The following is a 65,237-nucleotide window of genomic DNA, read 5'->3' as shown; positions in this document are numbered from 1 at the left end:
TGCATAGGCAAGGAAGGAAGAGGGTGGTAGAGACAGACACGTAAATGATTACGGTACAATGTGCATGGATATTAAGAACTAAAAAGGTAATAAAAAGTAATAAATATAGGGACATTGCATTGAGGGAAAATACCTCTTCCCAATTCCTGATGTTTCCTTCCTGGTGGAGGGGGATCCACTAATATAACACCACAAACCTTCCTCCACCCCTCAACTCTTTTCTCCCAGGAAAGAATTTACCGGATCGATGAGCATGAAAAAAAAGTGGGCTTGCATAGGCAAGTCCCCCATTTATTGTCTTTCTCTCTCTTTCTCCTCACAGGCAAGCTGCCTGCAAAGAAGCCTGCTCTTCCTTGTCTGAGTTTTCCAGAGACAGGCCCCATGCGGGGAAGCCTGCAGAAGACCGGCACTGCCTGCGACCAGGCGCTCGTTATTAGAAATCCTTCTGTTCGTGGATGCAAATCACATTCTCCAACATTAGTTTTATCCAAAATAAACGTTTATCTTAAGAGGCAATATTGCATAGTGGTTAGACACTGGAGCCAAACTGGTTAATACCCCAGATTAGCCACTTAATACAGCCATGTGACTTTGGGCAAAGTTATTCAACTTCCCTGTGCTTCCATTTCTCCACCCACAAATTGGGACTAAGAGCCCTCTGCCCCTCCTCATAGAGTTGGAGCCACCATACTCACAGACTTGGCCTGAAGACTGAGGTCATACATACAAAGCACTTAAAACAGTGCCTATGACAAAATCAGTGCTCTGGAAGTTTGAGCTATCATTACTATTATCATTATTATTTTTTTACTCTATCTGTCCTAATCTTTATTTCTCAATTTGTTGAAAACTTAGGCAGAAAGGAGAAATGCTATATAGGGGTTCTCCAACTCTCACTTCTAACAGCTATGAAAGTTCTTAGAGTCATTGCCCTTTTGTTTATACTTTTTGGTCTTCTTACTAGATGAGGTCTACAAGACTCTACAAGTGAACCCCAAATGTCAGACCAAGGATCTCTGATTTTAGCTCAAGTTGGTATTGAGGTTGACACAGCTAATCAGTTGGTCCAGAGTGTTTAGTCCTTGCTTTCTGATTTTCCTTTTAATTATTATCTCCCTTTTCAACGAGATTGACTCCTTGGATTCAGGCAGGCAGGCAGTTCCTTACCTGATTCTCAAAGATAACTCCCATGTCCCCCAGGTTTTCTGCACATTCTGGGGATTCCTCCTTTCTCTGGCCTCTGCATGTTCTACCCTGGTCTTTGCAAAGCCCTCGTAAGAAATGAAGGTTCCTTTCTACCAAGTCACACGGACTCTTTCCCTGAATTCAGACCTTTTCTAAGGAGTTTAATGGGAGAAATGGACAGATAGGCAAAAATATTAGAATGCAATGTGTTAGGAACAGTGATAGAGCTATCTAAATGGTACCACAGGAGTGCACAAATCAGAACAGGCAACAGATGGCATACCTAAAAGGAGTGAATAAAGGAAGTTTAATGAAGGACTTTATTTACTGAGTTAGGGACAATTAAGTATTAGCATTGAGAAAAGGCCCCCACACCTAGGCCTGAAGAGGCCAAGGAATGGAGCTATTACCAAAACCCAGAAAGAAAGCTTGAGCTGCAAGAAGATCTACCCAACAGGAACTCTTCCAGTAGCTCCTGCCAGTCCAAGGCCCAGGAAGAAGGGAATTAGGGAAATATTACTATAATCTCACTCTCTTCTGCCCTCTGAACTTCTTCCAGGGCCTCCCATTATTCAAATCCACCAAAAAGTCAGAGGGCAAGAAAATCAGGTTATGTTGTCCAAAGAGGTGAGCCTCCAATGGCACAGGGCAGGTAAACAATGGTGGACAGGGAATCTAGAGGGGCAAACAAAGAATAGCCCAGCGCGGAGAGTAGAGGTACTGATATTTCCAGGGGATTTCAAAGATGACCTTTTAAAGAGGTAGTATTTGAGCTATCTTCTGAATGGTAAGTAGGGGTTTACCTAGTGGAGACATGAGTAATGACGTTCTGGGCAAAGGGCATATTCAATAGCTCATAGGTATAAAAAGAGCATGCATGGAATATTTAGCCAAGTGGTCCCATTTGGCAGAAGTACGCAATACTTGTGGAGAAATGGGCCTGAAAAGAAAATCCAGGACCAGACTAGAAAAGTTCTTAATTCTGTGTTAAGATGATTCGACTCATTCCTATAGTCAAGGAGAATCCACTGAACACTTTCAAAGAGAGTGTCATGAACATATTTAAGTTAGAAAAAGATAACTTTAGGGGCTCCTGGGTGGCGCAGTCGGTTAAGCGTCCGACTTCAGCCAGGTCACGATCTCGCGGTCCGTGAGTTCGAGCCCCGCGTCGGGCTCTGGGCTGATGGCTCAGAGCCTGGAGCCTGTTTCCGATTCTGTGTCTCCCTCTCTCTCTGCCCCTTGCCTGTTCATGCTCTGTCTCTCTCTGTCCCAAAAATAAATAAACGTTGAAAAAAAAAATTAAAAAAAAAAAAAAAGAAAAAGATAACTTTAATGGCAGTAGAGAGGATAGACTAGAGTATGGAGAGACCAGAAGCAGAAAGATCCTTTGGTCGTCTTTCTAACAGTCCAGGCAAGATAAAGGTGAGTGGCTCTAAAGCAGTGGCACTGATGATGAAGTGAAAATTCTAGACCTATTCTGAAGATAAAATGAACAGAACTTGACGACCTAAGAACTATGATGGGTGCCAGCAAAGACAGGCTCTAGATTTTTTTAAATGTTTATTTTATTTTTGAGAGAGAAAGAGAGAGAGAGAGAGAGACAGAGAGCATAAGCAGGGAAGGGGCAGAGAGAGAGAGAGGGAGACAGAATCTGAAGCGGGATCCAGGCTCCCAGATGTCTGCACAGAGTCCATCGTGGGGCTTGAACTCATGAACTGTGAGGTCATCACCTGAGCCTAAGTTAGGCGCTTAACTGACTGAGCCACCCAGCCACCCCAGGCTCTAGATTTCTAGTTTGAAAAACCAGGTAGATGGTGGTACTACTAAGTATGAGAGAGAATTCAAGAAAACTGGACAACATAGAGTTCAGCTTTATATATACTGAGTCCACAGTGCCTGTAGAGCACTAATGGGGAAATGTCTGGTTGGCAAAGGATAATAGATGGCCAGGACTCTGGAGAGAGACTAGAAGCCAGAGATACACTTTGAGGAACAATTTTATATTTTGTAGCCTATGTCAGATATACCCACCAGATTTTGTTCAACCTCTGTAACTAACAAAGGAAAAAATGTGACTCATTGTATAATGAAATAAACCACAATGAGAGTCAAATAATCCATTGCTGATGCTCCTTGCCATGAGGAGGGTTTTTCATTTGTTCATTAGTAAAAGAAACTTGTAACTCAGAACTGCATGGTCGTTTAGGAGTGTTCTTAAATTTTTTTTTAAGTTTATTTATTTTTGACAGACAGAGTGAGCATGAGCTAGGGAGGGGTAGAGAGAGAGGGAGACACAGAATCCGAAGCAGGCTCCAGGCTCTCAGCCGTCAGCACAGAGCCTGACGCAGGGCTCGAACTCAGGAGCCATGAGATCATGACCTGGGCCGAAGTCAGATGCTTAACCGACTGACCCACCCAGATGCCCCAGGAGTGTTCTTTAAAAACAAACAACCAAGCACCCTAAGTTTTGAAAAAACTGAGTGCTACTTGCTCCTTAAATTGAAGCTCATTTATTTTGTAAATAAACTCCAAGTTTCCCGTAGCAGCTTCATTTTATTATTTAAACTCATATCTCAGTGACATGCGAATATTCTTCAACTGAGGTATTTGGTAATACCCTGTCCAAAAAAGTGCTATCCCTGGTAGTAGGTACATAATAAATATTTACTGGATGAATGGATGGTAGACAGATGGATAAATGAAAACAACAGATTAAAGTAGTGGTGATTTTGTTAGGAGTTTGATATACATATGTAAGTATATAAAAAATATGATCAAGGGAGAATTAGAAACTGCCTGGTTTTGCTGCATCAGTGGAAGAAAGCCAGAATTAGACAACTTCCAGTTTCTTCCTTATGCCCAGTTGCCTCAAATATCTTAAGAACCGAAATACTTTTCTTCCATTTTTTTTTTTTTGGCTATGTTAAATGATCATAAATACAGGATCTCACAGCTTTACTTCTTTTGTATCGTTCTCAGCATAATTACTTACAAATATTAGACACAGTTCTAATTATCTGAAATCAATGGAAGTCTGCCATTAATAGCACAAAAAGTCAATTGATTTAGACTGCACATTTATACAGGATCAGTAGGTGTCTTACTACACCTATTGAAAATTGTAAAACTCTTGACTTTATTTTGTTAAAACGCTCTTTTTCAAAATTTTATTCAAAATAGTTTTAGAAAAAAACATTCTGCTTTGGTGGTTGACCTTCTTGTGAAATGTGAAATGAGTCATTAATATACTGGGTAACCATGTCCCCTTTCTACCTCTATCTTAAAGTAGTTTCTTTGTCTTCAGTGGGTACCTTTTATCACTCTTCCTCCCATCCCATGTAACAAGGAGAAAGATTTCTTTCCAACTGCTGCTCCTCTAAAGAATGAAGTGCAGATACATGCAATCTAAAGAAGACTGGACCTCAAGTTCAGTCATGATACAGCCCAGGCTCCCAGAGATCATGTGATCTCTCGGTAAACAGAGCCTACCTCCAGATGAGTGAGTTAAAGGTAACAGGAAAATTCTGAAATACTGCAGATGCTTGACAAACTTAACCTTTCACTGTCTTAAAAATACATGTATTTTATTTATGTCTCTCTCCTAAAGGGTACAGTCCATGTCCTTGTCATCGATGTATTTTTCTCAGCACATAACACAGTTATCAGTTGCCAGTAGAGTGAATTAAGAAATTGTCCCATCTATAATTTCTCCTTCTTTCTAATTTTTTGTATTATCCAAGTTTCCTTTAATGAATAAAAATTGTGTACATAGGGGCACGCTCAGTCAGTTGAGCGTCTGACTTCGGCTCAGGTCATGATCTCATGGCTCGTGAGTTCAAGCCCAGTGTCGGGCTATGTTCTGAGAGCTTGGAGCCTGGAGCCTCCTTTGGATTCTGTGTCTCCCTCTCTCTCTGCGCCTCCCCCACTCACACTCTGTCTCTCTCTCTCTCTCAAAAATAAATGAACATTTTAAAAAATCTTAAAAAATTGTGTATATAATAAAAATAAAGTCCAGGGGTGCCAGGCTGGCTCAGTTGGCTGGGCATCCAACTCTTGATTTCGGCTCAGGTCGTGTTCTCACAGTTCACAGGATCAAGTCCAACATTGAGCTCCCTGCTGACAGCCTGCTTGGATTCTCTCTCTGCTCCTAAGAAAATAGACAAATAAATAAATAAATAGGACTCATGGGAACAATATACCAAGTTCTTACTTGTTAAAAAAATTTAAAGTCCAATATTTTGTTTGTTTTTAATGTGAATATTTTTATATAGATCTTGATATTGTACATATATGTATATACATAGTCATGACTGAAAGAAAGCAAGAAAATAGCTTCAAGTCTGTTTGAATCAGTACATAATACAATTTCAACATCTTATATTAATTTGTTAATTACAATACAGAAAATTTAAATACTGAATGTGTGTGTTATTCTAAAAGATGGTTAGCAAAAACTGAGATGACTGTTTTGGCTGTTTTCTTATGACACAACTGGGTGAAAAGCAGAACTATGCAGAAGTTTCATAATAAAACTCCAAACCACATTAGACTTGTCTACTGTCAGGTTTTGTTACGTTCTCCCTAACTCAACCTAGACTCCCTGAGGTTGGCAAACAGGGCAAAGTTTGAGTCAAAATCATACCCTTTCTTTGAGCTTTAGGGATGCACTTAGAATTCTGTGAAAAACCAAAAGAAACAGCAGCTTCCTCCAGATGTGACAAGTCTGTCACTTTCAGTGTTTATTCAAATTTGAAACCCAGCCCAACAAATAAAGACAGTTGCCTGGGAGGGAAAGGAGGAGAAGGGCAAAAGAGTCCAAAAGTCCTATTCCATTCAGAAAGAGGCGTTGATGTGGTAAGATTCCCTAGGAGGGGGCACAAGTTAGTAAGAAGAAGGGGCAACAAGGCAGGGAGGAAGGGCAGGGAGGGAGAGAAGAGGGTGGGAGGAAGGAAAGGGAAGGAGGGAGAGAGGGAAGAACCAATGAGGAGAGTGTATCATAACCAAAGATTAGTATTAATCCAATTCTATGGTCTTGAGATCCAAGGAAAAGAAATTCACCACTGACCTCATCATGTTTGTTTGTCTGGAGGCTGTTTCCATGTCTGAAGTAGGTTGTATTCATAGACGATCATTAAAAGGACACTTCCAAATATAGACTTTTACCCTTAAAAAAAATCTGAGAAAAAAAAATCCAACATTATAGAATTTGCTTGATTGCCCTACTCCTGTAAATAACAAACTGGAAATAATTTTCATCTTAGTTTTTCAACTCCTTTTCTATTTATAATAGCCAACATTTGAGTACTAATCTCTTTTCAGTCACTGTGCTAAGTATTTCACATAACTTTATGGGGAAACACTTACACCCCACTCCTGATATTTCCTTCCATACAGACTACATTTCTTTCCATGAGCGTATGGTAGTCCCCGCGATCTGCAGAGGATATGTTCCAAGACCCCCAGCAGATACCTGAAACCGTGGAAAGTACTGAGCCTTATATGTAACTGTGTTTTTTCCTGTACATACACATCCATGAAAAAGTTTAACTTATTAATTAGGCACAGTGAACTAGAACAATTATAGCAATATACTGTAATAAAAGTTATATGAATGTGTTCTCTCTCTCAAAATCTCTTATTCTCCTGTATTCCCCCTTCTTCTTGTGGTAATGTCTGATGCTAAAATGCCTCCGTGATAAGATGAACTGAGGTGAATGACATAAGTGCAATGACCACTGACCTTCTGACAAGACGTCAGAAGGAGGGTCATCTGCTTCCAGATTGCAGTTGGTCTCAGGTAACTGAAACCACAGACAGCAAAACCATGGATGAGGAAGAACTACTGTAATCTTCCTGGTCTATGCACTTACTACTTCCCAGGAGAGGAGAAGAAACTTTGATGAGTTTGGGATGAGGGCACATGACAAAGATCAAATATAACCAGTGTTCACTTCCCTTTCACCATTCTCTTTCAGATAGTTCAGCCTGCAAAAAGCACGTGTTCTTGTCTGCTCTGGAAAGAGCCAGGAGCAGAGTGGTAAAGGTCCTTCCTCTGCATGGCTGAGAAAAGACCATGGTAAGTCAAGTCCAGGCCTGGATTGGATATTGACTTATTAAAAGACTATCTCCTGGGCATAGTATGCAGCTTGGAAAAGAGAATTTCTTTGCCTTTGGGAAATACAAAATGTATAGATTTCATATATCTCTCTATGAAAGACCCCAAAAAAGGGGCGCCTGGGTGACTCAGTCAGTTAAGCATCCAACTTCGGCCTAGGTCGTGATCTCATGGTTCGTGAGTTCGAGCCCTGCGTCCAGCTCTTTGCTGACAGCTTGGAGCCTGGAGCCTGCTTCGGATTCTGTGTCTCCCTCTCTCTCTCTGCCCCTCCCCCACTCATGCTCAGTGTCTCTCCCTCTCTCTCTCAAAAATAAATAGCCATTTAAAAAAATTTAAAAAGAAGAAGAAGAAGAAGAAGAAGAAGAAGAAGAAGAAGAAAGACCCCACAAAGCAAAAACCTAGGGGTATGTGTAAGAAAAATGCATGTCTGGGCCAGGAAACAAAATGAGAGACAAAAAAAAATGTTTGTGTAACAAAGCAAAAGAAGGAAGACTGTTCAAATCTAGCAAATGGTACTAGCTTTCCTATAAGTAGAAAAAGAAGGGGATCAAGCTAAAAAAACAAGTTGAAATGTTATAAACTCAGATGACTCTTGCTGAAAAATAGCAGTGGAACAGGGCAAGGAAATATAACACCAGAGGCCTAATCTCTTGCTGTAGAAAAAGATGTAGCTGAAAGAAATGCTACTCAAAGCTTGTGACGTTCAAAGTGAAAGACAAGGTCTTAAGTAGTATGTAGCACATGGAATAGAACCTCACCAGGCCCACAGGGGCACACATTTCAAAAGCAGCATTAATTCAGGTCTCTACTGAAAGGGATTATCCTGTTGAGATAACTTTGGGTGGCAGAGGGGAGTCATCCACAGGAGGTAGGTGTCTTAGCTGTGGCAAGAAGTAAAAGCAGTAATCCCTGTGGCTCAGGATTCAAATGCTGTTCATCAGACTTCATGGAGGCCATGTAAGTAGACAAAGTCCCACTCTTCAGCATGGCATGTTGGAAACATGAGACTCAGTGGGAAAAGTGAAATGAAGAGATTTTATGTGCATTAGGAAGGGAAGGACCAGCACATTAAGTAAAACCCACACTACTCAGATCCCCTGCTGCAGGAGCATAATGGCTTTTGATCCATCATCATGTTCATACGAAGGCCTGTCTGCTCACTGGTCCTAGCCAATGACTGAGGATGGCTGGGGTAACAAAGCAGGCCCATTTCAGTGAGGCGTAGCCATTTCAGTGAGGTAGAACGCCCCCAACAAGAAACTTTGGCTCAAGGATTCCCCATAAACCAGGTTTAACTTTTCTAGGAACTACACTATAGTCTACGAGTCTTCCTATCCAGGTGTAGGAAAAAATCCTTTCCTTCTCTTCTTGCACAGGGGTCAGACCAGCACTGTGGTTTGAGAGCTTTTCTCACCTTCTACCCCCTCTCCCAGTAAATCTCTTACATGTTTGGTCCTTTCTTGGACTCTGCTTCTTAGTGGACCAATGTAATCCAATGTGTGCAGTTGACCCTTGAACAACACAGGTTTGAACTGTGAGCGTCCACTTAAAGTCATATTTTTTTTGATAAATACAGAACAGTGCTGTGAATGTATTTTCTTTTCCTTATGATTTTCCTAATCTTTTCTTTTCTCTACCTTACTTTATTGTAAGAATACAGTAAGTAGGGGTGCCTGGGTGGCGCAGTCGGTTAAGCGTCCGACTTCAGCCAGGTCACGATCTCGCGGTCCGTGAGTTTGAGCCCCGCGTCGGGCTCTGGGCTGATGGCTCGGAGCCTGGAGCCTGTTTCAGATTCTGTGTCTCCCTCTCTCTCTACCCCTCCCCCGTTCATGCTCTGTCTCTCTCTGTCCCAAAAATAAATAAAAAACGTTGAAAAAAAATTTAAAAAAAAAAGAATACAGTAAGTAATACAGATAATATACAAACCTGTTAACCGACTGTTTATGTTATCTGCAAGGTCAACAGTAGCCTATTAGTAGCTGGGTTTCTCAAGAGTCGAAAGTTATACATGGATTTTTGATTGTGTGTTGGAGGGGGTCAGCATCCTGAACCTCTGCATTGTTCAAGGGTCAACCGTAATTGGACAACTTGGCTGGACATAACTTAGGCTGGGAAATAAAATAGGAAATTTATTTTCAGCCTTGGGCACAATGTTGCCTCTGAGTTAATTTAGTTAGTGTACTCATCTGGCCTATTTCAGAGCATTCTGAACGCAGAAGCAACATTATTCACCTGCACTATATCAGGAGCATGATTAGTGTTGGAGGAACAGCCTTATGAAAGTGAGAACAGGACGATCCTGATAGTCTGCTGATCTCTTCCCCATGAGGAGATAGACACAGCCTGGTTGAATACAGGCTAACTGGTCTAGCCCTATGGATTAAGAGAACAAAAGTCTAGGAAATTTTCCCCCATGCCAATGTTTATAGAAGGAGCTTCACTAATGTAATACTCCTGTCAACTCTCTGACAACCCCTCTCAATACTCCCACAGGGAAAGAGGAGTGACTTCTCATCTTAATGAGTTAGAAAAAAGAATTTTAACGGGTGCCTGGGTGGCTTGGTCGGTTAAGCATCCGACTTTGGCTCAGGTCATGATCTCACGGTTCATGGGTTCGAGCCCCATGTTGGGCTCTGTGCTGACAGCTCAGAGCCTGGAGCCTGGTTTGGATTCTGTGTCTCCCTTTCTCTCTGGTCCTCCCCCACTCATGCTCTTTCTCTCAAAAATAAATAAATATTTTTTAAAAATTTACAAAGAAGCATTTTAAAATGCTTATCTCAGCTCATCTTATCTTATCTTATCTTACCTCATTTTAACCCAGGATCCACAAAGAGCATTCATTCTATCCTGCTTCTCCACTCCGTACATTTTACAGAGGCAGGCTCTTGCCTGGAGAGATGAGCAGTTTTAGTGCTACTCAGTGTATGACCGTGTTTCTACATCAGGATGCCTATTGGTACCATACATCTAGGCCACATCTTCAATTTGAATCTTTATCAGTTGAGCAGGTGATACTTTGATCACCATCTATTTTCTCCTTTTCTGTCTCACAATTAGTCCTAAACTCTCATGGGGGGAAAAGTTCTATTATTCTCTTTTTACCTAAGAAGAAACTGAAATATGGTAAGCCAAGCAACTCTCCCAAGATCATACAGTTAACAAGTGGTGGAATTAATTTTTTTTTCTTTTTAATGTTTTTATTTATTTTTGAGACAGAGCATGAACAGGGGAGGGGCAGAGAGAGAGGGAGACACAGAATCTGAAGCAGGCTCCAGGCTCTGAGCTGTCAGCACAGAGCCTGACACAGGGCTTGAACTCACCGACTGTGAGATCATGACCTGAGCTGAAGTCGGATGCCCAACGGACTGAGCCACCCGGGTGTCCCAACAAGTGGTGGAATTAGAATTCAAGAAGAAACTGAGTGCTTCCATGCTTTTTATATAGTCATTTCTTATTATAATTCTATTTTCATAAGGAAAGCTTTTGACACACACAAATTAGAAACATCCAGCTGGTGAATACGTTAGTAGTGTTCATAAAGTTTGGTTCTGTAGTCTTGCATTTATTTATCTTGGATTTCTTTTAAACTTTTAAATGGTCACATTTGAAATCTGTCACCAAATGTCTTGACAAACACTTCAAAAGAGGTGATTTAAAGGAAAACAACTTCTAACTATCTTAGTCTCTCATGTGTACCTCTAGGACATGACAAGGAGTGGCCCAAAATTGTGTTTGTCCCAATATTTCCATCTTTGTGTTGGGGACCTGGAAAGGCTTGAATCTAGATATTTGAAATGGCCTGAACATAATAGTCAAAGAAGTAGAATTAACATGATTAAGTACACATCACAAAAATCAGGTAAAATTTATCAAACTTGCAAATCTACTCCACACCTTCTAGGAAGGGAATTCATTCCCTGAGCAAACATCTATTGAGCATCATGTTTCTAGATACTAGTGACCCTCAGATGAATGAGACCCTGACACTGTCTTTGGACATCGTATAACCCACTTTTTATATGCATAAATTGGGATTCTCAAACATTTGCTGATTAGTAAAGTTTTCATAATGGTATCTTTAGCAATTGATCCTATTTTGTCTGGGCTGTATTATTATCTGTAAAGCATTGTTGGTGTATGCAATGATTTGAATATTTTGTTTGAACCTAGTTTACAAAAGTGAGTGGAAGGCAGAAAAATAAAAATGCTAATACTTATGGCTGAGTAATGAAAGATAGAAATTATTAGGGATGCTAAAAGCAGCAAATATGTGGCCTCAGTTACATTTCTATTGGACTTAGGCTGGTCGACTATTTAGTTACAAGTGCAAGAAACAAATATGCTCAAAATGCATAGATGTAGCAACAGAAAAAATAGATCCATAAAATTATGAATTGGAAAACAGCATCAAAAATGCCCCAGGAATCCAAAGGCAAAAAGAAGCTTAGTTCCATAGCTTTGTGAAGACTGATACATACAGCTCGTGGCTTGATTCCTCTATGAGGGGGAGGAAAGAGGCTGATGCTTAACTTTCTCTTGAGAAAGTCAGCATACTATGTCATGTTTTATTCCCTGCAAAATCCCCCGAAAAGAGCACCCTTTGCAAGCCCTTTCTAGCACTAAAATACATTTCTTCTGATTATTTTTTTATTAATTTTTTTTAACGTTTATTTATTTTTGAGACAGAGAGAGACAGAGCATGAACAGGGGAGGGGCAAAGAGAGAGGGAGACACAGAATCTGAAACAGGCTCCAGGCTCTGAGCTGTCAGCACAGAGCCTGACGCGGGGCTCGAACCCACGGACCATGAGATCATGACCTGAGCCCAAGTCCGACGCTTAACTGACCAAGCCACCCAGGCGCCCCTCTTCTGACTATTAAATGTCCTTTCCAATAAGCGGAGAGAAACAAAATTTGAAGCAAGACATTACTTTAGAAAATTCATTTTTGGGGCGCCTGGGTGGCGCAGTCGGTTAAGCGTCCGACTTCAGCCAGGTCACGATCTCACTGTCCGTGAGTTCGAGCCCCGCGTCGGGCTCTGGGCTGATGGCTCAGAGCCTGGAGCCTGTTTCCGATTCTGTGTCTCCCTCTCTCTCTGCCCCTTGCCCGTTCATGCTCTGTCTCTCTCTGCCCCAAAAATAAATAAACGTTGAAAAACAAAAAAAGAAAATTCATTTTTGTGTATATTTGGTATTTAATTTATGCATGAAATACTCACTCTGGTATTAGAACATTTTCAGTTTCATATAACAGAAAAATAAGTATGGCAAAACACTATGGCAGGTACTTTGAATCAACACAGTCAAAAACAAGTTTCCCTTTTCTTCACACTGCCCATCCTGAGGAGCTAGTCCTTCTCTTGAGAGAAGGCCAGACCAGGACTCTTCTAGATAATAAAAGTCTTCCGTGGGGGCACCTGGCTGGCTCAATCGGTAGAGCATGCGACTCTTGATCTCGGGGTTGTAAGTTCGAGCCCCATGTTGTGTGTAGAGGTTACTTAAAAAAAAAAACCTTAAAAAAAAAAGTCTCCCAATTATATCTAGTCATCTGAATAGTCCTATTTTGTTAATCAAAATGTTCCGTAATTTAAATGTAATAGTTTGAAGTTCAAATTCCATTTAAAGTTAAAGTTTCTCCCCTTGACAAAGTGCTTGCAGTGAAAGAGAGGTCTTAGCGTCATCTCTGTTCCCCTACTTGATGCTTCCCCTCCTCCGTCCCCACTTGCCCCCAGGCTGCCTCTGGATCCTCCAATATTAAAACAGAGAGAGGAATAAGAACTGAAGGGTAGGAAATGTCTTACCTGACTGGCACCAAGGTACTTTGGCATTGGTTTCCTCTGGCTGTGGCAAATGTTTAAAGCTGTCTTTTTCTGGTGGATGTTCAAAGCTGACTATTCTTCTTGTGGGTGGTTTCATGGGTACTTTGGAGGCTCCCACATTGAACTGCCTGTACTGTGGGTGAAACATTTACCTCCCGCTGGTCACTTCTATTTCCTCCCACAGCAGTGGGAATCAGGTGAACCAGCCCTTTGTTGGGGTCACTTCATCTTTTTGAGTAGGACTCTTGAGTGAAATCTGAAATGGCTCCAGGTTGGCTGTCTTCTGCTGAGCCCACATCTAATCCACAAGAAACACTATCTTTGTCTCTGCTTTCAGCGTAAAGGCAACTGGCACTCAGTGCAAGCTGGGTTCTGTCTTTCTCTTTTTCTCTGTACTTTAGCTCCATCGCCACAGCTCTTGTCGTGCCTATCCAAGTTCATTTATTTAAATTTCATTACCACTTCGTCCACTGTATCACCAAGAGTCGTTTTTAGTACCTGTCCAAATATGGCTTCTCCAGGACTATCAGCATGATTTCCATTCTTTCTTACAAAAAAAGGGGTCAAATTATAAGCATTTTTGAGATTATAAACTTATATGATAATTATTATTTTATATGTTATTATTATATATATAAACAAGTTTCTGTAACTATCATTCTTTCATTCCTATAAAAGGAGCTGGAAAGCCTGGCACAGAGCTCTCTGCTAATGAATGAACACATCAAGCCAAGGAAGAGAATACAAAACACAGTCCACTCTTAGCTCTTAAACAAATGTCCCAGAGAGGTGATGATGATAGGACAACTTTCCTTGCTACTTCCAATAGCTTGATGATAGCCCAGCCTTTTCACTGCCCCCGGCAGCTTTGCCCAAGTGCTCAGTTCTGGAAAACCATCTCCATTATAGTAATGGAGATTGCCTCTTCAACCAAAGTTTAGTGGTTCATGGGTTTCTCCATCCTGCTGGATCCCCTTCCACTAATGGGAGGAATCTGAGAGATTCCTGAGCTTGAGATAGGACCCATATACCTATTTGTGCTATGCTTGGTGTGAAGCATGAAACCGTGCATATATGGTGAGGAACCAGTTCTCTATACTGAGAGTGAAAGGCTTTGCCAAATTTTTTTTTTTTTTTGGTGGTTTTATTTTTTTATTTTATTTTTTTCTGAAATTTATTGACAAATTGGTTTCCATACAACACCCGGTGCTCATCCCAAAAGGTGCCCTCCTCAATACCCATCACCCACCCTCTCCTCCCTCCCACCCCCCATCAACCCTCAGTTTGTTCTCAGTTTTTAACAGTCTCTTATGCTTTGTCTCTCTCCCATTCTAACCTCTTTTTTTTTTTTTCCTTCCCCTCCCTCATGGGTTCCTGTTAAGTTTCTCAGGATCCACATAAGAGTGAAACCATATGGTATCTGTCTTTCTCTGTATGGCTTATTTCACTTAGCATCACACTCTCCAGTTCCATCCACGTTGCTACAAAAGGCCATATTTCATTTTTTCTCATTGCCACGTAATATTCCATTGTGTATATAAACCACAATTTCTTTATCCATTCATCAGTTGATGGACATTTAGGCTCTTTCCATAATTTGGCTATTGTTGAGAGTGCTGCTATGAGCATTGGGGTACAAGTGGCCCTATGCATCAGTGCTCCTGTATCCCTTGGATAAATTCCTAGCAGTGCTATTGCTGGGTCATAGGGTAGGTCTATTTTTAATTTTCTGAGGAACCTCCACACTGCTTTCCAGAGCAGGCTTTGCCAAATTTTAGGTGGAAGTGAAAGGTGGGGACTGGTGGCAGGTCAGAGTGGGGGTCAGTCTCATTATTTTTTTCTGACTACAAGCTCTTCACAGGATTTTCTCATGTGTGAAGTTACTGGGCACACACTTTGAAAGGTCTCACTTAGTCATGGTTATGTGCACAGATATTGGGAGTTCGAACTTGGATTTTAATCTTCATTCTCCCACAAACTAAAAGTGTTGCCTTGGACAAGCTACCTGAGCAAATTCATGGGATGAGGGATAGAAGTGCTCACTTTCACTTTTTTTGAAAAAAATTTTAAAAAATGTTTTATTTACTTTTGAGAGAGAGAGGCAGAGTATGAGCAGGGGAGGGACAGAGAGAGAGGGAGACACAGAATCCAAAGAAGGCTCCAGGCTCTGAGCTGTCAGCACAGAGCCCGATGTGGGGCTCAAACTCATGAACTGTGAGATCGTGACCTGAGCTGAAGTCGGACGCTTAACCAACTGAGCCACCCAAGTGCCCCTACTTACTTTCATTTCTTAAAACATCTGAAAATCTGTTGAAAACAGAGTCTGGAGCCCATGGCTATCTTATCTTATGTAGACAGGATTATCTGGCCAGGGAGAACCCCCTACTCTATTTTTATGGAGTTGCCATGCCCCTAGAGTTACCAACAACTCAAGATGAGTCTTCCAGAAAGGAGACTGAATCAGTAATCAAAAAACTCCCAACAAACAAAACTCCAGGACCAGATGGCTTCACAGGCAAATTCTACCAAGCATTTAAAGAACAGTTAATACCTATTCTTCTCAAACTATTCCAAAAAATAGAAGAGGAAGGAAAACTTCCAAATTCATTCTATGAGGTCAATATTACCCTGATACCAAAACCCAAAAAGACACCACCAAAAAAGAGAACTACAGGTTAGTATTTTTGATAAACATAGATGCAAAAATCCTCAACAAAATACTGGCAAACAGAATCCAAGAGTAGATTAAACAAATCACTCACCATGATCAAGCAGGATTTACTTCCTGCATGCAAGGGTGGTTCAGTATTCATAAATTAATCAATGTGATACATTGCATCAATAAGAGAAAGGATAGGGGCACCTGGGTGGTTCAGTCAGTTAAGCATCTGGCTCTTGATTTTGGCTCAGGTCATGATCTCATAGTTCATGAGATTAAGCCCCCTCGTCAGGCTCTGAGCACACAGAGCCTGCTTGGGATTCTCTCTTTCCCTCTCTCTCTGCCCCTCCCCCTCCACACTCTATCTTTCTCAAAATGAATAAATAGCCTTTTTTAAAAAAGAGGAAAAGGATAGGGGCGCCTGGGTGGCTCAGTTGGTTGGGCGTCTGACTTCAGCTCAGGTCACGGTCTCGCAGTCTGTCAGTTCGAGCCCCACGTCGGGCTCTGGGCTGATGGCTCAGAGCCTGGAGCCTGCTTCCCATTCTGTGTCTCCCTCTCTCTCTGCCCCTCCCCCATTCATGCTTTGTCTCTCTCTGTCCCAAAAATAAATAAACATTAAAAAAAACCCAAAAACTTAAAAAAAAAAAAGAGGAAAAGGATAACAAAAATCATATGATCATTTTAGTAGATGCAGATAAAGCATTTGACAAAGCAAAACATCCATTCATGATAAAAGCCTTCAACAAAGTAGGTTTAGAGGGAACATACCTCAACATAATAAAGGCCATATATGAAAAACCCACAGTGAACGTCATACTCAATGGGAAAAAAACTGAGAGCTTTCTCCCTAAAGTCAGGAACAAGACAAAGACATCTATTCTCACCACTTATTATTTAACATAGTGCTGGAAGTCTTCACCACAGCAATCAGACAACAAAAAGAAATGAAAGGCATTCAAATCGGCAAGGAAGAAGTAAAATTTTCATTATTTGCAGATGACATGATACTCTGTGTAGAAACCCCTAAAGACTCCACTAAAAAACTACTAGAACTGGTAAATGAATTCAGTAAAATTGCAGGATACAAAATCAATGTGCAGAAATCTGTTGCATTTCTTTTTTTAAAATGTTTATCTTTTTAAACCTTTTTATCCTTTTATACTTAAAAAAATTTTTTTAAATAATTTAATCCAAATTGGTCAGCATATAGTGCAACAATGATTTCAGGAGTAGATTCCTTAGTGCCCCTTACCCATTTAGCCTATCCCCCCTCCCACAACCCCTCCAGTAACCCTCAGTTTGTTCTCCATATTTATGAGTCTCTTCCGTTTTGTCCCCCTCCCTGTTTTTAGAATATTTTTGTTTCCCTTCCTTTATGTTCATCTGTTTGTCTCTTAAAATCCTCATATAAGTGAAGTCATATGATATTTGTCTTTCTCCGACTGACTAATTTTACTTAGCATAATACCCTCCAGTTCCATCCACGTAGTTGCAAATGGCAAGATTTCATTCTTTTTGATTGCCAAGTAATACTCCATTCTGTATATATATATATATATATATATATATATATACCACATCTTATTTGTTCATGCATCCATCAATGGACATTTGAGCTCTTTCCATACTTTGGCTATTGTTGATAGTGCTGCTATAAACATGGGGGTGCATGTGTCCTTTCAAAACAGCACAACTGTAACCCATGGATAAATACCTAGTAGTAAAATTTCTGGGTCATAGGGTAGCTTTATTTTTAACTTTTTGAGGAACCTCCATACTGTTTTCCAGAGTGGCTGCACCAGTTTGCATTCCCACCAGCAGTGCAAAAGAGATCGTCTTTCTCCACATCCTCGCCAACATCTGTTGTTGCCTGAGTTGTTAATGTTAGCCATTCTGACAGGTGTAAGGTGGTATCTCATTGTGGTTTTGATTTGTATTTCCCTGATGATGAGTGAAGTTGAGCATTTTTGCATGTGTCGGTCGGCCATCTGGATGTCTTCTTTGGAGAAGTGTCTATTCGTGTCTTTTGCCGATTTCTTCACTGGATTATTTGTTTTTTGGGTGTTGAGTTTGATAAGTTCTTCATAGATTTTGAATACTAACCCTTTATCTGATATGTCATTTTCAAATATCTTCTCCCATTCTTTTGGTTGCCTTTTAGTTTTGCTGATTGTTTCCTTTGCTGTGCAGAAGCTTTTTATTTTGATGAGGTCCCAATAGTTCATTTTTGCTTTTGTTTCCTTTGCCTCCAGAGAAGTTGCTGCAGCCCAGAGCAAAGAGGTTTTTGCCTGTTTTTTCCTCAAGGATTTTGATGGCTTCCCGTCTTACATTGAGATCTTTCATCCATTTTGAGTTTATTTTTGTGTATGGTGTAAGAAAGTGGTCCAGGTTCATTCTTCTGCATGTCGTTGTCCAGTTTTCCCAGCACCACTTGCTGAAGAGACTGTCTTTATTCCATTGGATATTCTTTCCTGCTTTGTCAAAGATTAGTTGGCCATAGGTTTGTGGGTCCATTTCTGGGTTCTCTATTCTGTTCCATTGATCTGAGTGTCTGTTCTTGTGCCAGTACCATACCGTCTTGATGATTACAGCCTTGTAATATAGCTTAAAGTCTGGGATTGTGATGCCTCCAGCTTTGGTTTTCTTTTTCAAGATTGCTTTGGCTATTCGGGGTCTTTTCTGGTTCCATATAAATTTTAGGATTATTTGTTCTAGCTCTGTGAAGAATGCTGGTGTTATTTTGATAGGGCTGTTGCGTTTCTATACATTAGTAAGGAAGAAGCAGGAGAAATTAAGACAACAATCCCATTTACAACCGCGCCAAAAATAATAAGATGCCTAGGAATAAGCCTAACCAAACAGATAAAAGACCTATACTCTGAAAACTATAGGACACTTATGAAAGAAATTGAAGATGAAAAGAAGTTTTCCAAAGAAATGGAAAAACATTCCATGCACATTGATTGGAAGAAAAATATTGTTAAAAGGTCTATACTACCCAAAGAAATCTACACATTTAATGCAATCACTATCAAAAAACCAATAGCAAGGGTACCTGGGTGGCTCGGCTGGTTAAGTGTCTGACTCTTGATTTCAGCTCAGATCATGATCTCATGGTCCTGAGATCAGTCCCTGCATCAGGCTCCACATTGTGCATGGAGCCTGCTTGGAAGTCCCTCTCCCTCTCTCTCTCTCTCTCCCTCTGCCCCTCTTCTGCTCTCCCTCTCTCAAAATAAAATAAATAACTAAAATTGCTTTAAAAATAACAAAAAAAAAAACCCACAAAATACCAACAGCATTTTTCACGTAACTAGAATAAAAAAATCCTGTAATTTATACAGAACCACAAAAGACCCCAAATAGCCAAAGCCATTTGAAAAAGAAATCTTGCAAAAGAAAAACAAAGCTGGAGATACCATAATTCCAGATTTCAAGTTATATTATAAAGCTGTAGTAATAAAAACAGTGTAGCACTGGCACAAAAATAGACACATAGCTAAATGAAACAGAATAGGAAACCCAGAAATAAACCCACAATTATATGGTCAGTTAATCTTCAACAAAGCAGGAAAGAATATCCAATAGGAAAAAGTCTCTTCAACACCTGGTGTTGGAAAAACTGGTCAACTACATGCAAAAGAATAAAACCGGATCACTTTTTTATACCATACACAAAAATAAATTAAAAATGGATTAAAGACCTAAATGTGAGACAGGAAATCATAAATATCCTAGAAGAGAGCAGAAGTAATAATGTCTCTGACATTGGCCATAGCAACTCTTTTCTAGATATGTTTCCAAAGGCAAGGGAAATAAAAGCAAAAATAAACTATTGGGACAAAATTTAAAAAAAAAAAAAAAAGCTCTGCACAGAGAAGAAAACAACCAACAAAACTAAAAGGCAACCTACTGAATGGGAGAAGATATTTGCAAATGACATATCTGATGAGGGGTTGTATCCAAAATATATAAAGAACTTACACCAACCAACACCCAAAAAAATAAATAATCCAATTAAAAATGGGTAGAAGACATGAACAGATATTTCTATGAAGAAGACATCCAATTGGGGGCACCTAGCCAGCGCAGTTTCTTGATCTCTGGGTGGTGAGTTTAAGCCCCACATGGGGTGTAGAGATTACTTAACTAAATAAAACTTAAAAAATATATAGCCAGTAGATACATGAAAAGATGCTCAACATCACTCATGATCAGGGAAATACAAATCAAAACTACAATGAGACACCACTTCACACCTGTCAGAATGGCTAAAGTCAAAAACACAAAGGGTTCCTTGGTGGCTCAGTTGGTTAAGTATCCTACTCTTGATTTTAGCTCAGGTCATGATCTCGTGGTTTGTTAAGACTGAGCCCTGAGTTGGGCTCTGCATTGATAGCACAGGGCCTCCTTGAGATTCTCTCTTCCTCTCTCTCTCTTTCTCTCTCTCTCTCTCTCTCTCCACCTCTCTCTCTCTCTCTCAAAATAAAGAAAATAAACTTTAAAAAAAACACAAGAAACGAGTGTTTGCAAGGATGTGGAGAAAAAGGAACCTCTCACACTGCTGGTGGGAATATAAAATGGGGCAGCCACTGTGGAAAGCAGTAGGGAGTTTCCTCAAAAAGTTAAAAACTAAGGGGGCGCCTGGGTGGCTCAGTCGGTTGAGCGTCTGACTTCGGCTCAGGTCATGATCTCGCGGTCTGTGAGTTTGAGCCCCGCGTTGGGCTCTGTGCTGACAGCTCAGAGCCTGGAGCCTGCTTCGGATTCTGTGTCTTCCTCTCTCTCTGCCCCTCCCCCACTCATGCTCTGTCTCTCTCTCTGTCAAAAATAAACATTAAAAAGAAAAAATTTTAAAAAAAAGTTAAAAACTAAGAACTACCCTATGATCTATTAATCACACTACTGGGTATTTACCCCCAAAATACAAACACACTAATTCAAAGGGGTATATGCACCCCTATGTTTATTGCAGCATTATTTACAATAGCCAAATTATGGAAGCAGCCCAAGATATGTGGAATTTAAGAAACAAAACAAATAGCAAAGAGAAAAAGAGACAAAGAAAGGGAGGGAAAGGGACAAACCAGGAAAGAGACTCTTAGCCACAAAGAACAAACTGATGGTCACCAGAGGGGAGGTGGGTGAGGGGATGGGTGAAATAGGTGATGGGGATTAAGGAGTGCATTTGTCATGATGAGCACTGGGTGATGTACGAAATAGTGGAATCACTCCATTGTACACCTAAAACCTGAAACTAATATGACACTGTACATTGGCTAAACTGGTATTAAAATAAAATAAATTGGGATGTCTGGGTGGCCCAGTTGGTTAAGCATCCGACTTTGGCCCAGGTCATGATCTTGTGGTTTGTGAGTTTGAGCCCTGCTTCGGGCTCTGTGCTAACAGCTCAGAGCCTGGAGCCTGCTTTGGATTCTGTGTTTCCCTCTCTCTCTCTGCCCTCCCCCGCTTGCTCTCTGTCTCTGTCTCTGTCTCTCTCTCTCAACAATAAGTAAACATTAAAAAAATAACAATAAGTAAATAAATTTTAAAAAAGAAGAAAGAGATGGGTCTGACCTGGTCTACATTTTCTCTCGGCTATAGCCAGAGGACCTCAGACAAGAACTCAGGCAGCCAGCCCCCTGTTTTAAAGTGGAAGGACAGCAGACACTGCAGGTTTCAAGTAGGAATTTCAAAAGACCCAGGGACAGCCACATAGCTGGGTACCCAGCAGATGTAGGAACGAAAGGGAAGAATCCCTAAAATCCTCAACCGAAGTACTTTGGGGACTGTTACTCCAGTATGACACCACTAATCTGATGGCCTCTCCCCTCACGCTCACTTCTGACACCAGTCCTGCTCTTTCCAATTTAAACAGCACCCTTGAGCTGGCAGCGATCCACCCTGGTTGCAACACCCTGTACACACTGCATGCGTAACTGGGGCCCAGCCCCTGCTTCCTGAAACAGTCAACTGACAGTCACCTGAAATAGGGAGTCGTGGCTAAAATTCTGAAACAGAAAAACACATGGCCGTGAACAACGCTACTCGCTGGTGATGAATGATTTACTTCCTTACCTACAATTTAATCCCTTGAATATGCCTCTCAAGACATCTGGCTTACAAATAAATAAATAATAAAGCACATAAGAAAGCTAAAGAGCTCATATACCCTTTTTCTGCTTTGCCATCTCATGGTTCATGTTAGCTCTGTCTAGTTCTGGGCATCACATGATACAACACCCCTACCTATGCTTGGCTCTTCAATGAACAGGCCAATCTTTCCCAGAAGTCCCCAGGCAGACTTACCTTAATGTCTTGCTGACCAGAAATGTATAAGGTGACCTTTTCATTTCTACACCATTCAGTAGCAGGGAGATAAACACGAGGCAGCATGAAAGAGGGTGATTTACAAGGGCAAACATGGGGTTCTATTAGAAAGGGAAGAGAGAGAACCATGTTGAGTAAACAATACCAATGTCTACTCATCCACTGAAAATCTGCAGGCTCCTCTGTGCTACTTAATTAAGTAGCTACTTAATTAAGGCCAACTTAATTTTCTGCTGCCTTACTTACTCAGGCCGACATACTGAACAGTCAGATTTTGCTGAAAGAAAGGTGATCTTTGTGCCATACTAGCATTACCTTTAATTATTTATTTATTTATTTTTGGGTCTCTTTCACTTAGATACTTTCCCTCTTCCATTGCTTTTTTTGACAATAACCCTGGGCTCTCTTTTCTTCCCCATTGAGAAGACCTTTATTCTTTCATCCCATCACACCTCTTAGGTGTATTAGGCTACATGGGATTACAATGAACTTATGTTATTGACCCATAAATAAAACTTTATGAACTTCCTAATCAAATGGGTTAGAAATGTTATAATGGCATTTCGAAAACATATCCATAAAACTCTAAGAATATTCCACCAAAAAAAGAGGATTCTGTGGTCACATAAGTTTGGGCAATGTTGCATATGCTTTCTTTCCTTCTCCGATTGATTATAGACTCAGAAGGTCTGAGAAGTCTTGCAGTTAATAAATTAACTCAGAATTAGTTCTGAAATCAAACTGCCTATGTTCCAATCTGGTTTCTACCACCTTCTAGGTTGTGTAAGTGCTGTAAGCCTCTGTTGCGTCATTTGAGAAAAGAGGAGTCTGATGGTATTATTTAACGGGGGTTACTGTCAGAAGTTAAGATAATCCATGAGAAGCTGTCAGCACAGCTTTTTCTCTTTAACAAATATTTAGTGACTACCTACTATGCACCACAGTCCCAGGTCTCATGGAGCCTGCAATCTAATGGAAGAGCAAGAGGACAGACAAGAAACAAGTAAATAAACAATAATTTCAGGTAGTGACAAGTACTATGAGTAAAATAAAATGTGGTGATGTTATATAATAACTAGGGGGGGCAGCTGGGTGGCTTAGTCAGTTGAGTGTCCAACTCTTGATGTTGGCTCAGGTCATGATCCCAGGGTTGTGGGATCGAGCCCTGCATCCAGTCTCTGTGCTGAGCTTAGAGCCTGCTTAAGATTCTCTCTCTCCCTCTCTCTCTCTCTCTCTGTCCCCATCCCCTGCTTGTGCTCTCACTCTCTCTCTCTAAAAGAAAAAAAAAATAACTAGGATGGAAATGGCTGGTTAGGATGGGAAGATTGGAGACCGCATTTCTGAGGAGGGCACTTTATCTGAGACCCAAGATAGAATGACACAGGAGTTATCTCTCCACTCATTCAGTCATTCATTCAACAAATGTTTATTGAGTACTTACCATATATGGCAGGACTGTTTTAGGCACAGAAGAATAAACAAAATTAGGTAAGAACCCCTGTCCTAACAGAGTTCATATTCCAGAGTGGGAAGACAAAAATAAAAAGGAAAATATATAGTGCACCAAAATGGTATTAAGTGCCATGGGGAAAAGCAGGGGGAGACTATCTAATTTTATTTTATTATTTTTTAAATCCTTTAAAAATTTTTAAAAATAATTTTTAAATTTTATTTTTATTTTTAGAGAGTGATAGATTGAGAGAGCACAAACAGGGGAGAGGAGCAGAGGGAGAGAGAGAGAATCCCAAGCAGTTTCCACACTTGGCATGGCACCCTATGCTTGATCCCAACCCCAAGAGTTGGAAACCAACTGAGTGGAAAGCAAGAGTTGGATGCCCAACCAAATGAGTCACTCAGGCGCCCCTTTGTAAATTTTCTAAAAATGTTTATTTATTTTGAGAGAGGGAGAGAGTGTATGTGTGAGCAGGTGCGAGTAGGGGGAGAGGCAAAGAGAGAGGAGAGAGAGGATCCCAAACAGGCTCTGCACTAGCAGTGCAGAGCCTAATGTAGGGCTCCATCTCATGAACCACAACATCATGACCTGAGCCAAAATCAAGAGTCAGATGCTTAACCAATGAGCCATCCAGGTGCCCCAAAACTATCTAATTTTAAACTTTACAGTTTAAATAGGGTTGCAGGCATCCCTCATTGAAAAGGTGACACATACCCAATGAAAGACCTGATAAAGATGAGGAAGTAAGTCTTATAGAAACCTAGAGGAAGATAATTCTAGGCTAAAAGAAGTGGCAAATGCAAAAGCCCTGGAGCTAGAGCACGCAAGCCTGATATATTCAGAGAAGAACAAGGGGAGAGAATGCTCAAAGGAGAGTAAGTAAACAGAGAGTGGTAAGAAAGTGCCAGATCATGGAAGGATAAGCAAAGGTCTGGAGGAAAATTCTTCCAGGCAGATGGAATAACAAGTGCAAAGGCCCCGGATCAGGACCGAGGTTGGCCTATCTGAGGAAGAGAAAAATGGCTGAAAACTAGAGTCTACTAAGCAAAAGGAAGAGTTGAGCTCCAAGATGTCATCTGAGTCAGATCACGTAGAGCCTTATGTTATAATGACAGGCCAGTGTGTGAAATGTATATCTCTATATGTTTTTCTAAAGACATTGAAAAAATAGCTATAACTATTGTTGGTATTCATGAGACATTATTCTGTGGCACAGATTGCAAAATGCTGCCTTAGGGCCAATTTTAACTAACCCTCTTCCTCACCCCCCATATCAATCAATCCCCAAGTGCTATGAATCACACCACAGTAGGACCATTGCAGGAACTTGCGAACAGGTCTCCCCAAACTCCACTTTTCTATTTCTTGGGTTGCAGAAGGATCAAATCACTCCTCTCCTCAAAAATTTCCTGATTTTTTTACTTGCACAATCAAGTTCATGCTCAGGAAGTAGAAAGGATTTCAAGGTCTCCCTCTAGGTGTCCCTCCACAGGTTCCTGTTAAAGGAGAGGGCTGGACAAATTGTGCTCTAAGCATACATGCATGATCAGAGCCCTACCATTAGTTCACGCCATTCCCTCAGCCTGTGCTCCCCTTGCTTGCTTTCATTGCTTGTTGGAAGTCTTCTCTTCCTTCAAAGTCAGCAGAGTTGATGCTCCTTTGAAGTTGGGCTTGATATTCGCAGGCAGAGTCAGTCCTCATTCTTCCAGCCATGTATCCATCCATGTTACATGTGTCTCAGTTTGCTGTGTTTGCCTTTCTATAGACGTAGTTGTTATCACGTCTCTTATTCCCATTACATTGCAAGCACATTGGAAGCAAGGGCTTTATTTTTGTCATGTTTCTTAGAATTAGTGCCTAAGACAATTGCTAGCACGGAGCAGGTGCTCAATAAGTTGCTGCTGAAATAAAATTTTAGAGACAAGACTGCGACAAACAGCTTTACATAAAGCACTGGGACACAAAGAGAGTAATATTATAGTCATGCTGTCAAGGAATTTATAAATCAATAATGGTAGCTACCATTGACAGAGTCCTAGCTACAGCACAGGCACCATCCCTATAGCATGACTGGGCCTGTACGCTATTTAATACTTATAACAGCCCAATGAGGCAGGTATTGTGACCCCCCCCCCCGCCAGTTTACAGAATGAAGTTAAGTCACTCGTCCAAGTTCACAGAGTAAGCAACAGTATTTAGTTTTACGTCCCTCCAGCTTCCAAGCTTTTGCTCTTTTTTACTATCTGTTGTAGCAATTGCGAATCTATCCTGGAGAATAAGTAGGTCTTTCAGGGGAAGGGAATTTTTTTTTTCACAAAGGATTCATTAAATAGAAGCATGGAAGAATGAAGAAGCCAAATAGGGAATGGAAAAGCAACTCAAAGATTTAGCAAAACCAAGAGGCTTCTCCCCTTGTTGCACAGGTGACACTGGGAGAAGACAGTGTTACCAGAGCCCAGAAACCTGGGCTGTCAGGCAGAGGAAGCCAGAAACACTGGTGAAACTGTCCAAGGGAGAGCTGGGGCCAGGTAGGGAGAGGCTGTCCGGTGGGACCCTGCCAGATTCCACAGAAAGCAGGGAAAGAGTGAGGAATACTCTGGCTTCTCCCTTCTGTTTCCAAGCCTCGATGGTGTGTCCCATGGCCTTAACTATCAAGAGCTCATGGGAGGCAATACAAGAGCAGAGCACAAAAGGGTGGGGTTGGATCGAGACCAGCACAAGCATGCTACCTCTCTACCTGAGACGAAAGGACCAGGAAATGACATAGTACTCAATTTAGAGTTAGGAAGAATGGCAAAAATATTAAGCAAGTTCAGAAGAAGGGGAGATTTGTGGTAGCTGCAGTAGTGAGGGAGAGACTCCACATACCTTTAAGTCAAGAAAAGAGAGTGGGTGTTTCTGGTAGAAAGAACATCTAGATATTTTCCTGCAGGTAAAGACTACTACTCATTGTTCTTAAAAGTCTTTCTACTCAGGAGAGAAAATGGAATATCTATGATAGAGGCACACAAAATAAAGAATAAAGAAAAGTAAACACACGCACACTATCCAAGCTCAGGAAGCAAAGCATCATTATCTGCAATTAGAAAAAATTTTTTGTGGTTAAATAAATATATATTTACAATATATACAAATGCGTGCATACAATAAAATATGCCATTATGACCATTTTTTAAGTTTTATTTATTTATTTTTAGTAATCGCTATACCCAACATGGGGCTCAAACTCATGACCCCACTATCAAGGGTTGCACACTCTTCCGACTGAGCCAGACAGGTGCCCTCATTATAACCATTTTTAAGTGTATAATTCAGTGGCATTAGTTACATTCACAATGTTGTGCCCCGTCACCCCATCATTACTCCTTCTGACACTTTTCATCACCCCAAAGAAACTCAGTTACCATTGAGCTATAACTTTCTATCCTCTCCTCCCTAATCACACTGGTATCAATTTACTTTAAATTTTTTTTAAAAAATAAGATGAATTAATGAATGATTAGCAGAATGTTAATAGATACATAGGCATGCAGTAATAAAATGTTACCAGATGGAGAGACATGTATAATATAACAGGGAAATCTAAGTGGTGGGTATATAGGGGTCAACTTTCTCATATGTTTGAAATTTTTCTCAGTAACATGTGGGGGAAATTCTACCCTTAGGCACCAGCCACAGAGATTTTGACTTAACTGGACCTGGACATTAGAATTTTTAAAAAGCTCTCTGGATGATGCCAGGGCGTGACCAGGATTGAGGACCACTGCATTAAAGTATGCCATGGGATGATAGAGTAAGAGTGGGTACAACAGGGCAAGGGGTAAGCAAGAGGGGTGCAAAGGCAAGGAGGCCTCCAGGCTGGGCTCTGTGCACTTTCTGTGGCTGGACAGGCAGATGGCCCAGCTACCTGTCAAGGAGGCAAGAAGCTACTACCTAGCAGGTAACTGAGAATGCGGAATTGGCCAGGGTTCTCTGAAGTTCTAAAATGAGAATAAGAAGTTTATACTTAATTTAAGCATTTAATTTGGCATGATTCATCCTTGGAAATGTTTCCTATAGCTTTTAAAAAGAGTGTCAGGGGCACCTGGATGGTACAGTCGGTTGAGTGTCTGACTCTTGATTTCGGCTCAGGTCATGATCTCATGGTTCACGGGTTCGAGTCCCACATTGGGCTCCATGCTGACATTGCAGAGCCTGCTTGGGATTCTCTTCCTTTCCCTCTCTCTCGGGTCCTCCCCCACTCATGCTCATGCTCTCTCTCTCTCTCTCTCTCTCTCTAAAAAATAAATACACTTAAAAAAATTTTTTTAATAAAAAGTGTCTATTTTTTCAGAATGACAGTTTTATCATATTAGCTCCCTTTCATCTTGAAAACGGTTCAAGATCCACTTTTGACATGTATATACATACATTTTCATGTTTTTCTAACTCATCTTAAAACCATTTTGGGGGGGATGAAGAGATGGGCCTGTTGGAGCAGAAAGAAAATATTGTAACCTGGGTGGCAATGGGCTCATGTGTCAGCTAGGAGAGAACAAGCGAAAGGTAGGCCTGGGTAAAGCACGGGCCGGCAGTCAAGGTTAGCTGTCAGGCTTGGAAATTCGACAATGCAAAGAAGCATCTGCAACCCAACCAGTAAAATTGGTGACTGATGCTCCCCAGAGAAGTGATATCTATCCTGCCCAATCAAGATATAGGACACTACTCTGCTGTAAGTGCAAATATCCTCTGTAACCCTTCTTCCGCCCTCAGCTATTTTAAACTTTTACTCTGAGGGTTATGGTGGTTTGTAAGGTTGTTTGTTCCTGCAGTAAATGATCCCAGTTCGTTTAACCATGTGAAAGGAGACAGGAACATTAACATCTGATCCCTTGTCATGGGACCCTCACCTGGCTCAGTGCAAATGCCAGCTGGAAGCAGAACAGGGCCCAAGGGCAGAGGCAGAATGGCACATGAGGAAGAGGACCAAAGGTCAGCCACAGAGTAGCTGTATCACAGGTGAGATCTAAGGGGAAACTGCTGAACTAAAAGCAGGAAGCAAACAGAAGTTCGGGAGCCAGAGGAATGCATGAGCACACATCAGGAAGGGGGTATGAAGATAGGAAGGGAATCGGGAGTGTTGTCTATGAATGAAGCTCGCTCTTGGGGGCTCCTGGGGGCTCTCCCTGGAGAGCTGGGGGTGAGCAGGAAGGATTTAAGAAGTATGTATTATCACATAGCCTATTAATTGAGGCTCGTTTTGATGACCCTGAGCCTTCCAGAAGAGGCTAAATGTGGTATTTCCCATTTTGAAAGCAAGGGAAGTATATAAAACATTTTAGAAAAGTAATTTAAAAACATTTAAAAAAAATAGTAAGAGGTCCTTTTATGCTAGAAAGGCTAACCTTCAGCTGCCAGGAAAATTCACGTATGTGTAATCCCACATTACCCCCATAAATCTAGGTAGCTGTGGCAGCAATTCAGAGAAGTAGAGGCATAGCTTTTTAAATTTGGATGTCTCCTTTCTCCCAGTTAGACTGACAGCTCTTTTCCTTTCTCCCTCCTTTTTGAGTTGTAAGGTGTATTAACATTCTTGTAGAGCTTTGATCTAATTTAGAAATTTTGGAAACTTTCAAGGAAGGACTCCAATGGGCTGGCATAAACCATGTGTTTGTTTGGTATGTCCAGAGGGCTGTGACACTGTAATTGGTCCCCCTGCGTACCATCATTGAGGGGTAGGAGGGAGAAGGAGTGGAAGTGGGAGTGGGGGTGGGAGGACAGAGCCCTGAGGCCATATGGAGTAGCAAAGTAGTCCCCCAAAGGAAAGAGGCTACTGTTTTCAGAAAGAGGAGTGTGGGAAAGAATGCTCTGCAGATATCTACCACAATCTATCAAGTTTACACAGGTAATGAGTGAAATAGAGACCTGAACCTATGTTCGTCTACCTCTAAATTTTTTTTTTCTCCCACTGATGTGTCTCCTTTGCTAGGGGAAAACATTTTCAGTTGCTGCCAGACTCCTGGTATTCCACTGTGTCTGCCCTCTCTCTCCTACCCTGCTTTTACCCCCAGCCTGGAGTCCGCTTGGGTGGAAATGCAGCATATAATGGGCCCAGAGTTAATCATCTGCAGGTTTCCCCTGATAAGTCACAGTATGTTTGCTGCGCTCCTTCCAAGAGTCAACAGCAGCTGTGGGGATGTGCCTAGAGTGGCCTATGGCATTCAGAGCACTGGCCCCGATGGGAGGCAGTGTGCTGGGGAGCCTATCTGAACACCACCATCTGGAATGCCTCTGTTGCCCTGAAGGCACTTGTCTGCATCCCCAATGGACACAGCTTAGAGATGCCAAAAATGGAGCCAAGTTCACTGGATGTGCAAATGGCCTGACGTCAGTGGAATTTGCTCATAATTTAGGCCTCATGTGTGATGCACTGTCTGAACTCAAAGATCTGTCAAAATAATCAGGGAGAAAGAGGACGAAGGAAGAAGACAAAGTGGAGGAAAAGGAGGAGGAAGCAGGCAAAGGTAGATGAGAAGAAGAGGAGGAAATCAGGACATGGCTGGGAGCTGTGGCAGGACAGGTTCAGCTTTGGACTCCTGGGGCCAATGGTCCCTGTAAGTTTGTTGAAAGCAGCAGTGCCAAATAAAACATGGCCTTTTAAAGCACGGAATTACGTGAGAGCAGAGCTGTTAAAATCCATGTAGCAAAAATCCAGCTGGGCTTGGCCAGTGCCGCAAAGTACAAAATGATGATCAGTTGTTCTGCCAAGACCCACGGTTCCTCAGACGTGGTGGCCTGAGCAGAGTTTTTAGGATATATGTCCAGATCGCCATTCTTTAAAACAAGGAACTTGCTATTAAGAAATAGACATCTGTTGTTTTTGCTTGCCCTGTGTCCAGAGGTGAATTTATTGGGAAGCTCACAAAGTTTAAGCTTCAGAGCCCTTCACTTGCATGGGTCCCTATAAGTGCCGGGAGATTCTAGGAGTTACAGAGTGTTCTAGATGGGGCGAGGAAACTACATGACAGGAAGCTTTTTTATAGATAAGCATTTCTGATAAATACCCTAAGTGGACCTCAAAAGAAAAGAACCCAAATCTCCCAGATTCCAGAATGATTAGATATTTATCCAGCTGTGCTCCAGGGACAAGGAAAGCATAGGGTCTCCCTGCTACTCCACCAGCTTAACTCTCTTCCCCGACTCTCCAAGATTCCAATAATTTGTTGTGGTTTATTTTCTCAGTCTAAATAAAATTCATTTTCAGATGTATTTTTTAATTTGTAATTTTATGCTAATTTTATTAAAGAGAGCCCAAAGTACAAAGCTTCAGGTTCCACAAAAATCCAAATCTGTCCCAATATGCCTCTACTGGTTTTCATCTGGTAACCACACCCTACTTTGCCTTTGTGGAAAGGCCCTTCTGCTCACTCAGGGGTAGGTCCATGGCCTAGGTCTCACCAAACAGAGAGACAGAGATTGGTTGAGGAATAAGCATGGGATACAATTTAGGCCAAGAGGAATTGGAGCTAGAATGCTTGCTGGATGTTTCTACCATGGTTGTTCCTTTGTGAGAACACAAGTCTGACATTGCCAACAGCCATTCTGCTTCTACTAGAAGAACCTGCCTGAGAATAAAATTAGATAAGAAAGAAGAGCTGGGAGATGAAAAGATCTTAGCCAAGTGCTAATCATGTGACTTTGTGCTCCTGAAACCAACTGTACTGAAGCTAGTGTACAAGGCCTCTGGGCTTTCCAGATAGACCAGTCAGGAAAGCCTTCTTTTTCGCTTAAGCTAGTTTGAGCTGGGTTTCAGTAATTTGCAACTGAAAGAGTCTTAACTAGTACAGGTTCCAACATGTGAGAAAAGGATAACTATTATTATTTCTGTTCATAAGGTCGCACTTTGGTGTATTTGCCTCTTCTTCCCCCAGCTTTATTGAGATGTAACTCACACATAACACTGTATAACTTTAAGGTGTACAATTTGATGCTTTGATAAAATTCCTTTTGTATTTGCCTCTTAATAGTTGTAATAATACGGGCGCCTGGGTGGCGCAGTCGGTTAAGCGTCCGACTTCAGCCAGGTCACGATCTCGCGGTCCGTGAGTTCGAGCCCCGCGTCGGGCTCTGGGCTGATGGCTCAGAGCCTGGAGCCTGTTTCCGATTCTGTGTCTCCCTCTCTCTCTGCCCTTCCCCCGTTCATGCTCTGTCTCTCTCTGTCCCAAAAATAAATAGAAAACGTTGAAAAAAAAATTAAAAAAAAATAGTTGTAATAATAGGTAATGCTTATTGAATACTCTTATTAATGAAATAACCCATTGTAACTTTAAAGCAACCTTTTTATCATACCCATTTTACTAAAGAGGAAATCGAGGCACATGGAAGTCAAATAACTTGTCCAATTGGTATGCACTCTGGTTTTAGACCTTGGATTGCTAATCACTACACTGTGTTGCTTGAGCCTACTGATTCAGAGGTTACTAACATCATTTTAAGAACTCTCACACCATGACATCATTAGCTGTTGCCGGCCTATGGTTCAGATGCCCTGAATAAATGTTAGAGGTGGGCAATATGATACACTTTCCCCAGAATTGCCTAAGAGTGGCAGGTACCAAGAACATAATAAACTCTTTTATTTATTTTATTTTATTTTTTTTAATTTTTTTTTCAACGTTTATTTATTTTTGGGACAGAGAGAGACAGAGCATGAACGGGGGAAGGGCAGAGAGAGAGGGAGACACAGAATCGGAAACAGGCTCCAGGCTCTGAGCCATCAGCCCAGAGCCCGATGCGGGGCTCGAACTCACGGACCGCAAGATCGTGACCTGGCTGAAGTCGGACGCTTAACCGACTGCGCCACCCAGGCGCCCCATAAACTCTTAACCAATACATGTGTGCTGGTCAATAGGACCCAACATCATATCATTCTTTTGTTCAGGAAATTCCTAAATGGTCTCTCACATGTATTTCCCTTTGTCCTCTTTCCCTTAATTCATCCCATAACTACATAGCTCCCTGGTATCAGTACTGACATTTCTAGTTGGTAGCTCATCTGTCCTCCTCAACCCTTCAGATGTATTGTCATTGATATTGATGGGGAACCCCAACATAATTCCACTTCCACAGTCTTCATGCTGAACATGAGAAAATGGACTGAGGCCTCCCAGTCTGTCTTAAACCAATACCATTATGCTCCCAAACTGGATAACTCCATTTCCTACAATTCCGTCTTGTGCTATTCCAGACTTATTTCTAGGACTGGCTCTGTGTTCTTCTCTGCCTTTAGCTGCAGCCTGACAAGTTTACAAAGGATAAAATCCTGGGTCTCACTGTCACCAAACCAATGATCTCAGACTTGAATCCACGATCATCTAGTCCTTTCATTTTTCAGGAAACATTTATTGAGCACCTACTAGGCACCAGGGATTCAGGGATGAATGCGATACAGTTCTTTCTGAAAGCTCTCCAACTATTGAAGAGAAGTTGGATGGGACAGAGGTCAACAGTTCCCATGAACAGAGTGACTTGAAATCACAGTACAGGGAGGTGCCAACTCATGGAAAGGACTAAAGGGGCTTGTCGATGAAGAAATGCAGATGAAATGGCAGAAAAACTGGTCTTGAAGTGTTGGTAGGAATTAGCAGGCAGAGAAGAGAGAAGAGGATTCCAACCAGATGGAACAGCATGTTCAAGGCTAGAAAAGCAATAAAGGACATGCCTTGTTGGGAAATAGCAAGAATTTTGGTGTGGCAGGAGGGGACAGTCTTTCAGAGGGGGCAGTGAGAGAGGAGTCTAAAAAAGTAGATAGAGGCCAACTTTTGACAAGTCCTAGTGTGCAGTATTAAGGAATGTGGAATTCATTCATTATTCATAAGGAGCCTCTGAAAAATCTCAAGCAGACAGTGACATGATTGCATTTGTATTCAGACGGACTGCACGGACAACGGCATCACGCCCTTGCAGTAATTAAGCCCTTTTTTCCAGCCCTGCTCTTCGGATTTGAGGTTCTTTGGATTGACCCAACTCTCAGCCTCCATGATCACTACTGTTTTTAGATGTTTTTCTTTCCTTCCCCAACGCATAATTAGCATACCCTAAGGATCCCCCTTTCCCATCAGCCTGGGTTATAATATTCCCTCAGAGAAGTACTTCTCAACCATGTGTGGTTGTGTGCACTATGGGAAGGGTCTATCATTTTCATTTGGAGGACGTTTTCAAAATACGCATGCTTTTGCCATATCTTCCTCTCTTTTCCTGAAATTGTGATAGGCCTAAGTCTTGGGAAGATGGGCTGGGTTGGGTGGGGAGACCAGCATTGTGGAAGTTTATTCTTTTAAAGAATAGAGATCTGGCCATGGGAAGTCTAATCAAGATAATGTCCCTCTAAATTCCATGATTGTTATTAAAATACTACAAAATCTGCATTGATATGCTCGCTTTGGAAGCATGTATACACAATCTGCATTGATGTTTGAATAATATCAATGTAGTTGGTTGAGTGGTGGCCTCCAAAAAGATATGTCCATGTTCTAATACCCAGCTCCTTTGAATGTTACCTTATTTGGAAAACAAGCTCTTTGCAGCTGTGATTAAGTTATGGATATTGAGATAAGATCACCTTGGATTATCCTGGTGGACCATAAATCCAATGATGAGGGTCCTCATAAGAGACAGAAGAGAAGATGAGGACAACGAGGAAAGACCGTGTGAAGTCGGAGGAGGAGATTGGAGTTTTGCATCCAATAAGGCAAGGCATGTCTGGAGCCACCAGAGGTTGGAAGAGGCAAGGAAGGATTCTCGTCTAGAGCTTTCAGAAGGAGTATGGGCCTGCTGACAATCTGATTTCAGACTTCTGGCCTCCAGAATGATGAGAAAATAAATCTATTGTTTTCAGCCAACAGGTTTGTGGTAATTTGTTATGGCATCTTTAGAAAATGCACACACTCTCTGTTTAATAGGTTATGCTCAATAGTCACTTTTCAGAGAGAAGACAATTTTCTTTTTTTCTTTTTATTTCTTTTTTTTATTTTAGAGAGAGATGTGTGAGCAGGGGGGAGGGGCAGAGGGAGAGAGAAAGAATCCCAAGCAGGCTCCACACTCAGCACATGGAGCCTGATGTGGGGCTCAATCCTACCATCCTGGGATCATGACCTGAGCCGAAATCAAGAGTCAGACTCTCAACTGACTGAGCAACCTAGACACCCCAGAGAGAAGACAATTTTCAAAAGTGTCCTGTATAATGGTGTAATGTAAATAAATTTGGGCAAGGTAACTTAATCCCTTTGAGCCAGTTCTCTCACCTACAAACATGGAAATAATAGCCCTATCCTCCAGAGTGTTTAGACTATTAAACCATATAAAATAAAACTACCTAGCAGACAACTAGCAAAAAAGGCAGGTGTTCAAAGATGTATCCATTTAAGAGTAGGACCCATCACATACAGCACAGACAGACACTCTGGTGAAACCAGGCCTCCCAGGTGAGAGCAGAGCTGGTTAATGTGCAAAGTCAGGACCTATATCAGAATCTCTTTTGAATGTAACCACTTGACACCCATCTGGCGTCAGCTCCTGTTCTCACCAACTAACCACTGCCCTATCCCCCAACCTTCTCTACTTCCTGTTTACGTAGATAGCTGCTTCCTGGCCACGGGAACTGAACCGTTTCAGCCAGACTGCGTTTCCCCTGGACCTATGCCAAGAATACTTTTTTGCTCAACTCTAATTCTGCTTTCTTCTCGTCTTAGAAGCCATCACGTTGCCAAGGAGTAAATCGTTGCCCCGAGACTCCACAGTTGGTTACACAGTTGGTTCTCTTCCTGGCTATTGGATTGAATCAGATGGACATGAGAAAAAAAAAAAATCAACTATTATATAGGCATCAAGAAATCTGCCCATCCCTGCTCGCTGCAGCCCCTCAGGCATAACCCTGACCTGTTTGTGCGAAGCTGTCCTGACAAAGGCTAGTGGGACAGCAGTTGGTTGAATTCCACTAGAATGCCAGGTTGGGAGGTAGTTGAAATGATTTGATTTGTGGTTCTCAATATGAGGCCAATGTCTAGCTAATCCAAAAGTATCTTTCAAAATAAATAAACAAGCAAACATTTGGAACTGGAGGGTAGACATGGGTAGTTTGAAAAAAAAAATCCCCAGATGATAATGCTTTTCCCCACAACTCCAGGCTTATCATCCTTAACACTGTAGATAAGAATGGAAATTCTGGAGCCTGACTGGATTCCAATTCTGGCTGTGACATCTATAAGCTGTGTGACATTACACGTGTTACTTAATCTCTCTGTGCTTCCGTTTCCTCATCTGTATAGCAGCGGTAATAATACCTCCCTTCATCACAGAATTGTGAGGAATGAATGAGTTAACATGTGAAAAGCACTTAGACTATGTAACTGCTATTATTGTTACTTTGATTGGATTTATTGACCTGCTGGAGGGAGAGGAAGTTGGTCAGAGGCTGGGATGCCTGAAATAGTGATTTGAAGGTGATACAGGTAGAGGTGATGGCAGAGTTCACGGTATGACAGTCGAAGTGGCTAGTGGAAGCTGAAATGGAAGAAAGATCATCATCGGAAGGAGGAAGTATGGAGTAACAGAGAAGTGCATGCTCTCTGGGACCTGAGTGCCTGAGTTGAGTCCTGCCTTCACTACTTAACGGGTGACATGACCATGAGCAGATTACTTAATTGCTTCCTCATTTGTAAAATGGAGAGAATTACAAGAGTGACCTATCTTACAAGGTTGTCATGGAATCAAATGAATTAATACACGACATGCTGATTACTTAGACTAGTGACTGGTCTAAGTGTTACCTTAGTGTTAGCAAGTGTTAGTTCTTATTCTTACCATTTTTTTAGTTTACTTATTTTTTTTAGTAATCTCTACACCCAGCGTGAGGCTCAAACTCATAACTCCGAGATCAAGAGTTGCATGCTCTTCCAACTGAACCAGTCAGGTGCCCCATTATTCTTACCTTTTTCTTTTTCTTTTTTTTTTTTATTTTTTAGATGAGAAGGTCAAGGAACTGAGAGGCCAACTGTTAGCTGGATGTTGGCATTATCCAAGGTGACAGCAAGGTCTGAGGTAAACAGGAACACTGTGAGCCCAGTGTAAAAGTCTTCAGTGAATGAGATGACCAGGAGGCTGATAGCAAAGCGGTGAGAAGGAGAAGAGTAATAATAACCAAATGGCATTGGTTGCTGGTGTGTGGGTCTTTCACAAGAACGTAGAAGCATGTGCTGGGAGCAAAGAGGACCCCACCACCATATCTTGGCCCTGAATGGAGGAAACAAAATAAAGCCAAGAGTTAGAGGGAACAGTCAGAGAAGGTTCTGAGGGTCCAGAGGGTTCTCTGTTAAGGGAGTGATGGTCCTGATGGCGTGGTAAGAGTCTGGAAGTTGGAGGAAGGATTAGGGTAAAGCTACCTTTGCTAAACATCACAGTAAGTGCTATGGACAATAAATGGTATAGATCAGCACTATTGACTAGAACCTTAGGCAGTGATGGAAATGTTCTATATCTGCACTGACCCATATGGTAGGCACAAGCTGCATGTGGCTATTGAGCCCTTGAGATGAGGCCAGTGCTATCAGTGATCCTAAATAATAACTGAGGAATTTTTCCCTCAATTAAGATGTAGAACGCCAGGCCCCACTTTCATCTACTTAATTGGAATATCTGGGGCTTGATCAGAGTCCGAGGTGACAAATATCCAACCAGATTTAGGAATTGCTGCATAATCTAAGGAGATTGGAGGTAAAGGGTATCCATTTGGGCATAAATATAGAAAGGGCTATCATATAAGGTCTGATTTGGGAGGGTTTCAGCTTTTTAATTTATTCTGAGTGGCACGGATCACATTGATAGTCTTGTTTTCATCATGTTTGGCTTCATTGATATGATAACATTTAAAACTAAAAGAATGTAAGAGTACAGAAAATTGTATTACGTTAAAGGTTAGTACTAGTGCTCCTAATAGGGGAGAATTAACTGCTTGAGATGAAATATTTGGATAACTGCTTGAATTTTGGTAAAACTTGGGTTGAATGGGGGCAAGCAAACCAAATGCAGATCTAGCAAACCAAATGCAGAAGGCTGGAGGCAGAGAGGATTAGGAAAGTAGGAACCTCTAAAAATTCCCAAAAAGTAGGTGGAGGGGCAGGGGGCTTGTGTTACTCCATGTTATGGAACCAGGTAGTTGAGGCAATCTTATCTAGCTTGCACTGGTCAGGGAAGCCTCAGCCTTCATCAGTATAACAGCAGGAAAGAAAGCAAAACATAAAATGGTCTGTGCGTCCTGCTACTAGAACCACCTGACTCTTAGGCTAGCCACATAAGCCACTGTGCACTCATGGGCCTCTCTGCTAGTTTATCAGGTCTCTGGAGCTGGTCAGAGTGGCCTGGTCATCTCTGGCCTCAGCTCTTATCACTCTCTTGAGGCCTGTCACAAGAAACTCTGTAGATGATAAGTACTGTAGGTCCTAGAGTCTAGGGGGTTAGGGAAGAGAGACAGCAGTGTGGGCCTGGGTGATTAGGTATCTGATTTGCCCTTGAGAGAGGCCAAATTAAGCCAGGCAGGGCCACAGGCAAAAGTGAGGCCCCAGAGGTAGGGACAGCTTCAGGGAGCAGGGGTCCAGAGTTCCCCAGGGCCTCTGGGATATAATTGAGACAGAGAAAAAAGAACAAATGTATTCCAAGAATATATGTCAGCAGTTGAGCCTTAGCAACCAAATCCGCATTAAGTCCAAGGAACAAGGTCAAAAATGGGAGAAGCCCAATGTCAGAAGCAAGTAAATGCAGAAACTGAGCAGAAGACAGGGTCAAGGCAGGAATGAGCGAAAGGTACAGGATTTCTGGCCACAGTGTTGGTTACCTGGGGCTCCCTTTCTTCAGTGGGACGTAGAGGTTGGGGGAAAAATGTATGCCCTGCACATTAAAACATACCTTTTTGTATGTGTGTTCAATATACATAAAATTTACTATTTCAACTATTTTTACGTGGGCAGTTCAGCGGTATTAAGTACATTCACGTTTGGAGTGCAACATCACCAGTGTCCATCTCCAGAACTAAAGCTCAGGATCCACTCAACAACTCCCCATTCCCACCCCACCCCCCGCCCCTGCCTAGGCCCTGGTCACCACTGTTCTACTTTCTGTTTCCATGAATTTGACTATTCTGTGTACCTCATATAAGTGGAATCATACAGTAATTTGTCCATTTATATCTGGTTTATGAAACATACCTTATAATATTCCCTCAAATTCCTAAGGAGCCTGTTGTCAGATGAGCCCTAAGTTGTGCCTCTAATTAGGTCTTCAGATAAACCAACCATCTGCCCCTTATCCACCAATGGTTGTGATTCTCCCCTTGATGGAGATGTGTGTAGTCAAGGGGAAGAGGGTCCATTTCTCCCTTTCCGTTATTTCTGCTGATGTTGCCAAATTGCCTCCTCTGTCGCCCAACCTTGATCACCATATCAGTGTTAGCTCTATTTAATCATACCATGGCCCTCTCTAACCCTAAAATGGAATGAAATTGCTCCTCTAAAAAGTGAAAGCATTTCCAACAAATCTTAGATCATCTGGCATCTAAACAAGTACATTTGGGCTCATATAACCATGAAGCTATTTTCATGGACTAAGGTTTGATTTGGTCTGGGACTCACTTGGTGACACCACCTAATTCAGCCTCCCTCACCTATCTTATTTGGGCCCATAGCAAGATGGATATGCCCTTCAACTGCCAAGCTCCACCCCACTCTCACCTAAAGATAGTCCTCTTGGGCTCTTGGCTGGCTCACTCAGTGGAGCATGGGACTCTTGATCTTGAGGTTGTAAGTTCTAGGGCCACGTTGGGTGTAGAGATTACTTTTTAAAAAATATTAAATAAATACAAAAAAAAAAAAAGATATTCCTCTGATTTTCCACCATCAGGTATCTGCCCTCCTCCTAGGTTTATGGCCTAATTCATCATGCCCTCTCTGTTCAAGGGTGTCAACCATATCCCTCGGGTCCCAGTCATTAATTCCCATGGTCCTCTATACCATTTCTCCCAGAAGGCCTAAAAGTCTTCATGCAAATCAGACCCCTGGTGGATGCTGTGACATCCCAGAACTCACAAGATGATACTCAATTGAATCTCACCATGACCCTTGTGGCTTGTGAATTTTATTTTTGAAAGAGATGATGGAGGGGCAAGTTGAAGACTGTAGTCTCATGAACAGACACTGTCAGGGGCTTTTCTTTAAAGGCTCTTGCCAACCAGAGAAGTTTAGAGACTATCACCCTCATGGTCTGAGAGTAAACACTGAGAAGGAGAGCTTCTCATTTGGGCTTTGGCAAAAACTGTGATTCAGACTCTAATTCCTTCATCTACTAGTTGGGTGACCTTGGCAAATGATTTAATTTGGTTAAGCCACAGTTTTCTCATTTGCAAAACTGGAATAATATAGCACCTAGTACAAAGTGTGTCATTTTGTATTAATATTGGCTGTGAGAAACAGAAATACAATATAAGTGATTTAAACAATATTTCATTTCTCCTTCGAATCAAAGTCCTGAGTTAGAAAATACAGAGTTTCTTTACAATCTCTTCAGGGACCCAGGTTCATCTCATTGCTCTTCATTCTCCAGTGTGGGCCCCGCCCTCATGGTCCAAGATGGTAACTAGAGAGGCAACCATCGCCTCTCTAGGAAGCCATTACCGTTCCAGGAAGCAGGATGGGGGAAAGGATGAAGGACAGAAAAAAGGCATGTACCATTTATCTTTTGAGGAAACTTGCTAGAAGCTGCCATATAACACTTCTGCTTGTATTTCATTGACAAGAGCTTAGTCACATGGTCACACCTAGTTGTAAGGGAGGCTGGGACATTCCAGGTAGGCTTGGGCACAGCTAAAACTTGGGAACCCTATTACTATGGGAGAGGGGCAAGGTGGATTTGGGAGGACAGTTTGAGGCTCTGTTAAAGATTCAAGTGCTTGTAAAGATTCAAGAGCTTCATCAATTAATGTTGACTATTTTTAATATTCTTCATTGAGGGATTACCAAGAAGTAACTCAGGGAAGCAGGGGTAAGAGTATACCCTGAATGAAGAGAAAATGTAGCTTTCATTTTATCTTTTGCCTTTTTTTTAAAGTTTTTATTTAAATTCCAGTTAGTTAACACACAGTGTAATATTATTTCAGGTGTACAATATAGTGATTTTGTCACTTTCAGTGACCACATCACCTGGTGCTGGTCACCACAAGCATACTCCTTACATCACCTATTTCACCCATCCCCTCTCCTACCTCCCCTCTGGTGACCATAAGTTTGTTCTCTATAGTTAAGAGTCTGGTTTGTCTCTCTTTCTCTCTCTCTTTTTTCCCCTTTGCTCATTTGTTTTGTTTCTTATATTCCACATACGATTGTCTTCTTTAAGATAGTGACTCACCCAGACATGGTAGCCTAGGAGGTGCTGACTTAAAATTTTCAAAGTTGTTATCTCCTTTACAGATTTAAATAAGTGATACTCTAATGGGACTGTACTTGCTTTGAGAGTCTTATATTGACTCACTACAAGCCAATCAGTGGTATGGCAAGGCAGACTCTCAGAAGGGACCATATCAATATCCGAACTGCATATAGTCCCTAAAAGGGACAATTTTCAAAATATCTGTGTACCTCCTCATACCCCATTCACCTTCACCGTCAGGGTTTCCTTTTCTGTAGAATCTTCCACTGTCTAGGGCCTGATCAGCACTCTCTCTAACGTGAATCTGACTTCCCTTCTGCCCTCAGCTTATATTCTGTGTGTGGTGCAGCAAAGTGCCTGGAGAATCTTGCTTCTTCTCTACCTTAATAATTCTTGCATCAGTCACTAACTTGAGGTGATGTCATTCATTCTAGACTGCAAAGCCCCTGATCACATTCAGAGAATAACCAAGGCATTGGAAGAACTGGTTAATTAACTGGGGACAATTAGGACGGATTTCCACAGTCCCAGAGATATGGTGGCCATATTCTAGTCTAATGGCCTTCAAGAGACTATTGTAGCAGAACTGCACCCCATCTTTTTTTCTGTTGAAATATTACATTGCATCCCAATATGTGGAATGAATAATAGCAGAGCTGGCCTCATTGAAGGTGGGAATGAGCCCACTGCCCAGCCCACTGGGCTTGCCTCTTACCTAGCACCTTCACCCCCCATGTAAGGAGTCCCTGGGTACCTCAATAAAACTCTAGGGCTCACTCCAGTAATATCAGTTTCGACATTCCCATCCCTCGCTTTAAGGGCTGGTCAGGTAAAGGGGAAAGAAAAAGGTTTTAGAAACAGACAGTCCAGGAGTGAAAGGTTGAGATCTTACTAGCTGTGTGATTTGTGGGTCACAATTTTCCCAATTTTTTTTTAATGTTTATTAATTTCTTTTGAGAGAGAGTGCAGGCATACGTGAGCAGAGAGGGGCAGAGAAAGAAGGAGAAAGAGAATCCCAAGCAGGCTTGCTGCCATCAGTGCACAGCATGACATGGGGCTTGATCCCATGACTGTGAGATCATGACCTGAACTGATACCAAGAGTCACATGCTTAACCGACTGAGCCTCCCAGGCATCCCACAATTTTCCCATTTGTGAAAGGGCAATTATAAAAGTTGTTTTCCTGCATTGTAAGGAGAATTAAAGTAAGTTTAAGAATATATAGTTTCCAACACCAAAGCAGGTTCTCAATAAACGTTTTCTTCCCCTTAGGGTAAGATGACATCTAACACATCTTTTTTTTTTTTTTTTAAAGTTTTTATTTTGATTCCAGTTAGTTAACATACAGTGTTATATTAGTTTCAGGTGTACAGTATAGTAATTCAACACTTCCATACATCACTCTGTAGACATCTAGCATGTCTTAACAGATGTTTAAGATCTTTTTCCCACTGCACTGACCACTGTGGGTGTAGATGAGTGTGCCTTCGTGCATGTGTCTGAGAAGGTATGAGCATGCCTTTATGTACATATCTTAAAAAGTACAGGTGCCTGCGGGTAGTTTTAGGCACTGGTAGCTAATGATTATTGTAGTTTCTATAAACTGTCCTCGGGCATTAATTGAGTTAAGGAAAGTACTATCAGATAAGGCTGTGACATAGAATGGACAGATAAGCTTCTTATGTTTGAAAATATTCATCAAAGAAAAAGTGGATCTAATAGCCAGCTATCACAATAAAAAATCTGAATATTGTTGAAGAAATAAAGAAAAGTTTCCCCTGCCCACCAGTCTGGGCAGGGAAACCAGAGTACTCGCAGGCTCAGTATACAACACCTTAGGTCACTTGATCCTCAATATAAAGGTCAAGTGAAGGGAAGGGAGCCAGTGAGGCCAGAGACCAGCTCCTCCAGCATGGGATTCAAGGACACCATTCACCAAGAGGATGGCTCAGGCCTGGTATCCGAGGGAGTTTACTAAATACTAAATCCTGGTTTAGAAGCAGAGAGCAGGGCATAACAGATAATAGTTGTTGAAGGTGGAACAAGGGCGCCCAAAGATATGCATATCCTATCTCTAGAGCCTATGAATATGTTACCTTACACGGCAAGGGAGATTGTGGAACGATGGCAAGAGTTGCAAATGAAATTAAGGTTACTAATCAGCTGACTTAAAAAAAAATGTTTTAATGTTTATTTTTGAGAGAGAGAGACAGACAAAGTGTGAGAGGGGAAGGCGCAGAGAGAGAGAGGGAGACACAGAATCTAAAACAGGCTCCAGGCTCTGAGCTGTTAGCACAGAGCCCGACAATGGGGCTCGAGCTCAGGAACAGTGAGATCATGACCTGAACCAAAATCCGACGCCCAACTGACTGAGCCACCCAGGTGCCCTTCAGCTGACTTTAAAATAAGGAGATTATCTTGGATTATTCAGGTGTGCCCTTTGTAATCATAAGAGTCCTTAAATATGGAAGAAGGAAGCAGAAAAGTCACAAGGAAACGTGATAAGCCGGTGGAGGTGACTCGATGCCTGCCATTGCTGGCTTTGAAAATGGAAGGGGACCATGAGCCAAGAAATGTAGATGGCCTCCAGACGCTGGAAAAGTAAGGAAACAGATTGTCCCCTCTAGGGCTTCTAGAAAGCAACACTTGATTTTACCTACCAAAACCTTTATTTTATTTTATTTTATTTTATTTTATTTTATTTTATTTTTTTATTAAAAAATTTTTTAAATGTTTTATTTATTCTTGAGAGCGAGAGAGACAGAGTACAAGTGGGGGAGGGGCAGAGAGAGAGAGGGACACAGAATCCAAAGCACGCTCCAGACTCTGAGCTGTCAGCCCAGAGCATGATGTGGGGTGGGGCTCAAACTCGTGAACTACGAGATCATGACCTGAGCCAAAGTCAGACGCTTAATGGACTGAGCCACCCAGGTATCCCCCAGTACCTTGATTTTAGCCCAGTGAGGCTGATTTTGCCCTTCTGATCTCTAGAACTATAAGATCATTTTTTAAAAATAAAGTTTATTTATTTATTTATTTTGAGAGAGAGAGACAGACAGTGAAGTGGAGGAAGGGCAGAGAAGGAGAGAGAATCCTAAGCTGCCAGCACAGAGCCCAATGTGGAGCTTGAACTCACAAAACCATGAGATCATGACCTGGGTCAAAACCAAGAGTCAGATGCTTAACCAGCTGAGCCACGCAAACCCCTCCAGAACTATAAGATGATATATTTGTGTTGTTGAAGCAACCAAGGTCTTGATCATTTGTAACAGCAGCATTAAAACTAACACAATGGGTGATGGGGAAAACCTGGGGGCCAGGGGGAGTATGCATCAGTGAGCCCAGTTGTGGCAAAGTAAATGTCACAGAGACTGGGGAGGTAAAGCCAAATGTGTCAGGGCTTACAGTAGCTTAATAGCCAGCTCTTTGGCTAATTGTTTCATTTCCTGGTTAAACTGGTGATCGCCACCCCTTACTATCCAAGCCTGTAGGGAAAGGGTAGCAGGCAGTGTGGGCAAACTTGCCCAAAGTAAGACTTTTGTGTTTTTCCTAGTCAGTCACACTATGATCCTGAGAACTAATGGTCGCTAGAGTCCCCATTATAGTCACTGCTGGGGAATTCTGTGGGCTTCCTGACACTTAAACTATCAGAATTGCTTCTCAGACAGACTGAGTGTCTGTCTTCCTCTTATGAATTCTCAGAAACTCAAAACTCAAGTCTATTTTGCTTCCATCCTCAGAGCTGAGAAAAAAAGGAAATACCTCACTATGTGTAAGTAAATAACACAAGATGATCATGTTAGTAATGATAACGATACCATTTGAGTTTCCTAAGAACACTTCACGAAACTTTGTAAACCTCATTTCTTTTAGTCATTTTGATCCCATAAAGTACGTACTATTATTATCTTCAACTTACAGATGAAAGAACTAAAATCCACAGTGATTAAGGAACCTGCCCCACAGGACAGAGCTAGCCAAGTGGTAACCCAGCTCAATCTTACTCCAAAGCCCATGTGTTGTCTCCCATGGCTGTAAGTACCACACTACTTCCCCAGAATTAGCTGCAGATGGGAAAGCTCCAGTTTTCTCTAGCTCTCCCAATACCAGGGCAGAAGTTTTTACTGAACATTACTTGTTGTGACTAAAATAACAAACATGGTCCAGAAACCTAACAACATTCTTTCAATCCTAACCACCATGCTATATTGGTGCTCTACGTGCCATTCTCTTTTTAGGCTCTCCCAGCCAAATATATCCATCTCTTCATGGCCTGACTTCCCATCACCTCTTCCTTATTTCTTATCAAACCCCATTTGTCATGACTAATGGAGGAAAGAAGGGGAAAGGAAATAGGGCAGAGGAAGAGAGGGACTGGGCTATGCTGATGCAGTGGTAAACGTCTTGAGTCCTTTGTGAGAAAGGGCAGAACCGGTGCCCAGCAGCTCTAGAAACTGAAAGCTGGGGTCCTTTAGTTCAGGGCCAAAACTAGCTACCAGCTCATGCTTCCTTTTCCCTGTATGCCTATAGCCTAGTCCTGCTGGGGATTCTGAGATCCATCTTACCAGAAGTAAAGAGGTAAGCCATAGGAGAAAACATGAAGAGAAGTGAAAAAAAAAAAAAAAAAAGAGGCAGAGAGATTCAACAGAATGTAGCTCCAAGTCAGTTTCATTTACAATTTCTTGATGGCTTGCCCTGAAAATCCCACCCCCTGCTATGCCTGCCCTGCTTTGTGCCCTTAAGGATTCCATACTGTCACTGGCCTACATCAGAACTCTTTCTCCCTGGGGAAGATAGATGTCAGTCTAGGTCCCCAAGCCTTCATCCAACAAATATCACTGAGCACCAACTCTATGCTAGACAGTGCTCCAGTCACAGGTGATTCAGAGATGACCAAGGAAGATGTTCCCATCCAGATGAATCTTTCAGGATCAAAGTCTTATGTAAAGGAACCCAGAAAGCCTTTGCAAAGGCAATTAACTGGACTCGCAGAGAAACCAGAAGGTCTAGGCTTTGAAACAGACTGACACATTTGTTTTACCTCTAAAGTTCCTTAAGTCTGGCAACTCAGACCCTCCAAGTGCGTGCTTAATCTTCAAGGGTGCAGGTTGTCATGCAGGGAACATAAAAGTTTCACACTGGATGCCAACTCTGATCAACTGGTAGTGGTTGCCTGGAATCCCATCTTGAGAAGGACTGTGAAACCCCATCAGGGCTGAAGCAGGAAAAGGGCTGTGGTAGATGAGCAAAGCCTGCCACATATACTTAAGAGATAAGTGGTGACTAACTGCTACACATTACTCTCCCAGCCCTAGCATAGATTCCACTACGTTTTCCACAGTCGTTTCCTACCTGCTCATTGCCCAACTAGGCGACAAGTTCTAGAGAAGGCGGCATTGCGCAGTGGAAGGAGCACTGGAAGCTGTGCAGGGAAGTCTTTCTTTCTCTTCTGAAGCATGGCGTGGTGGAATGGAATGAGCGCAAGGTGTCCAGAATCAGAGAGGGGAGGCTTTGGAGCTAGGCATCCACTGTTCTACAGACTGTCCGATCCTGCACGTGTGACAGTGGATTCTTGTTTTTCATAGTAGTTACGCTCTGTGAAGTCTCTACAAACACTGAATTAGCAAATACTGAACTATTATTACTCCTAGGGGAAATACAGGGGTAGATTCCTGCGGGCCTCCAGTCATGGCATTTTCATCAGCCAATCAATGTATAGCGTTCGTGCTATGTAAGTTTCTGTTTAAAGACAGAACATTTAATGTATATTGTTGACTCACCTCACAGCCAACAGCACTATAACTCTTGCCTAAACAAAGCTTATCTGACACATATTTTCAGCGTAAGGCACGTCACGGCCTTCGTGGGCTTAGGAACATCAGACAGCACTTCAACATTACAACTGAGGCCATTTTAAACAGTGAAGTCATCAACAAACAGCACAAAATGTGAAAAATGTAGCACTAAATACACTGCAAAACGGAAACTTGTTTACAGTGTGAGAGCTGAAACAGAAAGGTTTCAGAGTGTTGCTTTTTTTAGGTTAGCTGGGAACATGCACGCTGAACAACTCAATTTTTTCACCATGCTACACATGTCTGTAAATACTGCGAAAGCACTGGGGGTATTGATTTTTAGGCTTACAAATAAATTTTAGTGAGTAGGCAAATTTGCAAATACAGATTAAGTGAATAATGAAGACGGACCGTACTTACCCTCTTTGAGCCTCCCTGTGAGCCATAATGCTACCTCCCTGACCCTACAGATTAAATGAGAGAAGGTATGTAAAATGCTTCACATGGTTGCAGCTAGGTTTTTTTTTCAACTTTTCATTTGTTTATTTTTTTTGAGAGATAGAGATAGAGAGAGAGAGAGAGGGAGAGAGAGAGAGAGAAGGGAAGGGGCAGAGGAAGAGGGAGAGAGACAGAATCTCAAGCAGGCTCCACACTGTCAGCACAGAGCCTGATGTGGGACTCGAACTCACAATTGTGAGATCATGACCTGAGCTGACATCAAGAGTCAGACGCTTAACCGACTGAGCCACCCAAGCACCCCTCCAGCTAGTTCTTTATCCCATATATTTGCATCTTCACCTTTTATACCTTGTCTGCCATGCTCAATCCAGATGGATAAGTAGGCACCAAGAAATTTCCAGCCAAACGTACCATTTTTATCCCTGGAGCATTAACCAAAAACGACTCCCACTAATGCAAGCAGGAAGGAGGTATTTCAAACTTTTACAAAGGACACGCTCTGGGGGCTCTAATGTGCAGCGGTCAGCACAGCCAGGACACTCCAGGATGGGACTGAAACAGGTAGGTGAGATGCAGTGCTGTGTCTTGTGGCTGTACCATCTGCCATCCCTGCTTCTCTCTGAGCACCTGCTACACTTTCTGCTTCTCTTGGTAGACAGCTTTCCGCTCCTCTCTCTGGCTTCCTTGTACCCTCAGAATTTTGGCTCAAATGTAGTTCTGGCTCTTACAGAGCTGATTCCAGCCTGACTTTACATGGCTGGGGCACACCTGTAGTCTTTGCCTATCTAGTACTATTCCCCCACCTCCGGTAACACAGGAGGTGACTGTACCTCTGGCTTCAGGGTTGGCCCGTGACCCAGGCCATTGACTTTCTCCTGAGAATTTGATACTCTCTTAGTTATGGTCTATCACTTCCTTTGTCACTTTGTATATCTTTTTTGCTACCTCCTAAGGCTTTTGTTTGCTCAGAGCTCTTGTTTATTCATTGCTTCTGCTTACTCATGAAGTCTGAATACTGCCTTCTCTCTGTGTCTTTCAGCTTCTGCTTTCACTGATCATCTTTTCTTATTTCTCCAGTTCTGATTCCTGAAAGAGAAAATCATTGGCACAGTTAATTGCCACCTTCTTGAGTGAAACTTTCATGCCAGGATACTCTATAGGCTCATGTCCAGCCTATTGATCAGCTGCTCCTAGGTAAGTGCCTCCCATTGTCCAATAAGCTGCAAGCAGGGTTGTAGAGGTGGGAGGGGTGCATGCGGTATGGAATGTGGTCACCTATGTTTATGGATTGATATCAAGGTGGTTATCCAGATGCCTGTGGTTTTTTTTTTTAATATAATTTATTATCAAGTTGGCTAACATACAGGATATACAGTGTGCTCTTGGTTTTGGGGGCAGATTCCCGTGATTCATTGCTTACATACAATACCCAATGCTCATCCCAACAAGCGCTCTCCTCAATGCCCATCACCTATTTCCTCTCTCCCCCCGCCACCCCCATCAACTCTAGTTTGTTCTCTGTATTTAAGAGCCTCTCGTTGTTTGCCTCCCTCCTTCTCTGTTTGTAACTTTTTTTCTCCTCCCTTTCCCCATGGTCTTCTGTTAAGTTTCTCAAGTTCCACATATGAGTGAAAACATATAATATCTGTCTTTCTCTGACTGACTTACTTCACTTAGCATAATAGCCTCTAGTTCCATCCACATTGCTGCAAATGGCACGATTTCCTTCTTTCTCATTGCCAAGTAGTATTCCATTGTATACATAAACCACATCTTTATCCATTCATCAGTTGATGGATATTTAGGCTCTTTCCATAGTTTGGCTATTGTTGAAAGCACTGCTATAAACATTGGGGTGCATGTGCCCCTATGAATTAGCACTCCTGTATCCTTTGGATAAATTCCTAGTAGTGCTATCACTGGGTCGTAGGGTAGTTCTATTTTTAATTTTTTGAGGAACCGCCACACTGTTTTCCAGAGTGGCTGCACCAATTTGCATTCCCACCAACAGTACAATAGGGTTCCCATTTCTCCACATCCTGGCCAGCATCTGTTGTTTCCTGAGTTGTTAATTTTAGCCACCCTGACTGGTGCGAGGTGGTATCTCAGTGTGGTTTTGATTTGTATTTCCCTGATGATGAGTGACGTTGAGCATCTTTTCATGTGCCTGTTAGCCATCTGATGTCTTCTTTGGAAAAGTGTCTATTCATGTCTTCTGCCCATTTCTTCACTGGATTATTTGTTTTTGGGTGTTGAGTTTGGTAAGTTCTTTATAGATTTTGGATGCCAATCCTTTATCTGATATGCCCTTTATCTGATATGTCCTTTGCAAATATATTTCCCATTCTGTCAGTTGCCTTTTAGTTTTGTTGATTTTTTCCTTTGTAGTGCAGAAGTTTTTTGTCTTGATGAGGTCCCAATAGTTCATTTTTGCTTTTATTTCCCTTGCCTTTGGAGACATGTCAAGCAAGAAATTGCTGCAACAGCTGTCTATGTTTTTTGAACACCCCGAGTCCAATCTATGAAGAACACCTATTAACTCTACTCTGGAGATGTATTTAGAATGTAATCACTTCTCACCATGCCTGCTGCTGCTACCTGTTCCAAGCCACACTGCCTCTCACCTGCCATGAGGTCACCTGCTTCTCTACTCTGTACTCTATTCCTCACATAGCACCCAGAGTGATTCCTTGAACACCCAAACCAGGTCATGTCATTCCTTTGCTTCACATATTGCAATGTGAATTTCACTCAGAGCAAGACCTAAAGACCTGGCCCCCATTATAATCTGACTTCATTTTTACCACTTTATGTCTTGCTCACTCTGCTCCAGCCACACTGTCTGCCTTGCTTTTCCTCAGATCATCCAGGCATGCTCCCATCACAGGGCCTTTGCTCTCGCCGCCCCACCTGTCTGAAGCATACCCCCCAGATACTGGCTTGACCGACTCCTTTAGATCTTTACTCCTCCACAAGGCCTGCCTGACCAACCTATTCAATACTACACCTGTAGTATCAAATGCAGTACTGTAAGTACTATAGTATTAAACACGATAGTTCCCCATATCTATTCCTCTTCTCCTACAGTACTTTTTGTTCCTCTACTTACTGCTTTCTAACATACTATCTAAATTATGCATGTTATTTATTGCATGTCTCCCCCAGCTAGAATGTGAGTTCCACAAAGATAGAGATCTTTGTCTGCTTTGTTCCCTGATGTATACTGAGGATTTAGAATAGTGCCTGGCCCAAGCACTCCATAAATATTTGCTGAATTAAATTGAATTCCTCGGTAGGGAGCTATATACGTGGCAGGTACACTAAGGTTTCTCCATGCAATATAGAAGATCTCTTTCAGGGAAATTTATAACACAGTGCACGTATTAGAAAAGAGGAAAAATCTCAGATCAATCATCTAAGCTTCCGTTGAAGAAACTAGAAAAAGAACAAAATGAACCCAAAGCAAAAGAAATAATAAATAGCAGAAATCAATGATTTTTTTTAAGTTTCTATTTAAATTCCAGTTAGTTAACATACAGTATAATATTAGTTTCAGGTGTACAACATAGTGATTCAACACTTCCATATAACACCTGGTGCTCATCACAAGTGCCCTCCTTAATCCCCATCACCTATTTCACCCATCCCCCCCACCTGCCTCCCCTCTGTAACCATCAGTTTGTTTCTATAGTTAAGGAACTGTTTCCTGGTTAATCTTTCTCTTTCTTTTTCCCTTTGCTCATTTGTTTTGTTTCTTAAATTCTACATATGAGTGAAATTATATGGTATTGGTCTTTCTCTGACCGACTTACTATGCTTAATACCCTCTAGCTCCATCCATACTGTTGCAAATGGCAAGAGAAATCAGTTTTTTTTAAAAACAATACTATGAACAACTCTACACATATAAATTTGACAATTTAGATTAAATGGACTGATTCCTTGAAAAACACAAACCAACCAAACTCGCCCAGTGTGGAATAGATCATTTGAGTAGCACTATAACTATTACAGAAATTCATACCTATTAGGATGGCTAAAATTAAAAGTAACACCAAATGCTGTTGAAGATGCAGAGAAACCAGATCGCTTGCTGGTCCCACTGCGGGTGGGACTGTAAAATGGTACAGCCACTATGGAAAAGTTTGGTAGTTTAAAAAAAACACTAAACATCCATGGGGCACCTGGGTGGCTCAGTCGGTTAAACGTCCGACTTCAGCTCAGGTCATGATCTGGCAGTTCGTGAGTTTGAGCTCCATGTCGGGCTCTGTGCTGACAGCTCAGAGCCTGGAGCCTGCTTCAGATTCTGTGTCTCCCTCTCACTCTGCCCCTCCCCCGCTCTCTCTCTCTCTCAAAAAGAAGTAAATATTTAAAAAAATTTTTAAATTAAAAAATTTTAAAAAAACACTAAACATCCAACCCCATACAACCCAGCAACTGCACTCCTGGGTGTTTATCCCAGATAAACGGAGACTTCCGTTCACACAAAAATCTTTACATGAATGTTTATAGCAGCTTTATTTATAATAGCCAAAAGCTGGAAACAACCCAGATGTACTTTAGTGGGTGAATGGCTAAACAAATCAGGTATATCCACCCCATGGAATACTCAGCAATAATAAAAAAACAAAAAACCAAAACACATTATTGATACATGCTACATTTTGCATACTATGTGAAATTACACAAAGTGAAAAAATTATGAATTTTGAGAAGTTAAAAAAAGAATTATGTTATGTGGGGAAAAAACAAGAAAAGTACATATTGTGTGATTCTATTTATAGAGCATTCTTGAAATTCTATAACAAAATTACAGAAATGAAGAACAAATTGATGGCTGCCAGGGATAACAGACTCAGTAGGGGTGAGGAGAATGGGACAGAGTTGCCTTATAAAAGGGCAGCATGGGAGGGGTGCCTGGGTGGCTCAGTTGGTTAAGCTTCCAACTTTGGCTCAGGTCATGACCTCTAGGTTCCTGGGTTCGAGCCCCACATCGGGCTCTGTGCTGATAGTTCGGAGCCTGGAGCCTGCTTGGGATTTTGTGTCTCCCTCTCTCTCTGCCCCTCCTCCACTCACGCTCTCTCTCTCTCTCTCTCTCTCTCTCTCTGTCTCAAAAATTAATAATGAAACATTAAAAAAATAAATAAATAAAAGGACAGCATGGGGATTCTTGTGGTGATGGAATATTTGTATCAATATCAATACCCTGTTTGTGATACTGTACTATAGTTTTGCAAGATGTTACCAATGGAGAAACTGAGTGTATTAGTTAGGGCTCTCCAGAGAAACAAGAACAGGGTTGTAGATACAGATGTGAATATTGATATAGATAGATAGATAGATACAGGTATGTAAGAGGGGAATGATTGTAGGAAATGGTTTGCATGATTATGGAGACTGAAAGTCCCACAAGTATGCATATTTATTTGTGTAATCATGTACATCAGACACAGGGAAGTATTTGAAAAATTTTTTTTCAACGTTTATTTATTTTTGGGACAGAGAGAGACAGAGCATGAACGGGGGAGGGGCAGAGAGAGAGGGAGACACAGAATCGGAAACAGGCTCCAGGCTCTGAGCCATCAGCCCAGAGCCTGACGCGGGGCTCGAACTCCCGGACCGCGAGATCGCAGACACAGGGAAGTATTTGGAAGAAAAGACACCAAAATAACAGTAGTCATCTCTTAGTAGTAGGATTGTGAGCATTCTTTCCTTCTTTTTTCTTTCTTTCCTTCCTTCCTTCTTTCTTTCTTTCTTTCTTTCTTTTTTTTTAACTTATGGGCATTTTCTTATTTTTGTATAGTGGACACATATTACATGAGCAATTTTCAAAGTACACCATATTTTTAAGACATTGTTTAGACCAACCTTTAATCCATTGCCTGAAAACATGCAATCAATCTCCAAATAATTAGTCATTTCAGTCTTTTATAGCATAGAAATTAATATTTCCCAAAGTGGCCGAGGTAGCTCTAATTATTAGAAACGAGAGCTGCTGAAAGCAAACGTCTGTACTGCCTGTGCCCTCAGAGGGTTTAAGGACATGGATTTGGTCCTAGCACAGGTCAATTAACTTGGCTCATTCCCAGGGAAAAAGGGGGAAGGGACACCCCCCAATGTTCACAAAGGCTATGCATTACTCAAACATTGTCCACAAGAGACACGGAACAGGTAAATGTGACACAAATCCATCTCTGCTCTGCACCCCTTCTCACACGGGACAATTCCTCATTTCCTCAAGTGGTCAGCAGGGAACATAAACAGATTTGAAAATATGTAGTTGTTACAATCAATAGCCAAAAATGAAAGCATGAAAAAAGCAATCCATTCACAACCAAGACCTTGAATCCCCACTTAAACTTTTAATGTCTGCCTAACACAAACCATAAAGAAAACCCCAAAACCTTAATGACACAGTAAAAGGAAATCAGACAAGATGGGGAGTTAACCTTGCTCATAACTGGAGAGACCAAACAAATGTGAAGGTAACGCTTCCTGTTGACAGACTTTATGCAATGCTAATTAATGGAGCATTAAGAGTTTTATAACTATAAAATACAAAGCAATGGTACAATGCACCTGAAAAGAAGCGTACAAAAAGGTTAGTGTTCTGGGAGGAAAAAAGATCATGTTTCAGAACTTCCTTTTCCTGCATTTACAAACACTGTGCTATCACAGACCAGCCATGATCAGAACTCTTGGGCCTTTCAACTCCCAGTTGACGGGTCTGTTCTGAATCAGCATGGTGAAGGAGAACGTGCGGGAAGAGGCCAAGGCTGACGACCACAGTGGGTGTCTCGGGAGGGTTTGTTTGTGAGACAAGGTAGCTCAAGTAAAATGAAGCTTATTTTAAGACTCTGTCAAGTAATTTCACCTCACTGATGATGGAAGCAGAATAGTAGGACCTCGGTGCACTAAAACCACGGACCAAGGCAACTCTCTCCACATCTGAAGGACCCTTCCTGGTGCCTCCCTGATCCCCCAGCTCTGGGCACTGGTTAGGCCATATCACAGTCCACGAAGTTCCAGCTCCTGAAGCAGCAGCAGCCCTGGAGGATGTTCATGCCACGTCTTCCCTTTTGTTCTGCTAGTGTGGGAGGCAGTAGCTATTTCCTGAAATATAAATCTCTGGTTTTCCTAGCTTCCCCTTTTGCTGCTTTTCCAGCTTTCCAACTGCTGTGTAACAAATTCCCTGAATTAAATCCCTTCCATTTAACATGTCTACAGTGGCTCCTCTTCTCCTGACTGGACTCTGATTGCTACATGGCCAGCTCTAGTGCTGAGCTTGGTTTGGTTGTTTTGAGCCAGAGTGCAGAAATCACAACCTGTTTCTCTTGTGGGCAGGTATCCATTTCTGATCCAAAAAAAAAAAAAAAAAAGCCACGTTCAGGGCATGGCTATCTTGAGTAGATGATTTGTCAGCCCAAATGATCTGGTGCAGCTGAGAACAAGACAGTCCAGAAGTCGGTAGCGCTGGGGATGGATGGGAAGTATGGGGGTGAAGAGGGTTGATGATTGAGGAAGGAAAACAAAGAGATTTGAGCAGTTGCCCCAACACAGCACAAAATCTGATATCAGAAATCTAGAAAGGAATCAGTGAGTGGTAATCACTGTGGTAACCAACTGGGTCAAACACCAATGGCAGGTACAGTTGCAGTCACAAGTAGTAGAATCCAGAAATAGGACTGAGACAGGCTGGAACAGGAGATGGAAGACACTTCTGAAATGTCAGGGGCAGCTATCAGAGATGTGCTTACACAGTGGTCTGCATAGTGGTCGAGCATAGTCACATAAAGGACTTAAGAGGAATTACCATTTGTCTGAGTTTGCCCCCAATGTGACATATTCCCCAACCCACCCTTTCTTCTTATTTTCCTAATAATTGCCTTTTATTTCATAATTAATATTTTTGTTTTCTTAATTTTGTTTGAAGAGTTTCTCCTTTTTTAAACAATAAAGTGATATGTTAATTTTAATGTAATGTATATTAGAATTTATAGATAAATGACAAGAAATGTATATAGTTCATCTGTAATCCAACCCTCCAATGTTAACCTTTCAGACTATTTTTATGTCTCCATATTCATATGCATATGCCTATGGTCCTATGTGTATATTTTATTATTTTTTTTAATGTTTATTTATTTTTGAGAGAGAGAGAGAGAGAGGGGGGGAGAGAGAATACGAGTGGGGGAGGAGCAGAGAGAGAGGGAGACAGAGGATCCAAAGTAGGCTCCACGCTGACAGCACAGAGCCCAATGTGGAGCTTGAAATCACGAACCACGAGATCATGACCTGAGCCCAAGTCAGATGCTTAACCGACTGAGCCACCCAGGCACCCCATTATGTGTATATTTTAGAACCAAAATCACTTTCCTTCTTAGGGGGAAATATGTGGGAAGAGTCTTACAATACTGGATTTTTAAAAAATGTAGACAGATTGAGGGGCATCTGTGTGGAGCCTGCTTGGGATTCTCCCTCTCCCTCTCTCTCTATCCCTTCCTTCTCTTCTCTCTCAAAATAAACATTGGGGTGCCTGGATGGCTGAGTCGGTTAGGCATTTTACTTTTAATCTTGGTTCAAGTCATGATCTCACAGTTTGTGAGTTCCAGCCCTGTGTCTGTGCTGACATTGTGGAGCCTGTTTAGGAGTCTGTCTCTCCCTCTCTCTGCTTCCCCCCCAACCCCACTTGCTCTCTCCCTGTCTCTCAAAATAAAGAAATAAACTTTACAAATAAATAAATATTTTTTAAAAAGTAGACCAATTGACCAAATTAGAAATTTGAGAAATAAATTCAAATCCACACAATAAATTAATACATGAGAAATTTGTTGAAATAAGCAACAAATAAATGAATCCCTGTCAAGCCATAGGGGAGAAACTAGATATTATTTAAAAGAATATAAATATATTAAAAGACTGGAAATATATAACCCACTATATTTTGCCACAATAGATATGGAGGAGTTTAACGATTAAACTGAAATCTATTTTCATTTGAAGATAAAAATTTCAAAAATGTATCATATAATACAGAAGACAATCCAATAATATTTCTTTCCTAAAAGAAAACAAAGTATCAATGTTGGCATATTGAAACTCTTAAAGAAATCGTTACTGGCAAGGTCAGTGTGGTTTTTATGCTGTAAAACACAAAGCCAACTATTTAATTAAAAAGTGAATTCAAGACAAAGAGCAACAGAATGAGAAACCACTGAAAAGAAATGTCAAATAAAGTTTATTATCTGTAATATATAAGGGACTGATAGAAATATAAAAACTCAGTACCCTTTTAGGGAAAGATAAATAGCCAAAAGATATAAATAATAAAAAATTTTAAAAGTAAATAAACACCTGGGAAAATTCCTAGCCTCAGTAAAAAGGAAGGAAGCTGAATTTAAAACAATGATGAGGTGACAATTCATTGTATCAAAAGTACAAGTGAGGGGTGCCTGGGTGGCTCAGTTGGTTAAGCATCTAACTCTCGATTTCAGATCAGGTCATGATTCCAGAGTTGTGGAATTGAGCCCCACATCCAGCTCTGTCTGTACTGACAGCGTGGAGTCTACTTGGGATTCTCTCTCTCTCTGCCCACCCCCACCCCCCGCACCTTCTCTCTCTCTCTCTCTCTCTCTCTCTCTCTCAAAATAAATGAATAAATTTCAGGGGTACTAAGGTGGCTCAGTTGGTTAAGCGGCTGACTCTTGATTTCGGCTCAGGTCATGGTCTCATGGTTTGTGAGTTCAAGCCCCACATCAGGCTCTGCACTGACAGTATGGAGCCTGCTTGGATTCTCTCTCTCCCTCTCTCTGCCCCTCCCTGCCTTTCTCTGTCTCTTTCAAAATAAATAAACTTTAAAAAAATTTTTAAAAATAAGTAAACTTAAAAAAAAGTACAAGTGAGAAAGATCCAATGTTAGCATAGTAATGGGTAAACAGGCATTTGAACATTGCTGATATCACTGCAAATTAAGAAAACCCTCCTAAAAAGCAACATGGGATATACATGTTAATCCTACTTTGGGAAAGAAAAAAGAAAAAGATTTTAAAAATGATTTTTTAAATATGTACAACTAACTTGTGTGGAAAACTGGATATAAGTCAAATGCCCCAAATAGAGGCAATAAGTCATTATGAAAACATTGCTATATTAAAATTGTTAGAATATTGAATTGCTAATAAAAAACAATAAATCTGTGAACGATGTGTATTAATGGAAAAGGAAAAAAATAGTATGCAAACGACTTCCTGTTAAGACTATGTAAACATTATGTCTACACAACAATAAAGATTAAAAAAAATTTTTTTTAACGTTTATTTATTTTTGAGACAGACAGAGAGAGACAGAGCATGAACGGGGGAGGGTCAGAGAGAGAGAGGGAGACACAGAATCTGAAACAGGCTCCAGGTTCTGAGCTGTCAGCACGGAGCCCGACGCGGGGCTTGAACTCACAAACCGTGAGATCATGACCTGAGCCGAAGTCGGACGCTTAACCGACTGAGCCACCCAGGCGCCCCAACAATAAAGATTTTTAAAGGAAGGAAGCAGAATCTCATAAATGGTGACTATTTCATGAAAAAAGGCTTCTTTGTAGTTCTTCTTGATCCATTTGGAATTTTTTTGCCTGGACCAACAACAACAACAAAAAACCCACTGCATATATTATGATGCAGTTTTCAATTAATCTTCCCAGATAATCAATTATGAAATTTGGCAGGTGACATATCTCACAATTCTCTATCCTAACTTCAACCCATCCGCATTCTAGAACTCCTCAGAAAATCTGAAATTTAGAATGGAAACTCCTACAATTTGGTCATTGTACTGGATTCTGTGGCATACCACCTCCTTAGATCTCCCACTCAAGACTGAGGCACTCATTTCTCCAGCTGCAGGGGGAGTTGGCTGACAACTCTCAGATGAGCATCTCTTCAAGAATTGCCCTCCCTCAGCTGAAGAAAGCTGCCTTGCCCAAGGTTGTGCCCACTGGCCTTGGGAGCAGCCACCATCTAATGTCTGGCCAATGATGAGGGTGGGGGGAGGTCAGACTCTCTTGCTCAAGGAAGCACAGAGGAAGCACAAGGAAGCCTTCAGAGGAAGGGTCATCTCATCCCAGAGCTCCGGATGGGAGCCTTTGTTGTAACTGTTTACTTCTCCCTCTGTCCAACTTGTCACCAAGAGATACCAAGCCTAAGTCCCCAATACAGCACCATTCTTCTGGGAGAGCAACCAGCCACTTGATGACAAGTTGATTACACTGGAAGGGGCAGTGATTCATTTTGAGTGGAATGGATACGTATTTGGTGTATAGGTTTGCCTTTCCTGCCCTTAGGATTCAGCCAGTACCACCACCTAAAGGCACATAGTGTTTGATCCACAAACATGGAATCCTGTGTAATATTTTTATGGGACCCAGGGGCCATTTCACACACAGTAGCTGCAACAGTGACATATAACCGTGGGATCCACTCTTCCTATTTCATACCACACTACACAGAAGCTGTCAGCTTGACAGAGTGATGAAATGACCTTTTGGAAGTACAACTGAGCTACCACTTTGGAGGTGACACCTTGCAAAAATGGAGTGCCGTCTTCTAAGATGCAGCATACACTGTAAATCAACAATTATTGTAGGCATAATATGTGGTTCTGGAATCGAAGGGGAGGAAGTAGGAGTGGCTCTGAGCCCTGCTTACCATCACTCACAGTGACCCACTTGTGGTATTTATGCTTCTTGTCCCAGCAAGTCTAAACTCTGTGGGTTTAGAGGTCCTGGTGATTGACTCAGAAACTCTTTGCCAATGTTGATGGCAAATGGAGATGAGAGTGAGGGAAAAGAAAATGGGCTGGAGAGGAGGGAGATGAATATCAGTTGCAACCTTCAGACCAGGAGCAGTACCAGGGGGCCTGGTGACTGTAGTTTGTCCTAGTAACCTTACTCTTGTAAATTTCCCTGGCAAAAGACACCAACAGGGATACTGGAGGAGTTCTCAGAACTTATTATGCAAAGTGAGTGGATCCAGTGCAAAGGGTTTGCTGTAATGAATGCTGTGGTGTGCCACTCAAGTCCTCCTTTCTGGATTGAGGCAATCAGACCCTCAGCTGCTAGCAATATTGGCAGCTGATGGCCCTCAGATGAACTGCTCTTTTGATATTGTCCTCAGCCAGGGAGTCACCTTGCTCACACGGAATGATGAGTCCATGCCCAGGGACGAAGGCTCAGCCTGCTTTGCTCCAAGGCAGGACAGAGTTCCCCGCAGGACTGACTGAGAGACCCATGTTGTGACTTCACTGCAATCCAACTCCTCTTTCTACCCAGTCTTACTTCCTTCACTCTTCTACTGGTATTGAATCCCTGGGCACTCTCCAGTAAACTTCCCGCAGACAAACCTCCATCTCAGAGTCAGTTTCTGGGGGACTCAGTACGCAAGAGTTACATCAGTTTTTTTTTAAACAGAAAAATATTGTCTAACACACAGGCTTTGTGTGGCTATCACATATATAGATATTAAGAATCCCTGGGTGATCTACATCTGGAAAGCTCATTGACCTTACCAGTAACATTGATGCTATTTCTTCTCCTTTTGGAGACTTTGTTTTCCTGGGACCCCATTGGAGGTGCTGAATACTAGAAGCAGCCAGGAAGTCTCAGTTCCGCTTCTGTCTCATGGTCATTTCTTTTCTTCTTCAGCTCTCTGGCTGTGCCAGGCCCTGAGCTTTTCTATCCCATCTTTCCAGAAAGCTACTAGCTGTCACTTGTCTCCCTCCACCCACAGTCAAATAAGTTCCAGATGCTCAGGGAGTTGTGGGAGACTCTCAGTGTCACCAGGAGGAGGGGAGCTTAAATTCCTCTGGTTACCAATCACCATCTTGTTTGTTTCTTTTGTTTGCCCCCACTGATTTTTCTCTCATGATCAGAGAGTTAAGTCATTGTCTTGCCACCGGGATTTCAACACCTTTTTGTAGTAAATCTCTGTATTACAGTTTCAAATGTTATTATTATTATTATTATTATTATTATAATATCATTACACTTCAAAATTTCTGAATGACAAAGCTATAAATGAGAACAAAGCTCTTTCTTTCCTTCCTATTTTCCTTCCTTCCTTTAGTAAATGTCTTATGTACCAACTGAGTCATCTCATAAGAGAAGCTGGGCTCTACCTACCCTTATTTAAGGTTATTAAATGTGATATTAAGGACACAATCATTCCTTCTTGCAGATTCCCTAGGGTCCAAAGTTGGCAGCAGATGGCTGCTCTGGCTGAGTCTTGCAGCACACATCCCACTGGAACAACAACCCAGAGCTCATGTCCTTGGATGGAGAACATATTAACAGCATTCTCTTTGTGTAGGAAGGCCTCCAAGTTTTGTAAAGGCCCACTATATTTAGTGTAATAAAGTGAAATGTCCCTAACCAGTAGATTTCTATCAACCAGTCAGTCTTCAAAGGCCAACTGGACAGGGAGGCTAGAAACCACAACCCAGGCCCCTCCCCAGTAGCTCCTTTAAGAAATCAGGCCCTCTTGGGCACTTCTACATCAAGAACCACATAAAATTGGCCCTTCTCCATCCTCATTTTGTCATTGACCTTAGTCCTCAAGCCTGGACACACTTCTCAATCTTTCTACAACCTCCAGGTTTCTGACCTTGGGATTCATTCTTCTACAGACAGCCTTGCCTCTCCCTCAGGGGTCTGCTGTTTGGGGTCAGCAGAAGGAACTACTGGTCCTCTTCAGCACAGTAGCTCAAAGAGCAGTCTTTTCAAATGGAGAAATATGTAGAGAAGGTAGACAAAGACTGTGACTTTTAATATGATTACTCTTTCAGTTTCAGAACCCTTCTTGTTTCTTGCTCATCTTTTGTATCTGACTGTAGGTACCATTTCTCTGACTTTGACTGCAAACTTTTTTTTTACTCCTGAATCAGGACTCAGGCTCCCTTACATGGGGACAAATCAAAGAAAGCTGAAAGAAGTAAGAGAAGTTGAACCCCAGAACCCTGGAATATTCTGAAATTGGAGACACCAGGTGCCTCTGAAGATGGGAATGTGGCATAGGAAGAAAATATTATTTCAAAGTCTTTATAATGACCAGTTAAATGCCTAGATCTTTTTTGCAACAGCACAGCCAAGTGACTACCCTTTCACCACCCTAAAAGAGGCCAGGCAGTTTCTTCTTTTGAGAGGCTGGGTCAAAGGCTCTAGGTCTGGTGCACCAGACACAGTGGAAGACAGAGGATTAAATGAAAGTCTCTATAAGGAATGATGAACTCCTGTCACCCCCACCCTCCAGTCCCTTTCACCTGATAAGCTCCCAGAAGGCTAGAAGCCAGTTTATAAACTCCCATGCAAAAGAATTCCTCTGACTGACTGACTGACTGACTGACTAGCTTAAGAGAAAAGATCTTCACATAATGACATTTGGAGGTCCCTCCCCCCAAAAAAGATATGTTAAATTACTGTGAATCCTAACAGTCAACAAGCTCTGCCTATTCACAGGGGGGCATTTAAGTGTCTCACTCTTTAATATGAATAGACAGCCATTTATGAAAAGTCACTAATGTGAAATACAAACAAAAAGAGTTCAGCGGGAGATGACATGTAGGAAGTAAAAGAAAACTTCAAACATCAAAATTAATATCCTTAGAGAGGTAAGAGAAGATACTGCACCCACAGAGCAAGGACAAGATGTCATTTAAAAACAGAGCAAAACAAAAACAGGAATAGGGGAAGGGGACAGTCAGAGAACCAGATAGAACTTTAAAAGCTAACAATATAAAATTCACTAGAAGAGTTAGAAGACAGAGTGAAGAAAATCTCCCAGAAAAGAAAAAAAAAAAAGGAAAGATAGGAAGAAAATTATATCAGTTAAGTGATCCAACAATTGAATCAAGAGTACTAGAAAGAGGGAGCAGAGAAAATGGAGGGGAGAGAATGCTGAAAATAAGGACACACATTAAAAAAAGAATATACATGGTAATTTCTCAAAACTGAAGGAAATGTGTTTTCAGACTGAAAAGGGTTCATTGCGTTGAGTTCATTCCACACAAGAGATGATAAAAGACCCTGTTCTAAGGTGTATCAACGTGAAATTTCAGAACATTTGGAAGGAAGGGAAGATCTCAAAACCTTCCAGAGAGTAGGAGGTGTTAGCATCAAATTTCTCAAGAGCAAGGTGAAAAGCTAGGTAACAAAGAAGCAATGCCTTTAAAATCCCAAGGGAAAATAATTTCCAACCTATAATCCTATACCCAGACTACCATTCAAGTGTGCTGCTAAAACAAAGGCATTTTTAGACGTGCTAGGTCTCAAAAAATTTTATTTTTAATGAACTTTTTCTCAGGAAGCTATTGCAGGATGAGCTCCACCAAACGAAGTGAGTAAACCAAAAGGAAAATATGAGATCTGGCAAACAAGGAATCCAACAAAAGAGAGATGCAGAAGAAATTCCTAAAATGATGTAAAAGGGAAGTCTTGGGATGGCAGCTGGACAGCTGGCCTAGAGAGCTACCGGTCCAGACCTAAGCTGAACGATGGGAAGCACCAGAAGAGGTGTCTGTGAGAAAAACAAACAAACAAACAAACAAACAAACAAACACAACACTGATGGAGGAGAAATTTACAATTCTGTCAGAGGACTTGAGTAGACATTAATGATTGCCCTATGAAACTGAAATTTAAAAAAAGATAATTATTAACCTAAGGGAAAACAAAACTATTATGTAAGATACAAAGCGAACAGTGAGCAGCTCACCTGTGAACAGTATTACCATAGGCATAATAATCTAAACACTAAAAATGAGTTTAGCCAAAATTGTGATATAATTATAATGGGAGGATGGTTGCAGCTGAAGGGTGTGTGTTGTAGAGGGTGGTATGAGAAAGCAAAATCCTACCCTATGCCATAGGAAATGAGATAATACCTAAATTGAAAAGTCAAGGGAAAAAAAAGCAGAATAAGCACCACAAAAAATAGCTAAATGATGTGAGTATGGTTGGCACTGCACAGCAGAAATCACAGGTGGGGAGGAGTGGGCAGAGACGGCCACTTTGTTTTTCTACCGTTGTTAAAAGCTTTGTATTTTATTTTATTTTCTACTATGTACTTGTATATTTTGATTTTTAGAAAGACTAAAGAAAAAAAGTGAGTGAGAGAGGAAACAAGGGAGAAAAGAAAGTTAGAGTAGAAAACGTAAGATGAAGTCAGACGTAATATTAGATCTCGTACACATCATTGCTAAAGATAGGCTGAAAATTTGACTCTGAGCTTTTTAGCATCCAGCACAAAGTGGGAAATGTAATCATTTATACAATTTCACCATGTCCAAGAGATAAAAACAAACCACTTACTCAGGAGAAATCTATCTATTCCTGGTACTGAGATCTGAGAGACATTTTTCCCATCTGTCCTCCTAAAGAGGGCATCATGTGACCTAGAGAACCACATCCTCATCAACTTGCCCAGTAAATGCCCAGTAAGTGCAGTAAGTTTCATTGAGCTGTTCGTTATGATGGCTCTCAATGTAGGTTGGTGACAAAATGCCAGAGCAGAGTCCAGTAAAAGTGTTTCTGTGAGGAGATAAAAATCTGCTCACCTCAGAGAGCACAGAAACATGGTGGCTAGCATGTGGGCCTGAGTTCCAAATCTGCATCTTAAGAAAGCTACTTAACTTCTCATCTATAAGATGGGCCTAAATATTATCATTTCATAGAATTTTGTGAAGATTAAATAAGTTTATGCTTATGAAGCTCTTAAAGCAATGCCTGGCATATATAAGCACTCAAAGAAAAAGATAGCTATTTTTCAGAGAAATGTTTTTTTTTAATTTTTTGTTAACATTTATTTAATTTTGAGAGACAGAAAGAGGCAGAGTATGAGCAGGGGAGGGGCAGAGAGAGAGGGAGACACAGAATTCGAAGCAGGCTGCAGGCTCTGAGCTATCAGCACAGAGCCCGACATGGGGCCCGAACTCACAAATCGTGAGATCATGACCTGAGCCGAAGTCGGACGGACACTCAACCGACTGAACCACCCAGGCGCCCCAAGAAATGTTTTTTAAAAATGGATTTCAGGGTGCCTGGTGGCTCAGCCAGTTGAGTGTCCTACTCTTGATTTTGGCTCAGATCATGATCTCACAGTTCATGGGTTCGAGCCTCACGTTGGGCTCTGTGCTGACAGTGTGGAGCCTGCTTGGAATTCTCTCTCTCTCCCTCTCTCTCTCTGCCCTTCCCCCACTTGCTCTCTCTCTCCCTCAAAATAAATAAGCTTAAAAAAATAAAAGAATAAAAATGGATCTGATATGAGAAGACTACACTAAACAAAACAGTGAGATACTGGCAAAGGGATAGATACATTCATTAATGGAATAGTATAGGGAAACAAATCCACACAAATATAACCAAGTGATTTTTGACAAAAGTACAAAACATTCAATGGAGGAAAGATAGTCTTTTCAACAAATGGTGTTAGAGGAATTGGATGTCCATAGCCAAAGAAATGAACCTTAACGTAGACTTCACACCTTATACAAAAACTAACTCAAAATGGAGCATATATTAAAATTTAATATGTCAGGGTGCCTGGGTGGCTCAGTCAGTTAAGCATCTAGCTTCAGTTTGTGAGTTGGAGCCCCACATCAGATTCTGTGCTGACAGCTCAGAGCCTAGAGCCAGCTTTGGATTCTGTGTCTCCCTCTCTCTCTCTGCCCCCCTCCACTCTGTCTCTGTCTCTCAAAAATAAATAAATGTTAAAAAAAATTTAATGTAATATGTCAAACTAGAAAACTCTTAGATAAAAACAAAGGAGAAAATCTGTGGAACCTAAGGCTAGGTGAAGATTTCTTAGATATAATACTGAAAGCATAACCCATAAGAGAAAATTTGATAAATTGGACTTCATCAAACTTAAAAATGTTTGCTCTGCTCTATTAAGAGCAAACATGTTGGGACACTTGGGTGGCTCAGTTGGTTGACTGTCCAAC

At 41.6% G+C, this 65,237-nt stretch overlaps 2 long non-coding RNA genes across 7 annotated transcripts in view; one reads left to right on the top strand and one right to left on the bottom strand.

Moving 5' to 3' along the window:
• LOC125176028 (uncharacterized) overlaps nt 1–414 on the top strand; it is a 1,423-nt gene extending 1,009 nt beyond the window's left edge. Inside the window, exon 3 of the long non-coding RNA XR_007156105.1 lies at nt 323–414. This is a non-coding gene — a long non-coding RNA (uncharacterized LOC125176028). The remainder of the gene's footprint in view (nt 1–322) is intronic.
• Nucleotides 415–5,158: 4,744 nt separating this feature from the next.
• LOC125176658 (uncharacterized) lies at nt 5,159–48,672 on the bottom strand. 6 transcript variants are annotated; one of them, XR_007156349.1, is made up of 8 exons: nt 48,255–48,672; nt 47,217–47,260; nt 46,354–46,551; nt 36,521–36,822; nt 22,080–22,201; nt 13,100–13,660; nt 6,251–6,361; nt 5,159–5,332 (listed from the first exon to the last, which is right to left on the bottom strand). It is a non-coding gene; the product is annotated as an uncharacterized LOC125176658 (long non-coding RNA). The 6 variants fall into 6 exon arrangements; XR_007156352.1 differs by lacking the exon at nt 48,255–48,672 and adding an exon at nt 9,227–9,408 and having other exon boundaries at nt 46,354–47,413; XR_007156350.1 differs by lacking the exon at nt 48,255–48,672 and having other exon boundaries at nt 13,100–13,664; nt 46,354–47,403.
• Between the last annotated feature and the right edge of the window lie 16,565 nt (nt 48,673–65,237).

Source organism: Prionailurus viverrinus, chromosome D1 (genome assembly GCF_022837055.1).
Source record: "Prionailurus viverrinus isolate Anna chromosome D1, UM_Priviv_1.0, whole genome shotgun sequence".
Taxonomy (NCBI): Eukaryota; Metazoa; Chordata; class Mammalia; order Carnivora; family Felidae; genus Prionailurus; species Prionailurus viverrinus.
The sequence above is the reverse complement of the archived record's forward strand: the minus strand, read 5'-3'. Positions and strand labels throughout refer to the sequence as shown.